General features: G+C 42.3%; 1 protein-coding gene across 1 annotated transcript; it reads left to right on the plus strand.

Moving 5' to 3' along the window:
- The first annotated feature begins 14017 nt into the window (after window positions 1-14017).
- On the plus strand, window positions 14018-52470 carry LOC114649944 (mesenteric estrogen-dependent adipogenesis protein-like). The gene is made up of 5 exons (XM_028799334.2): window positions 14018-14570; window positions 14660-14787; window positions 41976-42091; window positions 50519-50704; window positions 51692-52470. Exons 1-5 carry the CDS (start codon window positions 14326-14328, stop codon window positions 51782-51784), a joined length of 768 nt encoding a protein of 255 aa, XP_028655167.2. The 5' UTR covers window positions 14018-14325; the 3' UTR covers window positions 51785-52470.
- Window positions 52471-72089: the final 19619 nt, after the last annotated feature.

A 72089-nucleotide genomic window follows, 5' to 3' on the forward strand; every position in this document is an offset into this window, starting at 1 on the left:
AAAACACCCATGTCTTTGGGATGATGAAAAAATAAAAACAAAATGCCGGGGTAGAATGTGTAAAACTCTGTGTAGATAGTGAACATGAATAGAATACAAACTGAGCCCAAATCACTAAGGCCATTCACTGATAGCACTAATGCATGTGCAACCCTACTTTATTTATGCTTACAGGTGTATTTTTGGCAGCACAGTGGTGCAGGGGTAGCGTTGCTGCCTCACAGTAAGGAGACCATTTTTGACATATGACATTTTTGACCAGGTTTGTATCCTGGGTCCTCCCTACATGGAGTTTACATGTTCTCCCCATTTCTACATGGGTTTCTTCCGTGTGCTCTGGTTTCCTCACAGTCCAAAGACATGCAGGTTAGGTGGACTGGTTATACTAAACTGGCCCTAATTTGTGTTTGAGGTGTGTTTGCATATGTGTATGTGTGAGTGTTCAACCAGCAATGAACTGGCACCCTTTCCAGGGTTTGTTCCTGCCTTGTGCCCTTTGCTGACTGGGATTGGCTCTAGCACCCACCTCCACCCTGGTCAGGACAAAGCAGGTTAAAAAATGGCTGACTGACAAGCACATTACTTTTTTAAATCTCTGCACAATATAAGTTATTTAAAAATAAAGAATCCGTAAAGAACACATCCATCCATCCATTATCCAACCCGCTATATCCTAACTACAGGGTCACGGGGGTCTGCTGGAGCCAATCCCAGCCAACACAGGGTGCAAGGCAGGAACAAATACCGGGCAGGACGCCAGCCCACCACAGGTAAAGAACACAACTACAAGTAAAAATGGTGAAAATAAGATATTGCTGTACAATATCCGGGCGGAGCTGTCAACTGATCACCACCTGGTGGTGAGTTGGCTTCGATGGTGGGGGAGGATGCCGGTCAGGCCTGGTAGGCCCAAACGTGTTGTGAGGGTCTGCTGGGAACGTCTGGCAGAGCCCCCTGTCAGAAGTAGCTTCAACTCCCACCTCCGGCAGAACTTCGACCACTTCCCGAGGGAGGTGGGGGACATTGAGTCCGAATGGGCCATGTTCTGTGCCTCTATTGTTGAGGCAGCTGACCGGAGCTGTGGCCGTAAGGTGGTCGGTGCCTGTCGTGGCGGCAATCCCCGCACCCGCTGGTGGACACCGGCGGTGAAGGATGCTGTCAAGCTGAAGAAGGAGTCCTACAGGACCCTTTTGTCCTGTGGGACCCCGGAGGCAGCTGATAGGTACCGGCAGGCCAAGCGGAATGCGGCTTTGGTGGTTGCTGAGGCAAAAACTCGGGCGTGGGAGGAGTTTGGGGAGGCCATGGAGAATGACTTTCGGACGGCTTCGAGGAGATTCTGGTCCACCATCCGGCGTCTCAGGAAGGGGAAGCAGTGCAGTGTCAACACTGTATATGGTGGGGATGGTGCGCTGCTGACCTCGACTCGGGACGTTGTGGGTCGGTGGGGGGAATACTTCGAAGACCTCCTCAATCCCATTAACATGCCTTCCAATGAGGAAGCAGAGCCTGGGGACTCAGAGGTGGGCTCCCCCATCTCTGGGACTGAGGTCACCGAGGTGGTCAAAAAACTCCTTGGTGGCAGGGCCCCGGGGGTAGATGAGATACGCCCGGAGTTCCTCAAGGCTCTGGATGTTGTAGGACTGTCTTGGCTGACATGCCTCTGCAACATCGCATGGACATCAGGGACAGTGCCTCTGGATTGGCAGACCGGGGTGGTGGTCCCCCTCTTTAAGAAGGGGGATCGGAGGTTGTGTTCCAACTACAGAGGGATCACACTCCTCAGCCTCCCTGGAAAAGTCTATTCAGGGGTCCTGGAGAGGAGGGTCCGTCGGATAGTCGAGCCTCGGATTCAGGAGGAACAGTGTGGGTTTCGTCCTGGTCGCGGAACAGTGGACCAGCTCTATACCCTTAGCAGGGTCCTGGAGGGTGCATGGGAGTTTGCCCAACCAGTCTACATGTGTTTTGTGGACTTAGAAAAGGCATTCGACCGTGTCCCTCGGGGAATCCTGTGGGGGGTACTCCGAGAGTATGGGGTACCGGCCCCCCTGATAAGGGCTGTTCAGTCCCTGTACGATCGGTGCCAGAGCTTGGTCCGCATTGCCGGCAGTAAGTCGAACCCGTTTCCAGTGAGAGTTGGACTCCGCCAGGGCTGCCCTTTGTCACCGATTCTGTTCATAACTTTTATGGACAGAATTTCTAGGCGCAGCCAGGGTGTTGAGGGGGTCCGGTTTGGTGGGCTCAGGATTGGGTCACTGCTTTTTGCAGATGATGTTGTCCTGTTTGCTTCATCAGGCCGTGATCTTCAGCTCTCTCTGGATCGGTTCGCAGCCGAGTGTGAAGCGGCTGGGATGAGAATCAGCTCCTCCAAATCCGAGACCATGGTCCTCAGCCGGAAAAGGGTGGAGTGCCTTCTCAGGGTTGGTAGCGAGATCCTGCCCCAAGTGGAGGAGTTCAAGTATCTCGGGGTCTTGTTCACGAGTGAGGGAAGAATGGAGCGTGAGATCGACAGGCGGATCGGTGCGGCATCCGCAGTAATGCGGGCATTGCATCGGTCTGTCGTGGTGAAAAAGGAGCTGAGCCGCAAGGCGAAGCTCTCAATTTACCAGTCGATCTATGTTCCTACCCTCACCTATGGTCATGAGCTATGGGTAGTGACCGAAAGAACGAGATCGCGAATACAAGCGGCTGAAATGACTTTCCTCCGCAGGGTGTCTGGGCTTTCCCTTAAAGATAGGGTGAGAAGCTCAGTCATCCGGGAGGGGCTCAGAGTAGAGCCGCTGCTCCTCCGCATCGAGAGGAGTCAGATGAGGTGGCTCGGGCATCTGATCAGGATGCCTCCTGGACGCCTCCCTGGTGAGGTGTTCCGGGCACGTCCAACCGGGAGGAGGCCCCGGGGAAGACCCAGGACACGCTGGAGGGACTATGTCTCTCGACTGGCCTGGGAACGCCTTGGGATTCTCCCTGAAGAGCTAGAAGAAGTGCCCGGGGAGAGGGAAGTCTGGGCATCTCTGCTCAAGCTGCTGCCCCCGCGACCCGACCTCGGATAAGCGGGAGACAATGGATGGATGGATGGATGGATAATTTCTTAACTTGCATGTTTAGTTCAGAGTCATGTTCAATTAGTGTTTATCCTCACAGTCCATGGCTTGTCAGTCCACACAGAACAAACTCATACGGAATTACGCTGAGCCATCTCAGCTAATGTGGACGTGTTTGTGATGTGGAAGGAAAACTGTCATACCTGAGTGAAAACCCTGGCTGAGAACATGCAAATTCCACATTATGGAAGAATAGTTCAGACAAAATAAATAAGCAAGCAAATAAGTACATTAATGCATTGTAAATGTGACAGTAAAAAAGTAATAACAAAATGATATGTGAACATAATTAAATGTTCTATGAAAAGTTTTTGTAACTTATTTCTTTATACAGTGGTGTGAAAAACTATTTGCCCCCTTCATGATTTCTTATTCTTTTGCATGTTTGTCACACAAAATGTTTCTGATCATCAAACACATTTAACCATTAGTCAAATATAACACAAGTAAACACAAAATGCAGTTTGTAAATGGTGGTTTTTATTATTTAGGGAGAAAAAAAAATCCAAACCTACATGGCCCTGTGTGAAAAAGTAATTGCCCCCTGAATCTAATAACTGGTTGGGCCACCCTTAGCAGCAATAACTGCAATCAAGCGTTTGCAATAACTTGCAATGAGTCTATTACAGCGCTCTGGAGGAATTTTGGCCCACTCATCTTTGCAAAATTGTTGTAATTCAGCTTTATTTGAGGGTTTTCTAGCATGAACCGCCTTTTTAAAGTCATGCCATAGCATCTCAATTGGGTTCAGGTCAGGACTTTGACTAGGCCACTCCAAAGTCTTCATTTTGTTTTTCTTCAGCCATTCAGAGGTGGATTTGCTGGTGTGTTTTGGGTCATTGTCCTGTTGCAGCACCCAAGATCGCTTCAGCTTGAGTTGACGAACAGATGGCCGGACATTCTCCTTCAGGATTTTTTGGTAGACAGTAGAATTCATGGTTCCATCTATCACAGCAAGCCTTCCAGGTCCTGAAGCAGCAAAACAACCCCAGACCATCACACTACCACCACCATATTTTACTGTTGGTATGATGTTCTTTTTCTGAAATGCTGTGTTCCTTTTACGCCAGATGTAAAGGGACATTTGCCTTCCAAAAAGTTCAACTTTTGACTCATCAGTCCACAAGGTATTTTCCCAAAAGTCTTGGCAATCATTGAGATGTTTCTTAGCAAAATTGAGACGAGCCCTAATGTTCTTTTTGCTTAACAGTGGTTTGCGTCTTGGAAATCTGCCATGCAGGCCGTTTTTGCCCAGTCTCTTTCTTATGGTGGAGTCGTGAACACTGACCTTAATTGAGGCAAGTGAGGCCTGCAGTTCTTTAGACGTTGTCCTGGGGTCTTTTGTGACCTCTCGGATAAGTCGTCTCTGCGCTCTTGGGGTAATTTTGGTCGGCCGGCCACTCCTGGGAAGGTTCACCACTGTTCCATGTTTTTGCCATTTGTGGATAATGGCTCTCACTGTGGTTCGCTGGAGTCCCAAAGCTTTAGAAATGGCTTTATAACCTTTACCAGACTGATAGATCTCAATTACTTCTGTTCTCATTTGTTCCTGAATTTCTTTGGATCTTGGCATGATGTCTAGCTTTTGAGGTGCTTTTGGTCTACTTCTTTGTGTCAGGCAGCTCCTATTTAAGTGATTTCTTGATTGAAACAGGTGTGGCAGTAATCAGGCCTGGGGGTGGCTACGGAAATTGAACTCAGGTGTGATACACCACAGTTAGGTTATTTTTTAACAAGGGGGCAATTACTTTTTCACACAGGGCCATGTAGGTTTGGATTTTTTTTCTCCCTAAATAATAAAAACCATCATTTAAAAACTGCATTTTGTGTTTACTTGTGTTATATTTGACTAATGGTTAAATGTGTTTGATGATCAGAAACATTTTGTGTGACAAACATGCAAAAGAATAAGAAATCAGGAAGGGGGCAAATAGTTTTTCACACCACTGTATATGTAATTATCTCCTCGATTGTAACTGTGTACACAACATTATTACAGCTTGAAATGAAAACTGTCAGTTTCACCAGTCAAAGTTGAGAGAGTGAGCTCTAGTGAGTACTGTTTTTTGATTGGTGAATCATTGGTTGAGTGGATGTAAATCTTTGGCCGTTGTTGAAGCAGATTAGGCAGCACAGTCCCAAAGAAGGCACTCAGAATCTCAAGACAGGCAGCAGAATCAGGCTTTATTGTACAGCGCACATATAGACAATCTTGTATTTATTAAAATTCTCATCACAAAATATCCCCTTTTCACTCAATTTCTCATCATCTGCTTTACAGTGTTTCTAATAATAATGACCTTGTTCAGCACCTTTTTTCCTAAGCTATATCCTGCCGTCATAGACTTTCTCATAACAATTTACCCTCCACTGCCTGTTTCTTCATTAAAATCTCTATGGCTCGAAGAACGTATTTGCCACCTGGAGATGAGCATCACCTAATCACTCCTCCCTAATACTGACCTATTAAAGATTAAGGGCCTTTGTTGAATTAGTTCTTACCACTACTTTGGACTCAGTAGAACCTACCTGTGGAAACTGCACTGCTTCATTAAATATTCCATCAATGTTTCCTTGTTGCACTTGCATCTCTAAAAGCTGATGTAACAGACAGCCATGCCAGTTAGGCGGCAGCATGCTGCTTCACTGATAAGGGCTAAACTGCACACAGCTTGGTGTGGTGCCTCTTGAATACTTGAAATAAAAGTATGGGTCCTTAACAATTAATTCTTACATAGTTTAAGATTGGTTTATACTATTCTGTAACTTTATTATTATTCAGAAAGAGGCACAGACATATAAACTTAAATGTTCTTTTAACATATATATATACAGTATATATATATTGTATACTGTATATATATTTTACTTCCTTTAAAATGCGGCTTTCACACCCAACACACAATTTAATATAATCATTTCTACATACAGTTAAGTCCATAAATATTTGGATAGAGACAACTTTTTTCTAATTTTGGTTCTGTACATTACCACAATGAATTTTAAATGAAACAACTCAGATGCATTTGAAGTGCAGACTTTCAGCTTTAATTCAGTGGGGTGAACAAAACGATTGCATAAAAATGTGAGGCAACTAAAGCATTTTTTTAACACAATCCCCTCATTTCAGGGACTCAAAAGTAATTGGGACAAATTAAATAACTGGAAATAAAATGGTCATTTCTAATACTTGGTTGAAAACCCTTTGCTGGCAATGACAGCCTGAAGTCTTGAACTCATGGACATCACCAGATGCTGGGTTTCCTCCTTTTTAATGCTCTGCCAGGCCTTTACTGCAGCGGCTTTCAGTTGCTGTTTGTTGTTGGCCTTTCTGTCTTAAGTTTAGTCTTCAACAAGTGAAATGCCTGCTCAGTTGGGTTAAAATCAGGTGACTGACTTGGCCATTCAAGAATTTTCCACTTCTTTGCTTTAATAAACTCCTGGGTTGCTTTGTCTGTATGTTTTGGGTCATTGTCCATCTGTATCATGAAACGCTGCCCAATCAATTTGACTGCATTTAGCTGGATTTGAGCAGACAGTATGTCTCTGAACACCTCAGAATTCATTTGGCTGCTTCTGTCCTGTGTCACATCATCAATAAACACTAGTGTCCCAGTGCCACTGGCAGCCATGCACGCCCAAGCCATCACACTGCCTCCACCGTGTTTTACAGATGATGTGGTATTCTTTGGATAATGAGCTGTTCCATGCCTTCTCCATACTTTTTTCTTGCCACCATTCTGGTAGAGGTTGATCTTGGTTTCATCTGTCCAAAGAATGTTTTTCCAGAACTGTGCTGACTTTTTTAGATGTTCTTTAGCAAAGTCCAATCTAGCCTTTCTATTCTTGAGGCTTATGAGTGGATTGTACCTTGCAGTGCACCCTCTGTATTTACTTTCATGCAGTCTTCTCTTTATGGTAGACTTGGATATCGATACACCTACCCTCTGGAGAGTGTTGTTCACTTGGTTGGCTGTTGTGAAGGGGTTTCTCTTCACCATGGAAATGATCCTGCGATCATCCACCACTGTTGTCTTCTGTGGACGTCCAGGTCTTTTTGCGTTGCTGAGTTCACCAGTGCTTGCTTTCTTTCTCAGGATGTACCAAACTAGATTTTGCCACTCGTAATATTGTAGCGGTTTCTCTGATGTTTTTTTTCAGTTTTCGCAGCTTAAGGATGGCTTCTTTCACCTGCATGGAGAGCTCCTTTGACCGCATGTTGTCTGTTCACAGCAAAATCTTCCACATGCAAGCACCACACCTCAAATCAACTCCAGGCCTTTTATGTGCTTAATTGATAATGACGTAACAACGGACTTGCCCACACCTGCCCATGAAATAGCCTTTGAGTCAATTGTCCAATTACTTTTGAGCCCCTGAAATGAAGGGATTGTGTTAAAAAAATGCTTTAGTTGCCTCACATTTTTATGCAATCGTTTTGTTCACCCCACTGAATTAAAGCTGAAAGTCTGCACTTCAACTGCATCTGAGTTGTTTCATTTAAAATTCATTGTGGTAATGTACAGAACCAAAATTAGAAAAAAGTTGTCTCTGTCCAAATATTTATGGACCTAACTGTACATATCCAGGCTGAGGAGAAGCCATTGAAGCAGTACAATCATCATCCACTTCTTCAGTGGGGAATGCTGATGGAGGCACTCCTGATGTGGCGGAGTACAGCTGACATTATTCTTGCAGCTTCTGGCTGGTCTCTCACCATTATAAATACTCACACATTTTGAATATTCAGTGAGCTTTTTATAAATCTTGCCAGGTATGGGTAACTACCATCTGAGCTATGTTATACTGTATATGGACTGTGCTCTTCTAAGACCCCAATAGCATCTTTTTTCCTATCTGTGCCCAGTGGACCTGCTCTAAATTACTCATGGCCTCTGCCTGAAAATGATGGGTCAGGCATCAGGTGATGGATCAAGACTGCTTTAATCAACCAAAATCCCTGCCTGAAAGAATTGTCCCCACATCAGCTGTATTAGGCTTACAAATCAAAATGATCAAATAGTTATTTTTCAATTCTGGTTACAGCACTTCACTACTGATTCACCAGTCACAACACAGTACTCTCTAGAGAACGCTCACTTCACTTTATCTGGTGATAATGACAGTGTTCATTTCACTGAGAATTTCATGTTGTGTGCAGTGTCCCTGGAATAGTTCAAGGAAGAAATAACTAAATAGGTACATAAATAAATATGCAGTAAACTTTTTTTTTCATGAAACATTTAATTATTTATCCTCACATATCAATTTCTTATGTCCTGGGGAGACCCTATTCCTCTTATTACTCATTATTATATGGAACTGAAAGAAATGCCCCCAAATCCCTGCTGTAGCCGTCATATTTTATTCTACCTTTTATATCTACAACATCAGGCAACAAGATGACATACTGGAACAGGCAGTGAAGAATGTTACACATTTATTCATTATGTATTATAGAATACAAATATGAGTGTTGGTTAAATAATATTAATACAACCTGTGTATTTTCCGTAGGGTACCAGGTGGCTTTTCTGTCTTGGTATGTTGATTGGCCTCTGGTTCACCATAGTACAACATTACACTCGGATGGAGTGGGATAAAAAGACAGCATGACTTGTCAGAACATGGCAGCTGAAAGTAAGAGAGGCCAAGCTTCTTTGACACCTATGTCTTCATGTTAGTCCATTTTCTTTGATGTACTCACAGACCAATGGGATATCATAGAGTGCAAGGTGACTCCCTGCTTCATTCTAGTCCTGTGTCAGTACAACTCATTCCCATTTCATCCCCAGACAAATTGCACTTTTATCTTAGCCCACCTGTATTCCCCCAGGCTAGCTGGCCAGTTGGTTACAACCAAATCAATGCAAAGTCTTAAATCCTCCCAGTTCAGCAATTAACAAAGGTTTTACCTGATCTAGTAAATCATAAATGTCTCACAGCAAGAACTGACTCATACAGCTTCCCTAAATTTGAAAATTTGCTATTAATTTTTCTGCCTGTGTAAACATTTTAAAATATATTGTTAGACATTACTAAAAAAAAAAAAGTATTAACTTGTATGATCTCCATTACAGTATTAATTATTTATTGTCACAATTCACAATGCATTTTTTTATTTTTCATACTTATTGAATTGTTTTAAAGCCCTCTACAGCTGTAAGGCAGAAGTGCTAACCATGACATATATGTATATTCAAAAAATAAATGTGTATGCAGAGTACTGAAATACAAATTAAGTTTAAAAGCATCAAAATGCAACCAAAGATAAGAGAAAAATTCTTTCTTCTGTTTTAAGTCAAATGTTCACCATCTCTTTAGCCCCTGATCACAGGTGTCCAGACCCAGATCTTTGAGAGACCATCTAATGGTCTCAAGTGTAAAGCCCCTGATCTTCGAGAAGCTAGCCCACCTTTCTCCCTTTATGTGTTCTGAAGTGCATGAACAAGTCACGTGAAACTCCCAAGGATGACCTACCCCCAATATTTGACAATGTGAAAACCAAAGGGAGAATTATCCAAACCTCCCTGAAATGTCAAGTGAGAGATTGGGTGCTAAGCCCCTGATAAGTGCTAAAACTAGTGATGCACCTACTGTCTACCAGCAGCCATACCCTGCACTTAAGAACAGGTCATCCACCTGAAGCTGTTCGGGTCTGGCATGTATTTGGGTGGGAAACCAACCAGGAAAAGCTTGGGTTGCTGTTGGAAGAGGTGCTGGCGAGTCTAGTAAGGGGAGCCTGACCTGTGGTCTGAATGTAGATGTCCCAATGCAGTCACAGGGACACTGTGCCGTAAAAATGGCACTGTCCTTCAGATGAAACGTAAAACCAAAGTCCTGACTCTCTGTGGTCATTAAAGATCCCTGGGCGTCCTTCATAAACAGCAGGGTGTATCAAGATGTCCAGGCTCAATTGTCCACCATGGCTTGATCATTCTGGCCCCCTAATCATCCCCAGTCTCTGATTGGCTAACTGTCTCTCACCCCTTCACCACCTAATGGCTCATGCGTGGTGAGCATACTGGTACAAAATGGCTGCCATCACATCATCCAGGTGAATGTTGCGCATTAGTGGTGGTTGAAGTGACTCCCCACTCTCTATGTAAAGTGCATTGAGTACAGAGGCAAACACTATATTAGTGTAAAGAATTATTATTATTATTACTTGTCCCCACCATGGACATTCTGGCATGGACAGGTTTTGACAGTTCAAGCAGAATGCATGTGAGGTCCTTAAATTATTGATGAACACCTGGTACAATAATTAATTTTAAATTGCTTTTTTTTAACTTACGCACAATGCTTTACATAGACAGTGCAGAGCCACTTCAACCAGCACCACCACCATGTGGTATCCACCAAGATTGTGCTCATTTTTTCCATTAAAGAGGAAAAAACTTTTTCTCAACTTTTTATTGTTTGCTCAGTAAATCTACTATACCTACAAACCTCCTCCTTTAATCTCACAATTGTCCTATGATTTTGTTGTTGTCTTACTTTATTTATGTATTAATGTTGTTTTGTTCCATTTTATTGTTTTTAACTGTGATACCTTTATCATAAAGCTTTGGGGTTAAGGGGCTACTTCTTCTTTTTCTTTCGGCTGTGCCCATTAGGTGTTGCCACAGCATATCATCTTTTTCCATATCTTTCTGTCTTCTGCATCTTGCTCTGTTACACCTACCACCTGCATGTCCACTCTCACCACATATAAACCTCCTTTTAGGCCTTCCTCTTTTCTTCTTGCCTGGCAGCTCTATCCTTAACATCCTTATCCCAATATACCCAGCATCTCTCCTCTGCACATGTCCAAGCCAACGCAATCGCCCCTCTCTGACTGTCTCCAAACCGTCCAACCTGAGCTGACCCTCTAATGTACTTGTTTCTAATCCTGTTTATCCTTGTCATACCCAATGCAAATCTTACCATCTTTAACTCTGCCACCTTCAGCTCTGTCTCCTGTTTTTTGGTCAGTGCCACCGTCTCCAACCCATATAACATAGCTGGTTTCACTACCATCCCGTAGACCTTCCCTTTCACTCTTGCTGATACCCGTCTGTCACAAATTACTTAACCTAGTTTACACTACTCTGTCCCATAAATTCATGCTGTGGCTCATCAATTTTATATCCCTGTAGTTACTACAGCTGTGCACATCCCACTTCTTAAAAGTCCACTTCTCCACTCATGATTTCACTTTCTAAGATTCCATTAAACAATCTGGTTAAAAACTCCACTGCCATCTCTCCTAAACACCTCCATGCTTCCACAGGTATGTCATCTGGACCAATAGCTTTTCCATTCTTCGTCCTCTTCATAGCTGTCCTTACTTCTGATTCCTGATTCACTATCTCCACATCATCCAACCTTCTCTCTCCCTCATTCTGTTCATTCATCAGCCTCTCAAAGTACTCATTCCATCTGCTCAAAACACTCTCCACACCTGTGAGTATGTTTCCATCGTTATCCTTTATCACCCTAAACTGCTACACGTCTTTCCCAGCACGGTCCCTCTGTCTAGCCAATCGGTACAGGTCCTTTTCTCCCTTCTTAATGTCCAGCCTCTCATACAACTCATCATACGCCTTTTCTTTAGCCTTCACCACTTCTCTCTTCACCTTATGCCTTATCTCCTTGTACTTTTGTCTACTTTCTGCATCTCTCTGACTATCCCAATTCTTCTTTGCCATCCTTTTCCTCTGTATACTCTCCTGTACTTCCTCATTCCACCACTACGTTTCCTTTTCCTCCTTTCTCTGTCCAGATGTCATGCCAAACACCCTTCTTGCTGTCACCCTTACTACTTCTGCTGTAGTTGCCCAGGTATCTAGCAGCTCTTCATTGCCACCCAGTCCCTGTCTCACCTCCTCCCTGACCTCAACTTTGCAGTCTTCCTTTTTCAGTTCCACCATATGATCCTTGGCTCTGCCCTCACTCTCCTCCTCTTCTTGATTTCCAACATCATCCTACACACCACCATCCCATGCTGCCTAACTACACTTTCCTCTGCCACCACTTTGAAGTTTTCAATCTCCTTCAGATTAACCCCCCTGCATAGGTTATAATCCACCTGTGTGCATCTTCCTCCACTCTTGTATGTCACCCTATGTTCCTCCCACTTCTTAAATTACGTATTCACCACAACCATGTCCATCCTTTTCACAAAATTCACTATCATCTGACCTTCTTCATTCCTCTTCTTGACACCATACCTACCCATCACCTCCTCGTCCCCTCTGTTCCCTTCAGCAACATGTCCATTGAAATCCGCTCAAATCACCACTCTCTGACCCTTTGGTACACTGTCCATCACTTCATCCAACTCACTCTAGAAATCTTCTTTCTCATCCATCACACACACAACTTGCGGGACATATGTACTAACAACATTCATCATCACCCTTTCAATTTCCAGCTTCATAATCATCACTCTGTCTGACACTGTTTTCACCTCCAAAACAACATACTGTTCCTTCAGGATAACCTTTACCCCATTTCTCCTCCCATCCACACCATGATAGAACAATTTGAATCCACCTCCGATCCACCTGGCCTTACTCCCCATTTAGTCTCTTGTATGCACAATATATCAACCTTCCTTCTCTCCATCACATCAGCTAATTCCCTTCCCTTAGCAGTCATACTGCCAACATTCAAAGTTCCTACCTTCAGTTCCACTCTCTTTACCTTTCTCCTGTCCTCCTGTCTCCTCCTTCTTCTTCTCGTTCTTTGGTCAACAGTAGCCCAATTTCCGCCAGCACCATGTTGGCTAACAGTTCAGGTGGCAGCCAGTTTAACCCAGTCCTTGACTAATCCAGTATGGAAGTCTGTATTGTTGTCCTCATATTGATCTGGCAAAATTTGTCACGGGATGCCCTTCCTGATGTAACCCTCCCCATTAATTCAGGCTTGGGACCGGCACGAAGAAACAGACTGGTTTGTGTATCCCTCGCAGCTGGGTTGTTTAAGGGGCTACTTATGGGATACTTTTTATTATAAAGTTTTTTATAGGGTTATCATGGGCAGTGTTTAATTACTAGGACCTGAGTACTGAATTTCGTTTCTGCATATGGATGTTGGAATGACAATTAAAGATCATTGATCCCTAAATAAATGTTCTTTCTGGAACCTTCATGTGGATGGGTCTTTTGAGAACCAAAAATGGTTCCTCTATGGCATCGCTCTCAAGGATCTTCTTTAATAATAAAGGCACCTTTATTTTAAGAGTCTACCTTATTAGATTTACCATGTCCCTGCTGCGCGCTGTCTCTTTGCATTATTTTGTGTTGCCCATTCGCAGAACACATCACTACAAGGTGCATTACAAAGCAAGCAGGAATGTCATCCAAAGTGCCAAAATGACATATGGGATCATTATTAGCATCCATTCATCCATTTTCCAAACCGTTGAATCCGAACACAGAGGGTCTGCTGGAACCAATCCCGGGCAGGGCGGCAACACACCCACACACCAAGCACACACTAGGGCCAATTTAGAATCGCCAATCGACCTAACCTGCAAGTCTTTGGACTGTGGGAGGAAACCGGAGCACCCGGAGGAAACCCACACAGACACGGGGAAAACATGCAAACTCCACGCATGGAGGGCCCGGGAAGCGAACCCAGTTCTCCTTACTGCTAGGCAGCAGCGCTACCACTGCGCCACCCTCATTATCACTAACACTCAAAAAAAGCAAATGAAACAACTACATTTCTGTAGATATGGGCCGGGGTAAAAAAAAAGGCACCAAATACGATGAAGGCTCCTTTTCGTATTTCTTTTACATGCACAGTCCTGTTTACGTATTAATTAGTGTACCATGTATGCACACGATGTCACACCTTCGTGCGCACTTCTTCTCGATATAAACAAAACATTCCGCAAGCATGGCTAACAGAATGCACAGCCCCTCACGTTTGTTGATGGGGTCTGATTGCGTAAACACGTATCAGGCTTTAATCTCCAGGATTTTGACAAACAAGCGTTTTTGATGAGGGTTATACCGATGATAGTCTGCCTTTTGTGTACTGCTCCGTCTTTGTTTATCACGTTGATTTTGATGTGTCCGAAATATCGGCGTTTTATAACTACATGCATTAACTGAATCAATCCCATTGTTTGTCTGCCACGTTTTTGGAAATCGCCTGCGGGCGGGGAACAGGAAAGCCAGTCCTATAAACACTGTAAGAGGGCCGTGCCTGAGTGAGCCGCGCTCACGCCGTAATGCACCCGCAGCAGCCAGCCAGACGGCCAGCAAAGAGTGACATGAGGGGCGCCACGGGCAAACCATTCTACTTAGCGGCAATCGCCCTGGAGGATTTTCTCAAAGAACCCCCCTTCGGGTTCACGGTGGAGAAGAGGGGTTCTGGTTACCGATTCGTGAAGTACGACCCCGAGAGCTGCTGCGTGTTTATCGATGACGTCCAGACAGCCAAGGGAAAAGTTATTTTCCAGCACTCTCCCGGGAGGTAAAGAGGCCACGACAGAGAACAACGCATTCGTTCAATCGCAACTCTGTTCGGCATACTGATGTGGATTTTTGCCTTCGTTTCTCTAGGTCGGTGAAGGTGCGATCTCCTGGAGAGTATACGCAGCTGAGAAAGAGGCTGACGTCTAAACTTATCTTCTTGCTGGTTTCAGCCTGCGGAGGTTCTGCAGGCGGTACAACGAAACGAAAAGCCAAAGGTACCCATTTTAAACTCTGCTATGTAATTTTTTTATTAAACATCAGAAGCTCTAAACACTATGGGGCTTGTTGTGAAGGAGAAGCTGTGGGGGTTGGGGTCTGGGTCTGGAAGACAACGTAAAACTACTGCAGGAATACAATTGGCATTGGCAGTCCCGGGTCAGTTGGTGCCATAGGTGGGAATACACAAGCCGCCCCAATGCCTTTTATGTGTATTTAATTATAATACTAATATGAGAACTATAACAAGAACAGCATTGTCTTCTTCATTAATAATATTATAGTATAATGCAACATGGCAGTCATTAACTATCAGTACTATCTGCTGTAATTGTACACATCAGAGGAATGTGGCACAGTGCAGGCTGTGATGGATATGTCTGAATAAGTCACTTTTTTCTGGAGGTTCCCTCAGGTGAGTGTAGCACACTGCTTGGCTACAAGAACCTACACCATTCAGTTTTACACATGCTTTATAATCACTGCAGGACTGCTAGTAAATACCTAGGGTTGTAATGCCGCACATATCTGAAGACACTTAGACAGTCAAGGTCCCAAAATGGTGCCTGATGGCCCTTTGTTCCCAGTGTCAGAGGTGGGAGCTCCTGCATTTTAATTCTTTTCAGATCACTGCATTGGCTCCATGTAATGGAATTTGTTAAGTTCAAGTCCTTGGTGCTTGCTTGCTTGCTTGCATTAGCACTTACGAATACTGAGACACTTGGGAGGTCCCATGCTTCTTCTCGACCACTCAGGTCTGCTTATGAGTGGCATCTGGTGATGCAAATTCTGTGTGGAGTCAAAGCTCAATCCAGGCTTTTTCCATGTGTAGCTCTTAGCTGGTGGAATGATATGCCCACCTCCATTTGAAATTCTGACTCCCTCAATGTCTTTAAGAAGCGTTTGAAGACTGTCTTGTTTGGTGAATCTCTGTCTAACTTTGTAACTAAGGAATTATAACAGTATTTTATTTTGAACTCCTCACTTGCGAAGATCATTTTTATACCCATGTCCTGTCACACTTGTTTCCAGACAGTTCCCCAGACTGATGTTACTCAATTATGTTGACCTGCTTTGTAAATCGTTTGCAAATGCTAAGCAAATAAATGTTTAATTTAATATAATGGATTATTATAGAAGGACATTGTTTTTTTTCCTTCTAACATACAGCAATTACCTCTGCCTGCAGTGAGGTTATTACAAAACGCCATTATGGAAGCTGAATAAGAGAGAGCATGGCTGTAGTCTTGAATTAGATCTAATTAAGTTCTATACGTCTGGACATTCTTCTGCTGAATCAATGCAATCAAGAGGGGTAAAAAAAAAAACAAATCTACTAACTTTTATAGATTTAACTTTTTACTTCAGGCTGCTGACTTTGCTTTAATAGAAAGTTCAGCTATGCTGTAAGTGATAGGACAAATAACTTTATGATGATGTTAGCAAGCTACTGGCCCAACTCTCACTTAGCACTACTGTTACTAATTCAGAAACCTAACATAAAAATATTTGATGTCATCTTGACATAACCTACCTTCACCTTATCCCTCTTCTCTTCGTTCTTCCTTTTTTTAAAAAAAAAAAAAAAAAAGCACAAAATTGCTTTGAAAATGTTGTAATTTTTGATAACTAAACAGCAAATGCAAATGTTGTAAACTTTTTTTTCCAATATTTTAACCTATTATTATTGAAATATTACCTAGACGAGTACTGAGTTTCATTTACAACGGAAGTCAGATGTCGATGCTTGGAATGACTTCATACCAGAATTGACCAGTAAAACATTCAGAAAAACAATTTGGACACGTCAAGGAAACTCTTTGTTGTGTTTGCTCTGTCAGAATACAAACAACAAGTGAACAATGCATTACGGCATATTTTGCGTAATCTTAACACTGTAGCAACATGTCCACAGACACAAGTTGGACCATTCTGTGTGTGTGTGACTGATTTATTGAGACAGAAGTGCTAATAAACAGTATAATACAGCTTAAGTCATGGTAATATAATAACCCATTGCTCCAAGGGATGGCGCTGTGTAATAATGTCTCTTCTCTTCCTCCTGCACTTTCATTTTTTTTTTTTTTTTAATCGTGCTCCAGAAAGTTTTCAATATGACATTATTTATATTCACAGTTCAAAATGTCCATTGCTTTGTCTTAGAGTGGCATCTCTCCATTTATATTGTGATATCCGTCTACATCCATGACTGAGAAAATTCGGTATCATCCTGGATGTGATTTAATAAATGGCCAGATCTGAATGAGTGAGTGACTGAACACTGACATGGTGCATGGGGTTGGTTTCTGTCTTGCTTCCAGTACTTTTGGACCATTCAGCCCATCAAGATTTTTTGTTTAGCTAATAGCTAAGCTGTGCCAATATCTGAGCCAGGTACTTCATAAAGATTGTCAAGGTTTCTGCTTCAATTACATGTCTTGATAGGATGTTCCAGATTCGAACAACTTTGTGTAAAGAAGTGCTTCCTGGATTCCTTCCTAAAGACACATCCATAACTTCATGTAAGAGACTGTAACAATTGACTAGCCCCATAAACCATGACAAATTTGAAATATTCCTCAGTGCTGGTTTTCCTTGGCATGGGTAAAACTGTAGGTCATGGGTGCTCTTATTAACAAGCACAGTGATAATGACGATGTTAATAGATAGATGTTTATTTGTCCAAAGGGGGGTTAAATGCACAGAAACTGAGAATGTTTAGGCAGTCACTCATGTAGGACCTTTCATTTCCACAGTCCATCAACCACAAGAATTTAACGACTTCAGTAAGCTAAAAGGCAATGGTCCAGGATAACCCATGCTAGCATAGGGCAGAGGATGTTTTAGTTGTGTTTGCATCAAACCATAACAACTTAAGGACTTCTGTATAATAAAAATATCTGCTAATTTATGAAAGGTCTCTTTTTAATGTCAATAATAACTTCTCTACTTTATGTAATTGAGCAGACTTCACATAAGTAACATTAATAACCAAGCTCCTCAACCAGCAAAAATATTAAACTTAAAAGTTTTCATATTGTGTGGACTGCCTTAAGCCATTCCCAGAGAATATTAGCACTACTTCAGTTAGCAGATAACCAAAACTGAAAGAGCTGTGCAGATTTTATTGCATTATTAAACTGAGACATGGATAGTTCAAGATGGATCAAGTTGTAAAAGGTAAAGTCTGGTCACTTGGCATGAGCAGACACCAGTGTGAAACATGGCTAGAAATATGTCATAGTTCCCGGTATGCACTTAAAAGATGTTTGTGGCTTCATAGGAATATTTTACATAGAAGGGTCCTGAAAAAAACATTGTAGAGGTGGAAAACAAATCAGTGACTACACTAAAAATAATAAATTTACTAGAAAGCAAATGTGACATCAAATATGGAGGCCAATCAAGACAGGCACAGTTTAATTAAGGATTTTCAGATTGCTTTGGCCACTAGTGGGATCTTAGCCATGGAAGCTTCTGATGACATGCCAGTTTAAGTTTTTAGTGTAGCACTGCTTACGCACATCTGTCAAGAGGGTTGATGGCCATTAACTCGTTTTTTTTTTTTGTTTGTTTGTTTTTTTCCAAAGGAGTGTGTGAAATAGATAGAAAGGAACTAATCTCTATCATATATATATAATATATATATATATATATATATATATGTATAAAATATACACAGTACTGTGCATAAGTTTTAGGCAGGTGTGAAAAAATGCTGTAAACAAAGAATGCTTTCAGAAATATAAATAATTATTGTTTATTGTTATCAATTTACAAAATGCAAAGTGAGTGAACAAAAGAAAAATCTAGATCAAATCAATATTTGGTGGTACTACCTTTTGCCTTCAAACCAGCATCAATTCTTATAGGTACACTTGCACAAAGTCAGGGATTTTGTAGGATTCTAGTCAGGTGTATTATCAACCAATTCTACCAAACAGGTGCTAATGATCATCAATGTCACACGTAGGTTGAAACACAGTCATTAACTGAAACAGAAACAGCTGTGTAGGAGGCTTAAAACTGAGTGAGGAACAGCCAAACTCTGCTACCAAGGTGAGGTTGTGGAAGACAGTCTCATGTCATGGCAAGACTGAGCACAGCAACAAGACACAAGGTAGTTGTACTGCATCAGCAAGGTCTCTCCCAGACAAAGATTTCAAAGCAGACTGGTGTTTCAAGATGTGCTGTTCAAGCTCTTTTGAAGAAGCACAAAGAATCGGGCAACGTTGAGGATCGTAGACGCAGTGGTCGGCCAAGGAAACTTCGTGCAGCAGATGAAAGAAACGTCAAGCTTATTACCCTTCGAAATCAGAAGATGTCCAGCAGTGCCATCAGCTCAGAACTGGCAGGAACCAGTGGGACTCAGGTACACCCATCTACTGTCCGGAGAAGTCTGGCCAGAAGTGGTCTTCATGGAAGAGTTGCAGCCAAAAAGCCATACCTCCGACGTGGAAACAAGGCCAAGCAACTCAAGTATGCATGAAAACATAGGAACTGGGGTGCAGAAAAATAGCAGCAGGTGCTGTGGACTGATGAGTCAAAAATTGAAATATTTGGCTGTAGCAGAAGGCAGTTTTTTCGTCGAAGGGCTGGAGAGCGGTACAATAATGAGTGTCTGCAGGCAACAGTGAAGCATGATGGAGGTTTCTTGAACGTTTGGGGCTGCATTTCTGCAAATGGAGTTGGAGATTTGGTCAGGATTAATTGTGTTCTTAATGCTGAGAAATACAGGCAGATACTTATCCATCATGCAATACCGTCGGGGAGGCATATGATTGGCCCCAAATTTATTCTGCAGCAGGACAACGACCCCAAACATACAGCCAAAGTCATTAAGAACTATCTTCAGCGTAATGAAGAACAAGAAGTCCTGGAAGTGATGGTATGGCCCCCACAGAGCCCTGATCTCAACATCATCGAGTGTGTCTGGGATTACATGAAGAGACAGAAGGATGTGAGGAAGCCCACATCCACAGACGATCTGTGGTTAGTTCTCCAAGATGTTTGGAACAACCTACCAGCCGAGTTCATTCAAAAACTGTGTGCAAGTGTACCTAGAAGAATTGATGCTGTTTTGAAGGCAAAGGGTGGTCACACCAAATATTGATTTGATTTCGATTTCTCTTTTGTTCATTCACTGCATTTTGTTGATTGATGAAAATAAATGATTAACACTTCCATTTTTGAAAGCATTCTTTGTTTACAGCATTTTTTCACACCTGCCTAAAACTTTTGCACAGTAGTGTGTGTGTGTGTGTGTGTGTGTGTGTGTATATATATATATATATATATGAAATACATATTCATGAAACTTGTACACATGTTTCTCATTGGTCGACTAAAAATACTGTAGGGTGAAATCAACCATAACCCACCCTCTCCTGGGTTGGGGTGGGGGGGGGGGTGATCTTGCAGTCTTGTATGCATGTTATCATCAAGTTGACACTCGGAACAACCACTAGAGGGTGAACTGGAGGTGACTGCCAGCATTCTTTGTTTGTGCACCAACGCACCCCTGTTACTTTTGAAATTAATTAGAGTTGGCCAGTTCCGAGTGTCAACTGAATGATAACATACATACAAGAACAAGCACATTAGTAAGTCTTCGTTGCTTGTTAATTTATTTTTGTTTTGTTTGTTGTATTATTTTGTTAAGTTGTGTTTTTTTTTTTTTTTTTTTTTTCTCAAACAGCTACAAAAAAAAAACCACTTTATTTTCCTCCTGGGCAACGCTGGGTATTTCAGCTAGTTAAGATAAATAGGAAAGACAATATATAAGGCAAATAGCTATAGTTAAATACAAAGGAACTACAATATAAAATATCTTGTATAAAAGATATATGTAGTTGTTAAAGGCACTATATACGATAGGTGAATTCCATGCTTCAAACATTTACAAGTTTGAAATACGAGAGGTGCTAACAAAGTGTCCAAATCTGAATCATCTGTTGAAGAGGACCAAACCCAAGGCATCTCACATGCAAAGCCCCGTACTAAAGTGGGGCTGCTTCTTTTACACAGAACCTGGGAGTTACTTCCGGTGTCACGAGACTGTCCCTCCAGAAGTACTTCTGGGTAAGGCTGAAGCCCCACAAAGTTGGGACTGTTAATCCGTTTTACGTCCCCCCCAACAGGGCTGTTCCATGAAACTATAGTTCCCAACATGCTCTGTTCGTATCTGTAGAGGTACCATAACCCAGAGGTACTGCTACCTAGCATTTGGGGAAGAAAATAACCCAAATAAATTGTGTTCCCCTGTCCTTTTATTAAATTTGCCTCGTGGTGGAGCAAGGATTCTTATTCAGCCCCAGCTATGATGCCAGTCCCTGCACGCCATCCATCAGAACTGTGTATTTGTATGTTTGTCCATTCTTTGTAATTTGTTAGTGGACCACTCTGATGTTGCTGTGTCCTCCCTCCCTTTTTATGGAAATCTGACAGAAGGGTCCAGCAGTGGATCATTAAATTTGAGTCTTGTGAGTACAGTATTGCTGTTTCTTTGCATTTTCTGTTTAATGTGATTTATTTGCTTTGTTTTCTGCATTTTGGCCTTTTTATTGTGTATTGGGATTAGTTCACCTTGGATTGCCTTTTTTGATAAATCTTTTTTTTCTCTTTTGAGCATTTTGTTATATATTTTTCTAATTTTTAGTAAATGTCTTCATTTATAAAGATTCATCACTACACCCTTGTTTACAAGCCAGAGTTTTATGGTCACTCCTTCCCTTGTTGAGGATTGTGGTAAATATTTCTGGTACATTAGTTACATATTTAACATCAAAGCCAAATCCTGATTTTTGGGCCTGTGTAGGTGGAAGCCTGCAGGTAGTAAATGGGGACTTGGAGTGAGTGTTTTCTGGGCAGACTGGTGAGGATCTTGGCCTGCTTCCTGGAACATTTCGGAGGCTTCACACCCCATTCGCCATATGTAACACAATTCTCTGGAGTGACACTTGTACAGCCTATCACTCCTCATTAACCCACATAGGCACTCACTATGTTTAACAGGGACAACATGTTGGTGTCCCGGGATATAACCGAGATCTAAAGCCTGACACACCTTGGTCCCCAAGAATAACATGTGACACATCTTCACAGGGTCCCCACATGCTATCTAGACCTAAAGGCCGATATATCTTGGTCTCTGAGAATCCGGTAGACAAGGGCCTCTTAAGATTTTTAATCTTAGGACCCCAAATAAGAAAATCAATACCATTCTGGGACCCGAGAAAAGGATTAGTACCATGATGATAGCAGAGCAATAAACAGACAAATAACAATGACCATTTGACAATAAACAGTAAACGGTGTTGTTTCCTTTCAAGCACACTTCTCGCATGAATATTACAAAAAGAGAATTAGAAAGCAAACACATTAATAAAACAATAATTATCATTTGAAAACATGGAATAGATTCCTAAGGTGCAGTATATCACTGCAAGAGTAAATACTTAGTTTAAGCTTTTGTAAAGCTGAGAAAAGTTCATTTTTGGGGTTTAGTGTTAGGAGATGATGGTTTTTGAAAGAACAGTATAAAAGATCACATAATCAATTGACTCATGGCGCCGGACAAGGAATAAAGCAATCAAAAAACAATTAATTGATGCAGTTTATTTACCTGGTATTAAATAACATTTAAAAAAATAAAATACTACTTTTCATATGAATTCCATCATTAACAATACGTTTTTCTAAATGAGTTTGCAAATAGTTCAACATATCATGCTTTTCATTTAATACTTCAATAAATTGAGTAAAAACAGTAGCTAAGTTAGTCCTAAAAGAACGTATGCAGTGTTTTATATGGTGACAGGATAAATCTTTATGAATAATTTGGTGAACTGACCAGTTTGAAACATTTTCTGTTACTGAGTGAAGTTGTGCAGAATTTCTACAGCTTGTCTCAACCTTTATATATTTTCTGCCATTCTTATAATTCTCAGTGGTCCAACAACCATGTCCTTCACACTACTAGCAGATTGAAATTTATAAAAGCAATTTGAAACAGTGTTATGAGAAGGCATTTGTAGTGGTCGAAGCACAATGAACTTAGTGCAGAATTGTCTCAGTGGTAGTGCTGCTGCTTTGCAGTAAGGAGACTGTGGAAGATTGTGGGTTCGCTTCCTGGTTCCTCCCTGTGTGGATAGCGCTTTGAGTACTGAGAAAAGCGCTATATAAATGTAATGAATTATTATTATTATTATGTCTCTGCTACAGAATTAGATTCAATTTATGTTGTAACAGTGAACATATAATGAAACAATGACCATTTGTCTATGGCCACTGAATCTGCTTTTAGTATAAAGCATACAGTATATACCACATATCCTAATCACTCGTAAGTCATGGCATTCTCAATAATTGTCACATCCTTATACTGCGGTCCCATCACCTGTGACATTCCCACATCTCACCCCTTTTCTTAGAAGTGTCTTTGCTTGTTAGTGTAAGTGCCATGGTGGATGGACTGGCATCCCGGCTGGGATAGAAGGTAAATGTTGTCAGGCCAGGAAGCCGTAATGGAAGGACAATCTGAGCAGAGGCATATCCCAGCCAGAATAGTTATTGATTCCTATCTCAACTGTGGTAAAAGAATAATGGATGGACTAGGAAATTTGGAACGGACACTCTCAGGTTTGAGTGGGACTTGTAGTTTCGAAGGATGACCCTGTCAGAGTCCTAGGGTGCTGTTGGGGATACACCTTCCTGGTTTGGGAGGCTTCTGTATGACCTGTGAGTGCTTCCATTATGTGAGGCCATACTTAGTTGGAGGAGGGCTCTATCATAAAAGAAAGCAAAATAAGGTATTGTGTTCATTGGATATTGTGATGTGGAGTTTGGAAAAACATAATTACCCCCGGGACTGTCTTGGTGTAATTGTGTCTTGGGTTTGGGGACTCGGTGGTGCCACCCGGAGGTCACATTCGTCATCTCAGTTTGATCGTTTTGCTGGTTGTGACAGGGTAGGTGGTGATGTGGGGGTTATTTCTTAACTCCCTGTGATCCGTCAACAGCATTGTTTCTCATAATATATTCCCATAATAAATAGTCTGCTAAACAGAAGGAGGTGAATCGCTCAACACAGAATTCGTTCTTGATTAAACTCGGCTACTTTTATGACATAATCATGTGGTGCCCTGTCACAAACTTGTCAGTGACCCAATATGGGCTGTGACCCATAGTTTAAAAAACACTGAATTAGATAAGTGGAGGCTGATGCATCTTGGGCAATGACACTTAACCAAGGAATGATGCATTATTCCTATCAAGCTTTCCTCTGTTGGGGTGTTCCCCTCTGCCTGTTGACCTTCTATTTATCATTTCACTCACTCAAGATGTATAAGGTATAGAAAATGTAAAAGCAAAGTAGTATTTATGAAGAATAGAATAATAGCACAAGAAAAAATCTAAATGGAAAGTAGAAATTGGTAGTTCTTTAATGATGTGGAAACAGAACATTAGCAGTAAAGGAAACATCAGTGACTAAGGGTGTTGTCCTGGCAGTTTGTTTAGTCAGCAGTCAAGCAGATGCATGGAGAGCTTCTTCAGTGTTCAGGTTTATAGTCTCTCTGATGGAATGGAGTCTCTCCCACCCTCTTTCTCTCTCTGATGTCCCTGTTGTCCCTCTTCTGTCTTTATGCCAAATGACCCTGTGGTCCTCTGCCTAAAAGCTTTTATCATGAAAGTTGCTTTGTTTGTGGTATCTCCAGTTCCCTTGTGAAAAGAGGTTATCCTGTCTATCATTTGAGTTACGGGCTGTCTGGTTATTGTAATCTAATATTATAATGTGAATTATACACTTAGATAATAATGAAAGAAAATGAGAGCCTAGAGTTAGATAACATAAAAAGGAAAATCTACAAAATACATCGGATTAAAACAAAGACATAAAGCATTCCCACAATGCATCGCTCTGTGCCTGGAGTGTTCATTTACAGGTCATCACAGTCCGTCTGAGCACTAACTTATAAACAAGGCAGGCTGCAGCTTGCTTTTAATATTGTCCATGCAGTCCCAAAATAGTGATTGTCCACTCCATAACACAGTGTTAGGAAAATTATTTAGATATATTTATTGCCATTGGATTACAAGCAGGTTAAGTGACTCACTCTGGCTGACAGCCCAACTCAAAAGCAGAAGCCGAACCAGCAGCCTCATGCTGCTATGCTCTGCTACGCCAGAGAGTGAGCGATTTAGCACCAAGCCAGCAGACACTGATGTCACTCTCTTTGCTCAGCCCTGCCTGCTTCCACTCATTCAACCCAAAATTTACTCTCATTCAGTTGTTAACATTTTCAAACCTTTCAGTCCATTTTGGGATCATGAAGTAGTGCTAGCCAGGAACCCACTCTGGACTGTATGCTGGCCCAACATAGGGTATGCACACACATTAACTTATGGCAGACCAATTTCAGGTCAGTATTCTGGAACTTTTTTAGTTTAACTTTAAAGTCACAGTGTGGCTGTTGTGTTGCCACACATATTTATTACAGTTGATGTAATTGTTCCTTCCTGGAATAATCAGGATCAGGTGGAATTGTTTGCTGAAGTACCCTATGAACTCGACAAAGAAGGGAAAGAAAGCTGTGGATGGAAAGAACAGATGTACATAAGAGCTCGCTTATTTGTGAGTTTGAGTCCCTGGAATTCACAGTCTCTATAGTTATCATAATCTCTCTTTAAATGAAAAGGATCAAGTGTGGAGGATTGGGCAGCTAATCCTGTTAAAACTCCACTTTTGGAGTGGCCACTTTCTTAATACGAGTGATAGGAAGGGAAGGGAGTTATATCATGGGTTTCTCAGGCTTGTGCATAAAAGGCCCAGTTTAACGCTATCTTTATCAATGGGACAGGATGTGCAAAGTTTATCTTAATGCTACTTGATATGAGAAATCAAAACATTTAGTGTAGATTTTAGAGGGGTTCAGGGTGTTGTTTTTCAGTTATTACTAGGCCTGGGAAAGCTAACTCGCTAATTTCTGCGATTAATGTGGCCAGTTTAACACCTTCAAAAAATATCACATCCAGGACCGACAAGAGGCAAACGCCTTCCGGCAGTGCTTTGTTTTTCATATAATTATTTTTTTAACATTACAAAACAAGTATAGAAAAATGTTAAGTGTGTACGTAAAGAATTACATTCACATCCAGTACCGTATTTATATACTACCTTTAACAATTTTATAAAGTAAAATTTTTATTTTATCCATCCATTCTCTTCCGCTTATCCGAGGTCGGGTCGCGGGGGCAGCAGCTTGAGCAGAGATGCCCAGACTTCCCTCTCCCCGGCCACTTCTTCTAGCTCTTCCGGGAGAATCCCGAGGCGTTCCCAGGCCAGCCGGGAGACATAGTCCCTCCAGCGTGTCCTGGGTCTTCCCCGGGGCCTCCTCCCAGTTGGACGTGCCCGGAACACCTCCCCAGGGAGGCGTCCAGGAGGCATCCTGATCAGATGCCCGAGCCACCTCATGTGACTCCTCTCGATGCGGAGGAGCAGCGGCTCTACTCTGAGCCCCTCCCGGATGACTGAGCTTCTCACCCTATCTTTAAGGGAGAGCCCAGACACCCTGCGGAGGAAACTCATTTCAGCCGCTTGTATTCGCGATCTCGTTCTTTCGGTCACTGCCCATAGCTCATGACCATAGGTGAGGGTAGGAACATAGATCGACCGGTAAATTGAGAGCTTTGCCTTATGGCTCAGCTCCTTTTTCACCACGACAGACCGATGCAGAGCCCGCATCACTGCGGACGCCGCACCGATCCGCCTGTCGATCTCACGCTCCATTCTTCCCTCACTCGTGAACAAGACCCCGAGATACTTGAACTCCTCCACTTTAGGCAGGATCTCGCTCCCAACCCTGAGAGGGCACTCCACCCTTCTCGGGCTGAGGACCATGGTCTCGGATTTGGAGGTGCTGATTCCCATCCCAGCCGCTTCACACTCAGCTGCGAACCGATCCAGAGAGAGCTGAATATCACGGCCTGATGAAGCAAACAGGACAACATCATCTGCAAAAAGCAGTGACCCAATCCTGAGTCCACCAAACCGGACCCCCTCAACACCCTGGCTGCGCCTAGAAATTCTGTCCATAAAAGTTATGAACAGAATCGGTGACAAAGGGCAGCCCTGGCGGAGTCCAACTCTCACTGGAAACGGGTTCGACTTACTGCCGGCAATGCGGACCAAGCTCTGACACCGGTTGTACAGGGACCGAACCGCCCTTATCAGGGGGTCCGATACTCCATACTCCCGGAGCACCCCCCACAGGATCCCCCGAGGAACACGGTCGAACGCCTTTTCCAAGTCCACAAAACATATGTAGACTGGTTGGGCGAACTCCCATGCACCCTCCAGGACTCTGCTAAGGGTGTAGAGCTGGTCCACTGTTCCGCGACCAGGACGAAAACCACACTGTTCCTCCTGAATCCGAGGTTCGACTATCCGACGGACCCTCCTCTCCAGAACCCCCGAATAGACTTTTCCAGGAAGGCTGAGGAGTGTGATCCCTCTGTAGTTGGAACACACCCTCCGGTTCCCCTTCTTAAAGAGGGGGACCACCACCCCGGTCTGCCAATCCTGAGGCACTGTCCCTGATGTCCATGCGATGTTGTAGAGACGTGTCAACCAAGACAGCCCTACAACATCCAGAGCCTTGAGGAACTCCGGGCGTATCTCATCCACCCCCGGGGCCCTGCCACCAAGGAGTTTTTTGACCACCTCGGTGACCTCAGTCCCAGAGATGGGGAAGCCCACCTCCAAGTCCCCAGGCTCTGCTTCCTCATTGGAAGGCATGTTATTGGGATTGAGGAGGTCTTCGAAGTACTCCCCCCACCGACTCACAACGTCCCAAGTCGAGGTCAGCAGCGCACCATCACCACCATATACAGTGTTGACACTGCACTGCTTCCCCCTCCTGAGACGCCGGACGGTGGACCAGAATCTCCTCGAAGCCGTCCGAAAGTCGTTCTCCATGGCCTCCCCAAACTCCTCCCATGCCCGAGTTTTTGCCTCAGCAACCATCGAAGCTGCATTCCGCTTGGCCTGCCAGTACCTATTAGCTGCCTCCAGAGTTCCACAGGACAAAAGGGACCGGTAGGACTCCTCCTTCAGCTTGACGGCATCCCTCACCGCCAGTGTCCACCAACGGGTTCGGGGATTGCCGCCACGACAGGCACCGACCACCTTACGGCCACAGCTCCGGTCAGCCGCCTCAACAATAGAGGCACGAAACATGGCCCATTCGGACTCAATGTCCCCCACCTCCCTCGGGACATGGTCGAAGTTCTGCCAGAGGTGGGAGTTGAAGCTACTTCTGACAGGGGGCTCTGCCAGACGTTCCCAGCAGACCCTCACAACATGTTTGGGCCTACCAGGCCTGACCGGCATCCTCCCCCACCATCGAAGCCAACTCACCACCAGGTGGTGATCAGTTGATAGCTCCGCCCCTCTCTTCACCCGAGTGTCCAAGACATGTGGCCACAAGTCCGACGACACGACCACAAAGTCGATCATCGAACTGAGGCCTAGGGTGTCCTGGTGCCAAGTGCACATATGAACACCCCTATGCTTGAACATGGTGTTTGTTATGGACAATCCGTGACGAGCACAGAAGTCCAATAACAAAACACCACTCGGGTTCAGATCGGGGGGCCATTCCTCCCAATCACGCCCTTCCAGGTCTCACTGTCATTGCCCACGTGAGCATTGAAGTCCCCCAGCAGTACGAGGGAGTCCCCAGAAGGTATGCCCTCTAGCACACCCTCTAGGGACTCCAAAAAGGGTGGGTACTCTGAACTGCTGTTCGGTGCATACGCACAAACAACAGTTAGGACCCGTCCCCCCACCCGAAGGCAGAGGGAGGCTACCCTCTTGTCTACCGGGGTAAACCCCAATGTACAGGCTCCAAGTCGGGGGGCAATAAGTATACCCACACCCGCTCGGCACCTCTCACCGGGGGCAACTCCAGAGTGGTAGAGAGTCCAGCCCCTCTCAAGGAGATTGGTTCCAGAGTCCAAGCTGTGCGTTGAGGTGAGCCCGACTATATCTAGCCGGAACCTCTCAACCTCACGCACAAGGTCAGGCTCCTTCCCCTTCAGAGAGGTGACATTCCACGTCCCAAGAGCCAGCTTCTGTAGCCGAGGATCGGACCGCCAAGGTCCCCGCCTTCGGCCACCACCCAACTCACACTGCACCCGACCTCCTTGGCCCCTCCCATAGGTGGTGAGCCCATGGGAAGGGGGACCCACGTTGCCTCTTCGGGCTGTGCCCGGCCGAGCCCCATGGGTGCAAGCCCAGCCACCAGGCGCTCGCCAACGAGCCCCACCTCCAGGCCTGGTTCCAGAGGGGGGCCCCGGTGACCCGCGTCCGGGCGAGGGAAAACGCCGTCCAAATTTTTTATTCGTCATAGGAGGTCTGTTGAACCGCACTTTGTCTCATCCCTCACCTAGGACCAGTTTGCCTTGGGTGGCCCTACCAGGGGCATAAAGCCCCGGACAACAGAGCTCCTAGGATCATTGGGACACGCAAACCCCTCTACCACGATAAGATGGTGGTTCGAGGAGGGGATTTTTATTTTAAAGGTTTAAAATTTCATAGTACGCGGTTCACAACGATATGCCACATGCCAATACATAGCACTGGTGTTAAGTTTCTTGAATTATACGTACTGACGTGGGTGTAGGGGGGTGGGTAAGGGGGTTTACGGCAGTTCTGGTGCAATGTTAATGAACAGTTACAAAGGAAAATTTTCACTGTCTTTTTGTTTTTTTTTTTAATTTCATGTATCTGTAAGAAGATCGAATTAATGTCATATCACATAAGTGCTAAATAAGTTACCTTTGAGTGGCACTAAAATCAAAACAAGTCTATGGTACCTATGTAATTAACTTACTGGTCTTCCAGGTAGCGTACAATGCTGACTGCCCAAGTATAATGACAAATTTCTACAAAACAGAAGTGTAATGATTATCTTCTACCCATTTTTCCAGTTTGCAGTATTGTTACTAATTTTATGCAAAGAACACAACATAACCAACCATGTAATGCACTGTGCCATTTTTTTAAGTGAGATGGCAGCTACGGTGATTTTTTTTTGCCAGGAACAAAGATGTAAGTAGTGTTTTCCAACCTCCTTTTCTTTGGTGGCACAATTTTTGTAATCCAACAAATCACAAGGCACACCACGATCCCACAATCCAAAAAAGCATTAAATCTGTTAGACGTGCTGAACTGCCCGAAAGGGCAAGACAGAAGACAGCAAAAAACGGCTCGGAGATTGCTGTTTGCTGTGTGAATGTTACTGGCAAACACACACCCAGGCAGATTGACCCCCGACATGTCTCCTGGCTACTAAAGAGCGCTAAGTGCTGTGTCTGCAAAACGGCAATCATGGTGCTGTTTTTATGTCGGCTTCTCCAGGTAGACCCATCCTCCTCGGACAGGTCTTGACCACCTGATGATTGTATTTCTCTCCGTTTCGACCCAGGGGCACTACACTGTTATTACCACAGCACACCAGTTGAAAAACACTTGTGTAGATTATAATTCTCAAGTTATTGACGGTGATGAACAATGGAGGATAGTATTTGTGGAGTTTTCACACAGTTTTTAATGTATGCCCATTTATTCTTTCAGTTGAATGAATCTTTAGCAGTGCATTCAAAGTCAACAGTCGTTGTTTCGATCGTTTTTTACTTTGACACGTCTGTATCTCATTTGCTATGCCAATCTGAGAATTAATACATTGGCCTTGTTTTCTTTTTGCCTTCTTTTCAACTTGCCTTTTAGGAGGAAGGCATTCAAATTCAGGTTGTACTTGTTCAAGTAGTAGTTTTGTTAAAAGTTCAGGTTTAAAGTCATTGTTTAAGTTTAAACTATGCCATTCATTTTTTAAATTCCTTTGTGTTGATTCTACATTAATTTTGTGATTCAGTGTGTATTTACTTCATGATTTATGTATTAATTTTATAATTATGTCTTTTAATGCTAATCACAAGTAATTACATACATTTATGTGATTATTTTGGTTTTTTTTATTGATTCCCAGCCCTAGTTAAAGTGGGTATAGAAAAGAATCACCCCCTTTTTTTTTTTTGCTTTACAGCCTGAAATGAAAACACACACAAAAAATATTTCTTCCCATCTTTACTTACTCAATGCAACCTATAACATCCAAGTGAAAGATATCACGGCTACAGTTCAGAAAAATTATAAAAAATCAAAAACAAGACATACCAAGATTAATAAAGGATCACCCTCCAATGTCAATATTTTGTTGAACCGCCTTTTGCTTTAATGACAGCCTTGAGTCTGTTGGGATACTTCTCTATCAGCTTTGCACATCTAGATTGAGTAATATTTGCCCACTCTTCTTTACAGAACTGTTCCAAGTTCGGTCAAATTGGATGGCGAGTGTTTGTGGACTGCTATCTTTCCACAGATTTTCAATGGGGTTTAGGTCTGGGCTCTGACTGGGCCACACGAGGAAATTCACTTTTTTCTCCTTGTGGTCAATTTTGCTGTGTGCTTCGAGTCGTTGTCGTGTTGAAAGATGAACATTCTGCCCATCTTTAACTTTCTGGCAAAGGGTAGCAGGTTTTCCTCAAGAATTTGACAGTTTTTGCCCCATCCATTTTTCCTTCTACCCTAACGAGAGCCCCAGGCCCTAAGGCAGAGAATCACCCCCACAACAGGATGCTGCCACCTCCATGTTTTACTGTAGGTATGGTGTGTTGTGGATGGTGAGCTCCATTGGATTTCCGCCAGGTGTACCGTTTGGTATTGAGGCCAAATAGTTTGATTTTGGTCTCATCTAACCATAAGACCTTTTTCCACTTGGCATCAGAATCTTCAAGGTGCATTCTGGCAAAGCTCAAAACGAGCCTTAATGTGGCCTTTCTTGAGAAATGGCTTTTTCCTTGCGACCCTCCCAAACAAGCCACAATTGTGGAGTGCTTGTGAAGTTGTTGTCACATGCACACAATGAACACTCTTTGCCATAAAATCCTGTAACTCCATAAAAGTGGCCATTGGCCTTTTGGTAGCCTCTCTTACCAGTTTCCTCCTTGCTCTTCCATCCAGTTTGGAGGGACGGCTGGATCCAGGGAGAGTCCTAGTAGTACCAAACACTTGCCACTTCTTTTATTATGGACTTTACTGTGCTCCTTGGGATTGATAAAGCCTCTGAGATTTTTTTGTATCCATCTTCTGCCTTATCTGTCCACAACTCTATCCCTGAGATCTTATGAAAGTGGCTTGCCGCTCATAGTGAATTGTTTGCTGTCAGTTGCACTACCAAGCAAGGGAATGAATGCTCCAGGAACAGCTGTTTTTATGTTTCACTAATCACACAGATTACAGTTGATCACAGGTGGAAGCCAGTAACCATGGTCTGCAATGGAAATGGTGGTTACTTACACCTGATTGAGTTTAGGAGGGGGGTGATCCTTTATTAATCTCAGTATTTCTTGTTTTTTATTTTTTTAAATTCTTCTGAACTATAGCTCTGATATGTTTCACTTGGATTTTATAGATTGCATTGAGTAAGGAAAGCTGGAAAAAATATTGGTTTGTGTGTTTTCATTTAAGGCTGTAAAGCAAAAAAAAATGTGAATATTTTAAAGGGGGTGATTCTTTTCTATACCCACTGTATCACATGCAATGTTCTATTGAAATTTAAATCTAAATTGACTCAGTTTTATTATTATGCATGGGAAGAAGGATAAATGGAAGGCATGGGATCCCCAATGCCCAATGATAAGGTTTGGTAGGACCTAAAAGTAAAAGATTGCCAGGAAGAGGAAGCCTAGTGGTCATTAACACAGACTGGACCAGTCGGGACAGTCGATTGAGCTCAGTATTGCTTGGACACACTCTAATGTCCTGCTGTAAAGTGAGACTGGAGGAGGCTTCAGTCCATCACACACCACACTCATGCACACTCCTGTACTCACTTAGCGTTACCATTAACTGCCTTTTAGAATGACATGTCTTGTGGGGACCGGAGTAAATAGTTGAACATAAAGATGGAAAAAGAAACTATAGGTTATTAAAAAAAAAAAAAAACGTTTCAAGCAAGATAATATATAAAAGTTTTAGCAAAGCATTCTGTTTTCCACCGGGATTATTTTGGACACAATTGGCAGTGGCTGTAGGCCAGTTGACTTTTTTCTTACATTATTTGGCGGTGTTGCTGAGGGAGATGACTTTTTGATTGGCCGCTGAAGAAAAATAATAAAATCATAAAAGTCTGTCCCGAGGCAAACAATTATTGGAAATGATGGTAATTTGTGGGATTTATAGGGAACAGTTCTAGCAAACTAATCCCTAGTGTGGTAGACGATGACCAGAGTAGAAAAACAATGAGTCAGTGATACAAACTTCAAAAACAATGAGTCAGCATTGTCCGCTTCAAAAGAACACATCACAAGGGCAGTTCAGTTTCATCATCTTCATCCCAGTGTGTTACAAAATAAATGTTTAATAGAATAAATTAAGTTTTTGTGGTTGAGGACACATTTTGAGGGTGAGAATGGCCATCTAACTTGAAGTTTATCCTGCAGGATTCTGTGGTAGACTTCCACATGTAGGGTGGAATGGTACTGAGGTGGGTATCACTGCTACTTCATGGCTCCAAAGCCTGAATGTTGCATTTGTTGAGTCTGTATGTTTTCCTTATTTGTACATGGCATATCCTTCCCACATCCAAAAAGACTTGGACATCCAAGCAGTGTGGTGTACTTATTAAGGCTTTGGACTTCAAACATTGAGGTTGTGGATTCAAACTGCTCACCTTGTATGACCATGAGCAAGTGTGACAGCCAAAGTTGGCTGCAGCTGCACTGTCGATAATCATGACTGAGGAAGAGCTCGGTAAACACACATGCTGCTTACTTCTCCACAAGCACTAACAGAGTTTATTCACAGCATAGAATTTAAAGTGCAGCCAAACAAGTGCAAAATCGTGTGATAAATAAATACAGTAATCCCTCCTCCATCGCGGGGGTTGCGTTCCAGAGCCACCCGCGAAATAAGAAAATCCGCGAAGTAGAAACCATATGTTTATATGGTTATTTTTATATTGTCATGCTTGGGTCACAGATTTGCGCAGAAACACAGGAGGTTGTAGAGAGACAGGAACGTTATTCAAACACTGCAAACAAACATTTGTCTCTTTTTCAAAAGTTTAAACTGTGCTCCATGACAAGACAGAGATGACAGTTCCGTCTCACAATTAAAAGAATGCAAACATATCTTCGTCTTCAAAGGAGTGTGTCAGCAGCAGATCATGTCACAGAGATAGAGAAAAAAGCAAACAAATCAATAGGGCTGTTTGGCTTAAGTATGCGAAGCATCGCGGCACAAAGCTGTTGAAGGCGGCAGCTCACACCCCCTCCATCAGGAGCAGGGAGAGAGAGAGAGAGAGAGACAGAGTTTGTTTTTCAAGCACAAATCAATACGTGCCCTTCGAGCTTTTAAGTATGCGAAGCACTGTGCAGCATGTCGTTTCAGGAAGCAGCTGCACAAAAGATAGTAACGTGAAGATAATCTTTCAGCATTTTTAGACGAGCGTCCGTATCGTCTAGGTGTGCGAACAGCCCCCCTGCTCACACCCCCTATGTCAGAATCAGAGAAAGCGCAAGAGAGAGAAAGAGAAAAGTAAGCTGGGTAGCTTCTCAGCCATCTGCCAATAGCGTCCCTTGTATGAAATCAACTGGGCAAACCAACTGAGGAAGCATGTACCAGAAATTAAAAGACCCATTGTCCGCAGAAACCCGCGAAGCAGCGAAAAATCCGCGATATATATTTAAATATGCTTACATATAAAATCCGCGATGGAGTGAAGCCGCGAAAGGCGAAGCGCGATATAGCGAGGGATTACTGTACTCCATAAAATTAATATAGAGTTTTGGGGCAGATAAAAATTCTCTCTTCTGAATGAATTAAAGTCTACACTCCAGGGTAAAAATCCACAGATGGTCATTCTTTTCATTCTATTTCCTGGTCCTTGTAAACCCCGGGTGTCCCACGGGTATCCCTCTCGATCCGCCACATCAACAGGTACCTGCACACCCAGACTTGCCACCTCATTTGGTCACCACAACTGTAGGGGCGCCGTGCCCTGCTGCTTTGTCGGCACTCCTTATCTCCTCAGTTCCCATGATCTCTCTCTCACTCTTGCCAGCTCTGTCTTTCTAGCCCCTCAGATGCCAAGAGCACCGCCACCTCCCAGGACTCCTCCAGCCCTCTGTCTTGCTCTCTGTTCAGCAGTCCGGTGCTGCCCAATTTGTCCTGCACTGTCTACCTTTCCCCCTGCTTCAGCGATCACTCTGTTTTCTTTCATTTCAGTTCTGCTCTCAGTCTCTTTTCTGCACTGACCCATCACTTTTAGATAGATAGATAGATAGATAGATACTTTATTAATCCCAATGGGAAATTCACATTCTTCAGCAGCAGCATACTGATACAATAAATAATATTAAATTAAAGAATGATAATAATACAGGTGAAAAAAACAGACAATAACTATGTATAATGTTAAATATTAACGTTTACCCCCCCTGGTGGAATTAAAGAGTTGCATAGTTTGGGGGAGGAACGATCTCCTCAATCTGTCTGTGGAGCAGGACAGTGATAGCAGTGTCATGCCCCTTGTATAAAGGTGTTAGCCAAATAGTCTTACAATATTCTTAGGCTAATTATGGTGGGTGTGCATGTGAGTGAGCTCTCCCGTGATAGATTGACATGGTGTCAGGGCTGTTTTCCTGCCTTGCACTTAGTGCTGCCAGGATGGGCTCAGGCTTGTAATTGGTCTGAGCAGGCTTGAGAATGCTATGGTATGGCTATTACATGTAGACATTTCAAAAAGCACAATGTTTGTCACATTTTCTACCCTGTTTAATCCAGAACAGGGTCATGGGGTTGCTGGGGGATGGGGCTGTAGCCTATCCCAGCTGGTATAGGGTGCAAGACAGGAACAAACCCTGGGCATGGTGCCATTCCATTGCAGGGTGAACACACACACACACACAGTAGGGCTAGCTTAGTGTCTCACATGCACCTAACCTGCATGTTTCTGAACAGGAAAAGCAAAAAGCCTTGTGTTAATAAGCCACATCTACAATTTTTTTAATCATCTGGTCCATGTTACCTGTTCTGTTATGTTATATCTTTAGTTGCTATGTTAAATATTATGTTCTTACAGGTTTCTTTTAGTTTACCAGATGAATACAATGTGGCCCAGTCATCTAACTCCCTACCCACTACAGACTATTTGCTGTATGGAATGAGCAACCTCTCGATTCTGAGCTATAAACCCACAATTGTGGCCATTAAGTGTTGACTGATTTCTTGGCTTAGATGACAAACCTGAAACAACTTTCAGGGAGTCATTTGTGTTATTATTTTTTTTTTTTTTTAATTTTTTTTTTTAGTTTGTAAAGCAAACATCTCATGAAGCAATGCACTGTGTACTTGGTGTTTGCAGGGCACATTGATTAGCATTATTCATTCATAGATAGATTCAGAGTCCTGGGTTCAAGTCCTGGGCCTTGTTTTTGTGGAGTTTAACCATTCTCGCTCTCTTTATGGTTTTTATTTTCTTGTCACACATAATAGACTGTCCGTTGTCCTTGTGTGCGTGTGTGTGTGTGTATGTGCTTGTCAATATGTCCTGTGCCAGAGAGACCTCTCCGCTTTTCACCTTGTGTCCAGGGCTGGCAGAATAGTCCTTAGCCTTCTTTGACTCTGAATTGGACAAGTGGGTTTTGTCTTAATATCAGGGTGCTTGAGTAATAGCAGTTCATTGTTAAAGTTTTCAACCATCATTGCTGGAGTCCTGGCTTCATTTTTGGTCAATGCAGCCACTGTTTTTAAGCAGGCACTATGAGAGAAGTCTAGACTATTGGAAAATTCTAGTCAAAAAAAAAAAAAAAATCAACCGCATATAAAAATGAGAATAGCTATGGAGGAAGATGAACAAGAATCCTGCATTGCTGTGGCTACGACTTTAAACTGCAGGATTACCAGTTGAAATCCCACTTCTTACTCACTGTATGATACTGGCAAGACTTTTAACTTGCCTGTGCTCTGACTATAAAACATACTTCCTTCTCACCCACTCAGCTCTGCTGATGATCAGTGTCTGGTGGCATCAAATCTCTATCCAGACTGTGTACCTCTAAGCTGATTGAATGAGCTGCCCACCACCATTTGAAATTCCGATTCCCTAAATGTATCTAAGAAGCATTGGAAGACTCTCTTGTTTGGTGAATTTATGTATAACATTATCTTTTAGGTTCTTGTAACCAAGGACGTGTAATTCACTTGCATTCTGTTCTAAGCTCTTCATTTGTGTTGATCAGTTTTGTTTCCTGGTCCAGTAACACTTGCTCCTAAACAATCCCCCAAGCTGTTGCTCGATTGCGTTGACCTATTTTATATGTTGCTTTGGATAAAAGCATCTGCTAAGCAAATAAATGTACATACACATGCAATTGTAATGGAGTACGGAGTGCAGTGATGTTCTTACTTACACCTCCAACCAACATGCAACAAGTCAACAGTCATTAGTGCTATGATACACAAGAATGGGTTAAAACACATCACTGCATTTTTATTTAACAGAAAACACAAATCGGCTTACCTAAAGGACTTCTCATCTGTACTTGTGTTTCTACTCCCCATTACCTGTGACTTTGCGGAAAAAAGCATTGAGAAGAACTTTAGTTCGAATTAGAAAATAAACATCCAGTTAAGTTAGCCTGCGTCCTAATGAGAGTGTTTGTTGCTTGTACTGTTTTTGCTTCGGTGTTAATGACTGACATGTAACACGATGGACGATAGTGTTGACAAAAACAATAAGGTTAAAAAATTTTGCTCACTGTTCCAGTTTCAGCAGTAAAACATGAGCTCTTTTATACAGTTTTTTTAATTTTTGTCAGTTTCTTAAGACTAATTCACAAGGATAGGTATAATAAATAACAGATTAGAATGGATTCTAAAATGGACAGTTTTTTTGCCTTCATATTCTGCACTGCACTCCAGTCCCGTTGGTGGCACCATAAGTGGGTCTGCCAACTGCCATAAAAAGACAGAAGAGGAAGAAGAAGAATTCCATATAATGGTCAACTTTGTTTTTCCCAAGTCCACTAACAATAATTTGATGCGGAACTTGATCTTGAGAAGCACCACTGGTTCACTTTTTTGCCCACAGCTAGACTGTAGTAGTAATAATAATTCTTGACATTTATATAGCTCTTTTCTCACTATTCAAAGCACTTTTTATAGGGGGGGGGGGGGCACTCCAACCACCACCACCAATGTGCAGCATCCACCTGGATGATGTGACGACAGCCGTTTTTGCACCAGTACGCTCACCACACATTAGCTGTTAGGTAGTGAAGTGGTGAGACAGACAGCTAATTAGAGACAGGAGATGATTAGGAGGCCAGAATGATTAGAACAGGGTGGGCAGTTTAGCCAGAACATTGGGATACGCCCTATGAAGAATGCCCAGGTATCTTTTATCACCACAGAGAGTTAGGACCTTGAGTTTATGTCTCATCTGAAGGACCGCACCATTTTTACAGCATAGTGTTCCCATCACTGCAGTGGGGCATTGGGATTCACATTCAGACCTCGGGGTAAGTCCCCCTGCTGGCTGCACCAACATCTCCAGCAGCAACCCAAGCTTTCCTGGTTGGTCTCCATTCCAAGTATTGGCCGGGCCCAAACATGATTAGCTTCAGGTGGATGACCTGTTCTGAAGTGCATGTGGTATGGCTGCTGGCACTTTATCATGTTCATCTTCACACTAGCCACTTACAACAGACACATTGACATGGAAACAATATTTCTTTAGCGACAATGTACAGTACATTGAATACTGTTTTGTATTGCTTTGAATGGAATATACATTAAATGGTAGAACAACTGAGTAAAGATCTATCTGCCTGTCTGCCTGTCCATCGTTCCTAAGGCCTTGTCACATTAAACAACAATTCCAGTGATTTGTTTTTTTTTTTGTTTGTTTTTTGTTTTTTTCCACTCATGGCCTTCATTTACATAATCCTAGAGAGGTTGTCAGTGGTGTACTTCCATGAAGCTAGTTGTGTAATGTGACCGGCCCAACAACTCTGTCCAACTATTCTCTAACTTTTTTTGACAAAATTGAAGCTGTTTGATTTTGCCTTTAGTCGTAGGGTGGGATGTGTGTGCATGAATGCTCATCCAGAAATATAATTCATGTAATGCAGCAGCAAGGAATATGGAACATGGACGTTTTGGACCTCACAACCAGAAGAGAAGCTTATCTGTCTGATGTCTCGTCTTTTACATACCACAACAGAATTGGGAGGGAAAAAAAGGCTGAACTCGCCATACCTGTTAAGCCTTTGTACAGTGCCAGCTCCAGCAGGCAGCACACTACTGGCTGTCAAAAAAGGGGCTGGCACAACTGCACTGGAAGTTTGGCACTCAGTTGGTAAATGTGGCATAATGATTTTCAGTCATTTAAATTAATATAGCTTAGTGATGAGATCTAGAGACCAGACTAGAAGTTGTACCATGTGGCATTAGCTTTAGTTAAATGCCATTGATTACCTAAAATTATAATAATGAAAATGGAAAAAAGCAACAGTAATGTTTTACATATTTTGCTCTTCTCTCCTCAGAAGTATACTAAGTTCCCAGCTATGCTGATGGCCTTTTTTTTTTTTTTTTTCTTGAGTGCCTTTAAATACTTCCTCCCTGCGTCAGGTTTGCATGTTCTCCCCGTATCTGCATGGATTTCCTCTGGGTTCTCTGGTTTCCTCCAACTGTCCAGAGACATGCAGGTTAGTTGAATTGGCAACGCTTAATTGGCCATAGTGTGTGTTTGATGTATGGGTAAGAGTTTGTTAACCTTGGCAACAGCAGGTCCAGCTCAGCTCTGGTCACACAAGGGGCTCCTCAGTCCTCTGTCCTCAGCACTCTGCTCGTCTGTATCTGTATGCTTCCCCTTGGCCGTGTCATTCGTGGCCATGGACTGAGTTATCATTTTTATGCAGATGACACTCCACTCTATTTCAATGTTAAAAGTGAAACTTCATCAGAGTTTTCTCAGCTCACAACTCGCCTCAGTAAAATTAAAACCAGCATGGAGCAGAACTCTTTAAAATTAAATTGCAACAAAACTGAACTCCTGCAAATTGGCACTAAAGCACAACTTGAGAAAATGAGCTCCTTTTCAGTCACTCTTGATGGTGATCTCATCAGACCTTCTTCTAATGCAAGGAATCTTGGTGTAATTTTTGATTCCTCCCTTTCTTATTCCACCCACATAAACCACATTAAGAAACTTTCCTACTTTCACCTCCATAACATATCCTGTGTTTGCTCATTCCTCTCCTTTTCTAATGCCGAGAAACTTTTCAATGCTGTTATCACATCCCGCATCAACTATTTTAACTCTCTAATGACAGATGCCGCTTCTAATCTTATATCGCATGTCCAGTTAATTCAAAACTCTGCTGCAAGAGACCTAACATGGACCATCCACAGTGAGCACATCACATCCATCCTGCTTCACGGAGTCAATGGAGACTCTGGGCTTTTGAGAGACTAAGTGAGGACTCCGAGTGTCTGGGTTTGTAAGTGTCTTGATAAAAACCAAGACACAGGCCTTTAATGACCTCTTGGGCATCAAAAGTGTGTCTGTCTGTGGAGAGTGTGTTGACCTTGTTGAGAAGGTTACTTGCCCCCGCAGTGACATTTTTGTCTTTGGTGGCTCTTCCAATGAAGTCAGAAGATGGTTTGGGAGAGCATGGTGGGTCATGAAGTCGCTGGAAAGGGGTGTGTGGCACTCCCGATATCTTTGTAAAAGGATGAAGGTCCAAGTCTTTAGAGTCCTGGTGCTAAATGTCTTGCTATATGGTTGCAAGACATGGATGCTATCCAGTGACCTGAGACGATGACCGGACTCCTTCAGTACTTTGCCTCTTCGGAGAATCCTTGGGTACCACTGGTTTGACTTTGTGTCGAATGAGCAGTCCGGAATGAGGCACATTACCTGCATTGTGAGGGAGCGTCCGTTACGGCACTACGGCCATGCGGTGTGATTACCAGAGGGTGATCCAGCTCGCAGGATTCTCTTTGCTGAGGACCGAGTGGCTAGACCAGGCCAAGGGAATGCCCACATAACATTTGGCTGCGGCAAATAGAAGGTCATTTCTGGAGGATAGGACTGAACTTCATATCTGCCTGGGAGGTTGCCAACAAGAATCCTGAGCCGTTTCGTCATGTGGTGGGTGCGGCAACACGCTGTACCAGTGCATGCTTCCCAGCCTGACCTGACCTGACCTCCTTCACCGCCACTGGCTCCCTGTGTCTTACAGAATTGAATATAAAACTCTATTATTAACCTACAAAGCTTTAAATGGCCTCACACCGGACTATATCAGCTGCTCCTGTTTACCCACTAAGGTCCTCTGATTCTGGCAATCTTGTTGTGCCCCATACTAACCTGCACTCTATGGGTGACACGGCCTTCAGCTGTATAGCGCCCCAACTTTGGAGTGACCTCCTAAATTAATTGGCTTAGCTGACTCCATTCATTCTTTTAAGAAACAACTTAAAACTCATCTGTTCAGGAAGGCTTTTAACTTTAACCTGACATTCTGCCTCTTCTTTCAGTCTTCCCCTCTGTCCAGTTGCTCAATATAACTTATATGTGTGTGTGTCTGTGTGTGTTATATCTCAAATAATGTTATTTGCTCGACTTTCTTTTAGTATTGAGTCTAGTATTTTACTCTGGTTTATTGTCTTTTGTTCTATGTAATGCCTTTGTATATCCTGTTTATCTGTTTTAATGTTCTACACATGAAACCTCTATATCCAATGTTACATATACCTGCTGTTTCTTTGAGATTCTGTGAAGCACCTTGAGCATAGGAAAGGTGCTATATACATAAAATTTATTATTATTATTATTATTATTTTTTTTTTAGAAGTGGAGGCTCATCCAGCAGTGTTTGGGAAGATTCTTGTGATATATAGGAAGTCATAACATTGATCCTGTACCTTAATGAAATATTATCTTCATTTTGAGTTGATTTTAGTTTTCTGCTATCCAAAGATAAGCATGAAAAAATAAGCTGAATGTCTTTTAGTCAGTTTTGTTATACAAAGATTTTTTTTCTCCCACAGTGCTTAAACATTATATTGTTGTCATTAATGGAAATAACCCCTTCATTAAGTGGGACCTGGAACAAGGACTGGACCACACTATATCATCGGTGGCAGGGGAAAGCTACCGTGTTAAGGTATGTGCCTTTTGGTGTCACACCAGTGGTGCACCGTAGCAAAAAGTGAGGCCAAGTGCATTGCACTCAGAAATGCATTAAACAGCTACACTAACTTCTGTGTGATTGTAGTGGAAGTCTTGCTGTTTCTTTAATAATTACATTATAATTCACTGAGATAGACCTGGCCTTCACTGTTTTACATCAATCGGATGGTTTCCCATGTTTGTAATCTTTCACTTGCTCCATGCCTTTGTCGCAGGATTAATCCGAGGTTAGTAGACTTTTGCAATGACAGGGCAACCTTTAGACATTATGGTGTGCATATCACAACCCAAAGATGTGTGAGTTGGGTTGATTGGTGACACTTATGCATGGCTGTACCCTTTAATGGACTGCTGCCCGATTCAAGGTCGGATCTCGTGATGTTCACATTGCTGATGGAAAATGCCCTTGTGATCCTAAAATGGAATAAGTGGTTTCATCAATGTATTATTTGATGGACGATGAACTGCACTTTTAGCACCAATGCACTGTGCATCCTTTAACTGATGTGTGCCCTCTAGCCTGTACGATGACTAAAGACCTCTGCTCCACATGTTTGTCTATGCTCATGTAGGCATCTTTGCAACATTTTTGCCTTTGTAGACTGTCTGCATGGTGCAATTTATAGCTTTCTATCAGTATTAACATTTCACCAAGGGTAGCCCAATAGTGCAGTGGTTAGTGCTCAGCATCCGGAGTTTGTATCCCATACCTGGTTGCTTTCTTTGTAGAGTTTGCACATCTCCTCATGCCCACATGAGTTTCCTTCTAAATCACAAAAGACATGCATACATGTTAAGTGGTAAGCCTAAACCGCTGTGTGCATAACAGTTCCCTGAAACAGACTAATGTCCTCCTTGCCTTGCATACAGTGTTTTCAAGACAAGCTTCATCTCCCCCTGAAACCCTTTAATGCATTAATGGAATTCTACACCTCAAAATGCTATTTTTTTATTTGTTAAATTACCCCATGTAGTTTCTAGTGATGACAGGAGGAAAAACTTTGAATTTTTATGTTTTTATGCAAAACAGAGATATCAGAAATTTTGTTAAAAGAGGCATCTATGGCGAGTAAATTTGGACAACTGCAAATGATATCAGAAATTTTGTTATCGGTTTGTGACGATGCGGGTTCTGCTGCAGGCTCCCGTCTCCAGTTTGGGAGCTCGAGCCTGACACCGTTAGTTATGTCACCAATGAGATGGACAGTGAGACCCAACAAAGCAAGGGAATGGTGCAAAGGTGCTTTTATTAAAATCAACAAACCAAAAACAGTGTCCAAATAGTGCAGTGCTTCAAATAAGTCATTAAATAAATATTCCATTAAAAACTAGTGAAAAACAAGGAGGTTAAAATCATATAAACAGATCCATAAAAACAATGGCTGGAAGCAGTCTTTTAAAACAAAGCCCGGTACCTAAGGAATCAATTCCAGGGAATGAAACTGCTGTAATTTCCGGAAAAATGGGAACGGCCAAACTCGCATATATAGTGTGTAAAAGTGTAAAAATCTATCAAGAAATAACAGAGTTATAGTTGAAAATAATTAAGTGGCATGGTTTTTTGGCCCACGGTGTAGTGTGTTGCCGATTTAATTCAGTCAACAACAGACCAGCAGCAGTCAATCTTCCGGCTGACTGAGCACAGTGGACTGAGAGGAGTCTGCACTCTACAGCGCACGAATGCCAGGACGGGGCAGAGTTAATTGACGTCTGTGCTGTTGACAGCTTTGAACAGCAACTTGAAATTGCAATGCGTCGGTCTGTCGCATTCACATTATCTGTGCTAAGAAACTTGCCATCACAGAATGATGACAAGAAACTGGATGCATCAGTAAAAGCTGAAATGGCGGTGTTTCAGAGCAACGGCAAAAGCGGGCGTTGTTTAGAACAAGTGTATCGGTATCTGATGACTGTGCCGCCTACTTCAGTGGAGGCAGAGCGTGCTTTCTCAGCGGATGGTGTACTAGTCTGCACGAAGGTGCAGTCTCGCCTGGAAGACCGCACTATCGACACGTAGTGCTTTCTACGCTCTTATTACCGCAACTAACTAGATACGTGTACTTATATGACAGCATGAACTGCTTGTAGTTAAGGTTAGTCTTTTATTGGTGTCAACATATTGCAGTAGTTTTATTAAAAATAAGTGTTGTTCGTTCTAAAACCGTTCACATGTGAGATGCCCGTGCACTGTGTCATTCCCGGGAATGACATGCGGGATTCCCAAATTCCCTGGAATGGATTCCCTACCAGTACTTTCTTTTACTGGTTACTCCCTTGCTTCTCCCATCCAGGCTATGCACCAGGGGAATCGCCCTACCTGCAGCTGACTTTCTTCACTCGACTAGTCTGGTGGCCTCCTGATCCCTGGCTTTGTTCAGCCCCTGCCAGGCTGAGACTTGGCTTCCCCCAATGGCCAGGATGCTCACGCTGAGGATCCACTCCAAATCTCAGACTCCCACTGCCTTTGCTGCAGCGAGCCAACCTTCTTCCGGTCACTCCTGCTCCATATAAGCGTTCAGCAGGAGCGACCACTACCGCCGGCCCCCGGGTATCAGCCAAACACTCCACATAGGGCTCATCTCTCCCAGCTGCCTGCATACATCCACGAGTCAGCGCTCATTTTCTTTCTTATACACACCGGCTCCCTCACTTCCAGCTGCCTTCTTCCTTAACCTCAGTTTCTTTTCATTTTCCTCTCCCTTCCACACTTGCACTCCTATTATATATAAAGGGGATGTGGATCAGGTGTGGTGATTATCAGCTCCCGGCATCAATTATGAATGCAGACGACTCCTCACCTGTGCACTTAAGCAAGGACCACCCGCATCACAAAGCACCTGGGAACTGCTCCGGCCACACTACCACGCTCCCTCTTTAAGCTGCGAGTGCGGCGATTATCTATTTAAAAATGGCCTTTTCAATTTGAGCTGTGGACACCGCTATACCACACTGAATGAAAACACGAGATTAAAAACTTTTCTTTGGCATCACTACAAACTACACGGGGAAATTAACAAACAAATATCATTTTGGGGTGTAGACTTCCATTAATACAGTTAAGAGTTTCAGGGTAAGGTGGCACTTGTCTTGGGAGCTCTGCATGCAAAAAGAGCAGGGCGCTAGTCCATTTAGGTGGAGTGTTTCTTTCATGTAATTTAGTGTTTCAGGAGTGAAGGAGCTTGCCGTAGAAGCACAGCATGCAAGGCATGTGTGAATTATGTGACACAAGTAAGGTTCCATTTTTTTTTTTCCTTTATTTTATTAATGGGTGTTTTTGATATTGTTTGCAGTTGTCCAAATTGAGTCACCATAGATGTGTCCCATATCAGAAATTTTATCTTGGTTATGCATGAAAATATAAGATTAAAACATTTTTTCAGCCATCACTACGAACTACATGGAGTAAGTAACATATAAGAAAGTGAAATGCCATGCCAAATTGCTTTTCATAAACAAAGATACAACATCATTTTTCACTGTTACTTCTTAACATTGTGGCACAGGCAGGTTAAAGGACTTGAATTGGCAGAGATGAGGACTGGAACGGCATGTTCGTTCTTTAAAGCCCAATGTAATGCTGCAGAATTATCCTTTAGCAAAGCCATCCTTGAAAACAGCTGCCTAGCACCACTAGACGGCACATGCTGAGAGCTGTGGAGGCGTCTTCATGGACAACTGCCAGATTACAAACACTTTTACTTAATAATTTCAGTCATTCAAAGCATCTGCTGCAGGATGTAATTAAATGTTATATTTCTGACATTTAGGCAAGAATGTTGGCTTTACTGCACCTCTGCTGTTTAACATCCTGTGAACACAGCAATATTTTTAATATTTGAGATTTTTCTTATCCAGGTCTGCACTTTATAAACCCATGTTTCACATAAATGGATGGCAGAGACCTGCTGCTATTCCGGCAGAAGTAAAATGTGGACCTCTGGACATGGTTGCGTGCACGGCCATACTGAAGTGTCGTCTGTTGGCCTGAACACAAATTCAGATCAGTCGACTGGAATAGCATTATTTGCAGGTTATGTTGTGCTCCCCTTTGATTTGAAGGGTATGTTGTGCCAATGTCTAAGTGTAGACGTATTTCCTGTACTGGCTGACAACACAGCTTGTATTTTTCCAGGTATCATTTTTACAACACAGATGAGTCATTTCTGGATTTACTTTAGGAGGCGTAACTGGCTGCAGGGCTCTTTTGTTGTGCATGTTATAAACTCAGTTATTAGACCAGTAATGCACTAATTGACTTAAATGTCTCAAAAACAAGAAGACCAAAGTAAAATAACAACGTGCCCATTATTGCAAGTGACTGAACCAAATAGAACAGGCTAGAACATGGGTGGATGGCTGGGTGTATTTAAAGGGCATCATCATGTGCTTAACGTGGACAGCGAAACATAATTTTGTTAAGTTTGTTTTTGGCCCGTTCACACAAATTTCAATCTTGTTAACCTTTTGCTATCAGCATTAGGATTAGTAAGAATTACTACCATATACAGTCGATTCAGAGAATATTTCATACCCTTCACTTTTTGCACATTCGCATTGTGTTATAGATTTGATTTTAAATTGATACATTTGACGTTTTTTCCCATCAATCTAAACTCCATAATGACAGTTTTCAAAAAGGTTTGGAAATGTATTAAAAATCAAAACCTGAACACTTATTTATATACAGTAAGTATTCAGACCCTTTTACTTTCTCCACACTTTGCGTTGTAGATTTAATTTTAAACGGATACATTCAACATTTCTTCCCATCAATCCACACTTGGTAACCTGTAGTGACAAGGTGAACACATGTTTACAAAGAGGTTTGCAAATTTATTAAAAATCAAAAATCTCTCATTTATTTAAGTATTCAGACCCTTTGCTGTGGCACTCCAGATTGTGCTCAGGTGCATCCTGTTTGCTTCATATCTCCTTGAGACGTGTCTACAATGTGATTGGAGTCCACATGTGACAAATTGAAGTGACCAGACATCCTTTAGAAAGGGACACACCTGCCTATATAAGGTCCCACAATTCACAATGCACGTCGGGACAAAACCAAGCCATGAAGTCCCGGGAGCTCTGTCTCTAGACATTGGTGATCAAATTGGGGTGAGGCATAGATCAGGGTAAGATTAAAAAAAAATTTTATAAAGCTGTGAATGTTCCCAGGTGCACAGTGGACTCAGTAACTGTGAAATGAAGAAGTTTGGAACCACCAGGACTCTTCAGACTGTTGGGTGTTCAGCTGAACTGAGTAACTGGGCAAGAAGGGTCCTGGTTAAGTAGGTGACCCAAGAACTCAACGATCACTCTAGCAAAGATTCAGAAGTCCCCTGCTGAGATGGGAGAACCAGTTGGAAAGAAAACTATCTCAGTAGCACTTCATCAATCAGGCATTAATGGTAGAGTGGCTAACTCCTGCTTGGAGTTTGCCAAATGGTGTTTAAGAGACTTTGAGAGTATGAAGAAAATCAATTCCCTGGTCTGGTGAGACAAAAGTTGGAACTCTTTGGGCAGATCTCCAAGCACAATGCCTGAAGACCACGTATTGTTCATTACCTGCCTAATACCATCCCTACATGGTGGTGACCGCATCATGCTATGGGGTGCTCATCAGTGGGAGAGACATCAAGAATTATCAGATATGAGGGAAGGATGAATGCAGTCAAGTATCGAGAGGTCATTGAAGAATACCTGCTCCAGAATTTACTTTACCTCAGGTAGAATGTGTGAACTGGAGTGACAGTTCATCTTTCAGCTGGACAATGGCCCTGTCCTTATAGCCAAGACGTTTTGAACCCCATAAAACATCTATGGAGAGACCCAAAGATGACAGTTTATAGACACTTCCTATCCAATCTAAGGAAGCATGAGAGGATCTGCTGGGAAGATTGGGATAGAATGACCAAATCCAGATGTGCAAAGCTTGTGGAGACTTAACCCAAGAAGACTCAAAGCTCTAATTGCCCCTTTGTACAAAGTACTGAATTAAGAGTCTGAATACTTGTGAGAGATTTCAGGTTTTTTGATTTTATAATAAATTTGCAAGCTTTCCTGAAAACACGTTATCACTTTGTCATTATGAATTATCGAGTATAGATTGATTGCCAAAAATGGCAAAATTATCTGTTTAAAATTAAATCTAAAATTCAATAATGTGTGCAGAAAGTGAATAGGACTGAATACTTTCTCAATCCACTTTAGTTACAGCATGTGTGGCACTTCTCCATGGTTTAGAGTCCGATTCTAAACATGGTTGTGGTGCATGTGAAGTTTATACATTCATGTGGATTTACTCCTAAATCCCACTGCAGACTCCGAATTGACGCTTTTGTGATGCAGTATGAGTGGGTATGCGTGGGAGTGTGAACTGCAGTGGACTGATATCCCGTAATTGCGGATGGATTGTTGTGATGCAGAATAAGTGTTTGCTGATAAAAGCTATGCTATGATGTGTCCAGTCCCATTGAAACTAAATTTCCCAGACTCCTCTGAATACTTGATATCTGCTTTTACTTTCTTCATGCTTTCACATTTAATCCAATGTTTAAAGTTAAACCCACTGTTAAAGTATCACAAATTCTGGCCTACAGCATTCACCGCACTAAAGCTCAGTTTTAGGGTAATTGAAATTTGTAGTTTTCCACATTAAAAAAACAAGAGACACCCATTTTTGTATCTGACTTGATTTGTTTATTGTAAATAAACAAATAAACAATAAAATAAATGTGTTGAATGCACTGCAATATGTAGTGTAGTGAGCCTGCTGCAAAAAGAGGACCCCCAGTAGTCGAAAGCCCAGCTGATCACCAGAAAGGGGAATTCTGCTTCAACTCTTCTGGCTAAGATGGCTGCACTCTGCATTCTGAATCCAGTGACCCCAGTTTTGTTTCACAGCACTGAGCGAAAATGTACAACCAAGAGGAGAGCCACTAGAGTGTAATTCTACCTTTCTACAATAGATAGATATATAATAGTTTATTCATCCCAAAGGGGAAATTAAAATTTTAGAGAAGCTCCAAAAATAAATAAAGTAACTATGATAAAAATAAACCCAGCACACATAAACTTCAGGCTTGAATAACAAAGAGCAGTCAATGCAGTCTTGTAGATGGCAGTAAGATGAAGTCAGACCTGCTCGGATTGTGACACAAGTTTATATTTAAAGACATTAATACTTGGATAGAGCAGTGTTCAAAAATAGTGCCTGAAATAAGAGGTGTAAGCCAGTTCCTAAATATTACAGTGCCTGAGCTCGCCATAACTTGTTTAGTTCTCACTCCAGATCTTCAACTCTTACCTCTCCAGACAAGCATGCAACTTTTGTTCTTGCTCCGGACCTTCATCCTTTTGCTCAATTTCGTTTACAGACGAGCAGCTCTTCTGACAGGGCGTAACGGGGCTCTTTAGGCAGCAGTGATCGCAGTGCTACCAAGCAAATACGGGAATGTTTAATACATCCTATTTTACATTTCTTTAGAGTTTTTAATATTCTCTGATGTCATAGACATTGGCAGCCATGAGATCTTTTACTCTTGTTGTTTGATATTTCCAAAGTTTGCAGCTTTTTCAAGAGGAAGTTCAGGCAGGCAGTTGCACAGGTCTGTGTTGACAGCCAGCATCTCTTCAGATTAGTTTAAAAATTCATTCAAAAATGTATGGTAACAAGCCAGAGGCCAAATCTTAATGTTATTAATTTAATAATGACTAATTTACATTTAAACAATCAATAATACTTCTAAATAAATTTAAAAAGAGTGCCTCTGTAAAGGCTGCCACATGGCGCGGCACCCGGATGAATATTCACGTGAGGAATGCTAGTTAACCAACAATAATATGAATTTAGTTGATTCAGTGAAGGGCGGCACGGTGGCGCAGTGGTAGCGCTGCTGCCTCGCAGTTGGGAGATCTGGGGACCTGGGTTCACTTCCTGCGTGGGAGTTTGCATGTTCTCCCCGTGTCTGTGTGGGTTTCCTCCCACAGTCCAAAGACATGCAGGTTAGGTGGATTGGCGATTCAAAATTGGCCCTAGTGTGTGCTTGGTGTGTGGGTGTGTTTGTGTGTGTGTGTCCTGCGGTGGGTTGGTACCCTGCCCGGGATTGGTTCCTGCCTTGTGCCCTGTGTTGGCTGGGATTGGCTCCAGCAGACCCCCGTGACCCTGTGTTCGGATTCAGCGGGTTGGAAAATGGATGGATGGATGATTCAGTGAATGGCCTCTTCTGAGTAATAGTGCATTTCATTGAGAGCATTTTTAGTGTGAATGACCTGGGTGGTGAACACTTTTCATGCACAGCCATTGTCTGAGCTAATAAGAAATACTGACTGTTGTAAAATTAGTTTTTGTTTTTCTAATAATTCTGAATTTTGAAGTCCTACTGTTGTCTGTCTTACTCTACAGGTTGATGTAAAAGCTGCTCTGAAAAGATGGGTGGAACAAGAGCATTTTGTTATCAGTGTTGGCAATGAAAAAGTCACTCCAGTGTGGCAGAACACTAGCTTTGCTATAAAATATTCCGTAGGAGCGCTGTTCGACTTCCCCTTCTGGCTTGGATTTAGTAAAAGATCCTTCAGCATTGGAGGAAAGGTAAAGGCCTCTCACACCATTCATGTTTATAAAAAGATTGCACTGTTGCATGTCAGAACTTTGCAAAATACTTCATAACCATCTTGTTAATACCAACAAAAGTGAAGGACAAATTAAATCTGAAGTGTCCTGCTATGTTTTTCATTTGACACGCCAACGAGAGAAGGAAGTTGAATGACTTTTGTGTTGGTGACAACAATTTATGATGTGAGAACCCACGTTTGTATAACTGGGAAGCAGCACCTGATGGGATGCTAATTCAGCAGAGGGCACACTCACGGTTACAAAGTCAGTTTAGAATCACCGATTACCAATACATTGGGATTGGGAATAGGAAGTTAAAGGTCGTCAGTGCCTGGAGCAGTCAGATGCATTAAGAATATGCGAGGTAACCCTAAAAATCAGGCAACTGCTGAAATAACTGTGCAATTATACCAATATATCCATATGCCATTTCAGTAAGTATGTAAGTACAAATGATTAGAGGTGTGTTGTAAGTTTAGTTTTTAATAGTTTTCTTGCATCTTCACAGAAGCTCATGAAGCATTTGATAATAATGCACACAATTTACACAAATATGAATTGGGATTAAATTTAAATGTGAAATTTCACAATGCGTTTACAATCAGCCAGCTAGCAATGATTTTTAGTTAATAACAAATAGTGTTGTCAAAAAATCAATCTTGTTTTACTGACGAAATATTCTAATATACCAAGTAACTGGTAAATATGAGCAGAGCCTATCATCCCAGCACTCTTACAACCTTTAATAATTCAATTAAATTGCTGGAAGCAAGCATATAACAAATGTACATCCATTAACTAAACCCACTGTGCCTTGAACTGGCAGCCCACCCAGTACTTGTCTTTCACGCAGTGCTGCTGGGATAGACTCCAGCCCTTCTCATTCCCCGTTATAAATGTGACTGTGTCATTTGGGTCTTGTATCAGTAACTAACATGTCTAAAATTTTTTTTTTTTCCACAGGTGTCCTACTTCTCCATCTTGGACAAGCAGAAGGTTTTTGAAATGCAAGAACTTTTTTCCAGCTTTTTCTGTCCAAGTTTGAAAATGACATAAAGAAACACTTGGAAGGCTGGTTCACTTACCTTTGTTATATCTTGTGTTTTAATTTAAAAGAACCAGTTCTTTCCAAGAGGTCATTCATTGTCCCGCATGACATTTGCTCAGCCTGGAGCTGCAGGTGTCAGTGTGGTTTGGTCCAAGTGTTAGAGGCCAAGCACCACTGGATGTGACAGCCGCAAATCTAACAGCTTAAGGCTTAGGCGTCGAGACGCTTTGACTCGAGTGGAGGAACGCTGTGGTGCAGTGCTTCTATGGTACTCTAATACAGGGGAAAGCCAGGAATCAGCTATACATCAGTCAGTCTGATGTTAAAAATACACGTAAAAAGCTTTTATCTGTGTCTGTTACACATCTAGCCATATTTGAAATATATTCTGATGTAAAATAAATGACTAAACTTGATGCTTTTTGTTTTGAAGGGAATATCAGCTCCAAAATAGCATATTAAATATGCCAACAGGTTATGATAATATGATAGACAATTAGTTAGTTATCAGAAAATTATGCCATATATAAAATAAAAGTAGACAGTCTTGGAGATTGAACACTATTGTATGTAAATGAATGTTTGTGTCTTGGTGTATGTAACGTTTCACTGTCTGGGCTATTCTTTGGTCCATTTCTGTTGCTATTTTAATGTTTTTCAGACTTTCTTTAATAAATGTTCGAGTTTGTGGCCATTTCATTAGTAAAACAGTTTTATTCTTCCCTCAAATGTTTCTAAAGGGACTTTACTAATTTAGGTATTTCTCCTAACATTTTCAATTCCCAGGTTTTTCTTCAATGACCTTCTGTGTTTGTATTTTTTTACCTTCCTTTTTTATATCATGGGGTCTTAGGTGGAAATACTTTGAAAAATAAGGCCTTGAATAGTTGTTACTAATCATTAAACTTAATACAAACTGCAATCAGCTGGAATAAAAAATCTGTGGACCCTTTAATTGGTGTGACCACGCTTTGCGTTCTCTCTGGACCTTCAGAAACTGCATACATCTGGACCTCACATGGCCAGTTGTTCCAAAACTCTTAGAGAACCCGCCTCAGTTTTACCACAGGCTTCGGCTGTCTTACTTGTAATCCCAGACTGGCTTGATGATGTTGAGATCAGGTCCATGCCATCTATTGCAGGATTCCTTATCCCTCTTTTTTCTGCAGATAGCTTTTTATGATTTTGGCCACGTGTTTCAGATGCCTCCATGACGACATTTCATGTATGTCTCAGCATTGAGGGGGTCATCAGTTTTGGTCAAATAACCAACTTCGTTTGTGGAAATGCAATCACAAACCTTCAAGCAACTTCCATCATGCTTCACTGTTTCCTGCAGCTATTCGTCCATGTACCGTTCTCCAGCCCTTTCATCAGACAAGTCCTGTGTTTGAGCCAAAAATTTCAAATTATGACTCGTCACTCCAGAGCACCTGCTGCCATATTTCTGCATCCCCCAGTCATTTTATGTGTTGGTCAGTCATTTGACTTTATTTCCACCATGGAGGAATGCCTTTTTGGTCACAACTCTTCCATGTAGCCCTCATCTGATAAGACTTCTCCAGACTGTAGATGTGTGTTTTTTTTTTTTTTTCTGCCAGTTCGGAGCTGATGGTGGATCTAGACATCTGATTTTGATGGGAAGTAAACTTGATGTATAGATGTGGACATATTCCTTGATACCCCTCTGTGAAAATAGAAGAACCCATAACTGTCTCTGAAATAACTTAAAACTGACAAAATAATTGCCACCCATCATTGTTTATTCCATATTTAACCCAAATCAGACTTTGTTTTAGAGCTTTCATTCAACAAAATATGTAAAGTAAGAACACAAACGAAAATGGCATGGACAAAAATGATGCAACCCTTAAACCTAATATTTTGTTGCACAAACTCTAGAGGCAATCACTGCAAACAAGTGATTCCTGGAGCTGCCAGTGAGACTTCTTGTAATGGTGCAGGTCGGCCCCCACACTACCGGGTCCTTCTGGGGAGCCTCTTGAACCTGCTGTTGCCGAAAACATACTCGAGGAATGAGCCAGCGGATGAGGACACTGACATAAAGCAAGGGGTAGGTACATAAAAGTGCTTTTATTAAAACCAGTCAAAACCAAACGGTTCAGAAGTGTAGTGCTCTAAATGTTCCAATAAATATACAGTATAATCCAATCAAATGATGTGATGGCAGTGTTTAAAATCAACCAAATACATAATCTGTTAAAACGAGGTTAAAAACACAGTGCAGGAAGGTGTCCATAAAAACATGAGCCCTGGTGCAACCCCTTAAAAGCCGACATCTCCTTGACTTAACCCTAAGCGGGTCCTTGCAGCTAAGGAGGCGCCAAACCAGCAGTTCAGCAAACCTTCGGTAACCACTCCTAGGCTTAGGCCCCTGCAGCCATCTGTGGCCCTGGCAGGGCAGCTAATCAAGCCTCCGACTCCCGCTGCCAGACTCACACCTCTGGGGTCCACGGCTCCACCTACAAGACGCCTCACTGAGCCTTTCAATACCTTTGCAGCTCCCACTGCCTTTCTCCCGGCCTTACGTGGGGTCGCTCCAACCAAGTAGCTTGTCGCTCTCCGGTTCCCAAGTTGCTCACCTGGAGTGACCTCCTTCAGCCCCTGTGCGTCAGCCGCACACTTCCTCAAGAGACTTCCTCCCGGCTGGCCGCCTTCTCTCTCTTGTGTGTATGCATCAGCTCTCTCTTGTCTACCTCCTGCCTTCTTGTCTCCATCATTTAACCTTTTTTTCTAATCATCTCTGCTGTTTCTTTCGATTATCCCTTTTTGGATTCTCATGCCAGCTCATCCTTAAAGGCCACCTTAGGCATCACATCTCAATTGCACTTCTGTTTCAAACTAAGACAGATCGCTCCCTCACGTGCAGATGAGTCTCGCCCCAATTACTCCACCAACCCCTCGTATCTGCGTGAGCATGCACACCCACAGAGATCAACCTGGCCAATTAATCATTTATTAAAATAGCCTTATTCTCACTATAACAACAACAACATTTATTTCTATGGCACATTTTCATACTAATAATGTCGCTCAAAGTGCTTTACATGATGAAGAAAGAGAAAAAAGACAAAGTAGGAATTAAAATCCGAGAACACTAATTAACAGAATAAAAGTAAGGTCTGATGGCCAGGGAGGACAGAAAAAACAAAAAAACTCCAGACGGCTGGAGAAAAAATAAAATCTGCAGGGGTTCCAGGCCACAAGACCGCCCAGTCCCCTCTGGGCATTCTACCTAACATAAATGACCTCAATCAGTCCTCATTGTATTCATGGTTCTCATGGAAGGACTTGATGAAGACGGTCACATGGACTTCTGGCCTTTAATCCATCAATGTAGGGACATCATACCTGTCCACAAATAGTTTGGCCACTTGTCCTGTGTCAGGTTTAAAGAGTTTCTTTTCCAGACTGCATGTTTCTGTTCTTTCCGTAGATGTTCATTAGGATTCAAATCAGGGCTCATAGAAGGCCACTTCAGAATAGTCCAATGTTTTGTTCTTAGTCGTTCTTGGGTGCTTTTAGCTGTGTGTTTTTGGATTATTATCCTGTTGGAAGATTTATGATCTGCAACTGAGACGGAGCTTTCTGACACTGGGCAGTACATTTCACTCCAGAATGTCTTGATAATCTGGAGGTTTCATTGTTCCCTGCACAGACTCGAGGCACTCCGTGATGGAGGCACCAAAGCAGCCCTAAACCATAACTGAGCCTCCTTTATGTGGAATCCTCCTAGGTCTTCTTCCATTGAGTCTGCTGTCAGTCAAAAAGTAATGAATGGTGTGATAAGACACTGATGGACCTTGACCTTGGAGTTCAGCGTGTATTTCTTTTCTAATTGTCCTTGGCTTTTTCTCTACCATTCTCACTATCCTTCTGCCCATTCCGGGGTTGATTTTCCTCTTGCAGCTACATGCGGGGAAGTTGGCTACAGTCCCATGGGCCTTAAACTTCTTAATAATATTTGCAACTGTTGTCACAGGAGCATCAAGCTGCTTGGAGGTGGTCTTTCTAATTTTCTTTTGGGTTTCTTTGATCCATGATCAGTGTGGGAGACACGATGAACAACAACAACATTTATTTATTGCACGATTGGTGACAGCTAGTTTGAAAAATGATTCAAATTCATTTATTTAGGATCTTTTCTAGGGGTACCCACAAATGTGTCCAGGCCATTTTAGAAGGTCTTTGTAGAATAAGTAATACTTGATCTGTTTTCATGCTTGCTTTGCTTTACTGGATGACATATCAAAGGCATGCAGGTATACAGCACAGTGTAATCACTTTTCAGGAGGCATACAGCAGTTTTTCTGTAAGCTGTAATTGTTTCAACAAATTTGTCCACGTCTGTATTGTTTTATCAGTATGGTGCTGCTGAAGCATGTGAATTTATGTATGTGATTTTAATCTATTTCTTGCTTGCTGTGACCACTGTGTTTCTGGTCCTTAACCCCCTTGTGCTTCTGTTGATGAGCTGGAACAGCAAATCTGGAAACTCCAGTCTGCCATGAAGTTTCTTCCTGCGACAGACTTCGATGTTGCAGAATGAGCGCATTTTGTCTTGTTGCAAATGCTCACTTTTGCCATGGCATAAGATTTGCAAGTTAAACTGTCTACCATGTCTACCACAACCTCACTTTTTGGTCTGGTTGTCCTTTGTCCACTTTTATTCCCTCCACACATATCTCTGTTTCAGTACATCACTTTGGTTCAACCTCCACTTGATATCATCAATCTGTAGCTGCAGTTTGTTAGATTTTCTTAATCCAGCACTGGGCTGCATCTCTACAAGGGTTTCATGTCTTTGGACTGGAGTGTGATATAGCGGGTCCACCAGTTTTTAAATAATCCATTTGACCGTGTCAGTCTCCCTGGGTGAGATTGTGCAGCCGAGGGGAGTTGATGAGGTATTTGGGGCGAATCGCGCCTGCACATGAGGTTATGATTGTTCTCAATTGCTTGATCAGCTTCCTGCGGCGCATGATTGAGCCACTGCGACCACGGAGCCGTAAAAGAACAGGCAGGCACAGAAAAGAGACAGAGAGCAAGAGCAACATTGGGGAAAAGAGAGAGTGGATGAGAGAGGTCAGCACGGTCAGGGGTCCTGTGTAGAGTGAAGGATTGGCGCTCGAGGGATGGATCGTGTCCACTGACAATGTGTAGGAGTGGGTTCGATCGAGGAGGAGTCTTCCCTATGGATCTGAGGGACAACTACGTGTGCGAGTAGGAAAATGGGAGGACAACCGACCCTGGGCAGTTTGACAGACGCCGGTGGAGGCAGCCAAGACACGGGGGTCATTAGTGAGAGGACCACGACTGCTGAAGTCTCATCAGTTGAGAAACCTTGGGTGAGCTGGAGAGACTGGGAAGGAGTTGTGTTTGGCCAATGTGGCCCCAATGACTGCCAGCAGGTTTTTATTCTTGTGTTTTAGCCTTGTTTTAAACATTTGGATTTTTTACCTTTTTATGGATTATCTATTTATGGACGTTTTTGAGAACTGCACTTTAGTTGGACACTCTTGTTTGGATTTGTTTTATTGAATAAAAGCATTGTTATACTTTTCCACCATCCCCGTCTCAGTCTGATTTGTTCCCATCAGTCCAGCTCATCCAGTTACATTACTGACAGTGTTGGGTTGGAGAGGCGCCCGATTCTGGAAGATGGAGCAGGACCCGCATCATCACATGGAGGTAAAATGCTCTGTTATTATGTGGGTTTCTTTCTTAAGAACATTTAAATATTCATTGTATTACTTTACTTTTAGCAGTGGTGAGAATTTAAGCAAAATAACACCTTTTATGGGCTAACTAGCATGGAGTGCTCAGTGTACAATATGACATTCCCCTGTCAATCACACATTTAGCTCCGCCTATCTTCAGAGTAATATGCTGGCCACACCAATGCAGTTTGCATTTATGAGCACCTGTGTGTTGTTGCTGTGATATCGAGTACGATTCCCATATGTGTGCTTATCTACATCTGAGGCACTGATCTTTATGTGTGTACCGATTTGCATGCATACAGCTTGTTCTTACGTTACGTCACATGGACTGGTGGACAAATGTATAAAACTGCATATAACCTCATTCGTTGGTGCAAAATTTGAGAAATTCTTGTTTGTGACATGCACAAATCATTGCTATTGCATAGCTGTCATTTCCTTCTGGACAAAAAAAGAATTACGTTACCAAAGCTTTCATTTCTATCGAACACAATTGGCTTCTCTGCGTAGATGGATCAATCACATGATGTACAAGATTTGTTGCCCAGCGTTTCCAAAACATTCCTCCTTTCCCAGAATGTGTGTGCCAGTCTCTGCCTAAATGCCAACTTCTGCCAGCTCCTATTGTGTTAGGCCAGCTCATGCACTTTCCCAAATTCAGGTGAAGTTAGGAGTAGTTTCCTAAATTAGGAAAACTGATAAAATGCTTTTTCTCCTAATGCCTAAGGAGAGGAGGACGAAATTTGCATCACTCTGAGATTTTTGAGCAGTTTACCTACTCTGAGATGCTGGATAAATACAAGCACTGGAGATAAAGAGTTGAAAGAACTAAGCAAGAGAATTGCAAGAGAAAACTAGCAAAAGACTCACAATGTGAAATAACAAAACTAATGTTGGCTGTACAGGGACAAGTAAGAAATCATTGTACACACAGAAGACACATATTTTTAGAAAGTCACTGTGCACTGGAGAGATTCTGAAGGACTGGAAAATGGCAAATATCATCCCATTCTATAAAAAGGGTGACCGGGCAGATCCTAGCAACTATGGGCCAGTAAGCTTAACATGCATCACAGGAAAATTAATGGAAGGAATTATCAAGGATAAGATTGAGCAACACCTGGCAAGGACCAGAGTTATTCTGAACAGTCAGCATGGGTTTAGAAGAGGGAGGTCGTGTTTTACTAACATGCTGGAATTCTATGAGGAGGCAACAAAAGGATACGATCAAAGTGGAGCTTATGATATTATTTATCTGGACTTTCAGAAAGGTGCCACATGAGAGGTTGGGCATCAAACTAAAAGAAGTGGGATTTCAGGGTGATGTTTTTAGATGGGTGCAGAATTGGCTCAGACACAGGAAGCAGAGAGTGATGGTGTGAGGAACCTCATCAGAACTGGCCGATGTTAAGAGTGGTGACCAGCAGGGGTCAGTGCTAGGGCCGCTGCTATTTTTAATATATATAAATGATTTAGATAGGAATATAAGTAACAAGCTGGTTAAGTTTACAGATGATACCAAGATAGGTGGATTAGCAGATAATTTGGAATCCGTTATATCATTACAGAAGGACTTGGACAGCATACAGGCTTGGGCAGATTTGTGTCAGATGAAATTTAATGTCAGTACATGTAAAGTATTACACATAAGAAGTAAAAATGTTAGGTTTGAATACACAATGGGTGGTCGGAAAATCGAGAGTACACCTTATGAGAAAGATTTAGGAGTCATAGTGGACTCTAAGCTATCGACTTCCCGACAGTGTTCAATTCCCAACAGACTCTTCAATTCCACCCGGGTGGGGTAAATATTAACATTATTCAAAGTTATTGTCTGTTTTTACCTGCATTTTTATTACTCTTTAATTTAATATTGTTTTTTTTGTATCAGTATGCTGCTGCTGGAGTATGTGAATTTCCCCTTGGGATTAATAAAGTATCTATCTATCTATCTTTATTTATATTTTTCTTCTCCCATACTACTAGCAGGACATCTGCTTTAGCTGATGGCTTGTGACATGTATGGTGGCAGCGGTGGGATTGACTAGGAGCCTTTGAAAACCTTAGAGAGGACAGAGATGGCACCCAAGAAGGTTTCTGCATCCGTTCCAGTCTCATCATTGGCTGAAGAACCACAGATACAATCTCCAGAGTCATCAGAAGCAATGTCCAAAGAGGAACATACATTGGAAAGAATGTTCCAGCAGTTTCTACAAGCACAGGAGCACAAGGAGAAACAACAGGAGCAGAGGTGGAAGTCATTGCAGCATCAGTTCATGTTAATAGCAGGCCATCTACTTTAGTAGATGGCTTGTGACAAAAGGCACTATATAATAGATAGATAGATCTCTTTTTGTCCCCAGGGGTAAATTTGGATTGTTAGATGCTCTTTAGACAGTTAAATAAATAGGTAAGTAAGTAAATAAATAAATGCAGAGTGAAGAGAAAAGGAGACAGGACTGTTCCTTGTGGTGCTCCAGTGTTGAGTCACAGACTAGTTGGAGTGAGTCACTGGTCATAATTACGTGACTGGCCTTCATGGGAGTGCCCTACCAACTGCCTGCAACTCACTAAGATGATGTAAATGAAGGCTACAACTGAAAATCGCTGGAAAAGTCACCCAATATGACATGGCCTCAAGCCACTACTCCATCTTATTTGTGCTGACTCCCTCATCTGCACAATTTATGGATGTCCTGACATGTTGTGCCACAAATTAAAATCATTACAAAGAAATTCAAAGGGAATATGCTGTTTAAATGCACTCCTCACCACAACTGAGCCACTAATACCATTTAATGTGGCAAAGAAGCATTTTAGATGTGTAGACATATTTGGATGTACACCATGTATGTTCTCATTTGCTTAGTGTCAGGATTAGTCATCGTACCTCATGATGTTTTTTTTCCACGTTTCAGTAGCCCAGCACTTGTGTATTCTTTGCACCACTTTAACCACAAAACCACATTTTTAGATATGATAAAGTGTTTATGCCCACACAAGTTTCTTCTCTCACAAGTGAAGATGACCTACATAGACGCTGAATTTAACTGAAGAAGTTAACATTTGCAACACTATAAGCTAACTCACATGCAGACGTAATTTCTTCTTTGCTTCCTCATCTTAATGCCATTAGCTACAATTTATTACATTTGAATTTTAATTTAACAAATGTACCAGTATTCACGCAAAAACACACAGAAATGAAGTTCATAGCATGAGTAAGGCCCCTAACCTGAAAATTGGCAGACCCTGTGCTCTGACCCCCTCGGAGATTAAAAAAGTATATACTTTATGTAAAACAAAAGTTGCAGCCAGCACATATATGAAGACCATACATGACGACGCATATTTGCAGTGGCTTAATAGTACCCCAATTCCAAAAAGGATGGCACAGTATGGAAAATGCTAATAAAAACAAAAAGAAGTGATCTGTACATTCTATTCACCCTGCACTATATGGAAAACACTAGAACAACACATTATTTGATGTTTTAACTTGTGGATTTAATTTTTTTTAAGCTATAAACTCATGTTAAATCTGATAAACACTCCAAAAATGTTGGGTCACTCGAGTGTTTACCATCAACATTTCTGTTAATAACATGTATAAAGTGTTTGGGCACTGAAAACACAAATAAGTCATCCGCCGACCCCATAACCCCTTCACCCCTTATGCAGGTCTTCCGCTGTGCAATTGTAAGGGGCCTTTTTGTTGCCATATTTTGCACTTAACAATGCCTCACACGGGTCAGGCCAATCTCCTACGTGCACTTTCTGCTTACGCAGTATGACCGGTAGGGGGCATTGCAGCACTGCAAACCCTGGATGCAACTCTACAAACTATGTAAGTCCAGGGTGCAAATAAATGATTTATTACAGGAATACCTCCACCCAGGCTTCTTAACATGATCTGCACAATCACAGTTCTCTCTTCTCTTCTTTGCCTCCACTCCTCCTAGGCAAGCGGTGTCCATCCTTCACTCCCAACTCCCAGCTTGCCTGGATAGTTTGGCTTCTTTTATGGAAGACCCAGGAGTACTTCCTGAAGCAGGGCATTGCCTATAGGAAGCACTTCCAGGTCAGGCAGAAGCTCCACAAAGTTGGGACCAAAGATTCCTGCTCCATCCCCTGGTGGCACCTACAGAACGCAACAAGGCTGCCCCCCATGGGCCTACAATTCCCAGCATACCTTGCTGGTGTCCTTATTGGTACTGTATCTCAGGGCTACTGCCATCTAGCATGTCAGGGTAGTAAATAGGCCAAACAGACGGCCTCCCCGTCCCTCTGTTATAGGATCTTTGGTCCATCCTTGCCAGGATGCCAGCATATTTACTCTAAGTTTGGAACCTCATGCCAACCTGCCTTGCTTTTTGGTTATTCAGTACAGTGGACTCCCAGCAAGGTAAGGACTAATGGCTCATGATGACTCGTGCCATCCCATGCCTGCTATCCATCACAGCGGCTCTACACTTACATTCTGGGCAGAATGTGGTTTGGTGTCTGGATGGCAGTATGTGTTGCTCCAAAACAAGTTAATCTCTTTCTGCATTAAAGATCCCCTCACAGATGGGCAAGTAACCAATGCTATGGACACCGGCACACCCCCACACCATGACAGATGGTGGCTTTTCGATCTGATCCTGATAACAGTTTGGATGGTCCTTTCTTCTTTGGCCCGGAGAACACATCAGCTGTTTTTTCAAAAACTTTTTTGAAATTTTGATTTGTTGGACCACAAAACAAGATTTCACTGTGCTACTTTCCATCTCAGATGAGACAGAGTCCAGTTAAGTTGGTGGTGCTTTTGGACGGTGTTGATGGTTGGCTTCTGCTTTGAATAGTAGGCTGGAACTTGCATCAGTGGTATCGACTCACAAAGGTTTACCAAAGTCTTCCCAAGCCTGTGTCACGATATCCATTACAGGCGCATGATGGTGAAATGAGAGGGTGAAATGCTCCAAATCCTACCGATTTGTCTTTGGTAAACGTTGTTATCAAAATGCTGGAATATTCGTTGACAGATCTGTTGGCCAATTGGCGAGTCTTGATCCATCCTTGCTCTTGAAGGACTAGGTGTTTTTGGAGGTTCATCTGAACACCTCAGTACTGATTCCGAAACAATACAGAAGCAAATAATGGAATAACCCCTTTGAATTTTGCACAATGGTGGAATAGTGTTGTTTTAAAATATTTGTTGGTTCAGTACCTTGTTACTGCTAGTAGATAGATAGATAGATAGATAGATAGATAGATAGATAGATAGATAGATAGATAGATAGATAGATAGATAGATAGATAGATAGATAGATAGATAGATAGATAGATAGATAGATAGATAGATAGATAGATAGATAGATACTTTATTAATCCCAAGGGGAAATTCACATACTCCAGCAGCAGCATATTGATAAAAAACAATATTAAATTAAAGAGTGATAACAATGCAGGTATACAGACAGACAATAACTTTGAATAATGTTAACGTTTACCCCCCCCGGGTGGAATTGAAGAGTCACATAGTGTGGGGGAGGAACGATCTCCTCAGTCTGTCAGTGGAGCAGGACAGTGACAGCAGTCTGTCGCTGAAGCTGCTCCTCTGCTGGAGATGACACTGTTTAGTGGATGCAGTGGATTTTCCATAATTGATAGGAGCCTGCTCAGTGCCCGTCGCTCTGCCACAGATGTCAAGCTGTCCAGCTCCATGCCTACAATAGAGCCTGCCTTCCTCATCAGTTTGTCCAGGCGTGAGGCGTCCCTCTTCTTTATGGTGCCTCCCCAGCACACCACCGCGTAGAAGAGGGCGCTCGCCACAACCGCTTGATTCAACATCTGTAGCATCTTATTGCAGATGTTGAAGGACACCAGCCTTCTAAGGAAGTATAGTCGGCTCTGTCCTTTCTTACACAGAGCATCAGTATTGGCAGTCCAGTCCAATTTATCATCCAGCTGCACTCCCAGGTATTAATAGGTCTTCAACACTATATATATATATATATATATATATATATATATACAGTATATATATATATATATATATATATATATATATATATATATAGTACAACACTACCCTGTAGCCTGGTTGCCTGATCTCACAGACTTTGTTGTTTTTGTGTTCGCCAAGGTGGCTGACCCATTTCCTCACAATTATGTTCCAGTAAGGATTATAAGCAAGTACCTGGAGACATAATAGGAAACTATTACACCAGAGGAGTGGAATAACATTTAGGAAAAGGCTAGTATCAAGTTCAGGCCATGGGTAGGTGGTCCAAATACTGACAAGACTTATAGAAGGAAGACTAACAAATCCAAAAATGCTACATCAAAATCAGAATGAGAGGAACAAGCCAAGAGTCTTGAAAGTCTACGTGGAAGGGCCACTTAGCTTCCTCACTTCTAAGAGAGGTGAAACCAGGAAAACAATCCAAAACTTGGATCATATGCACAGCAATCTTAAAATAGCATCATCCTAATAACAGCAACGCACTCAACACTGGTGTCCAATCTGGTGACTGAATGTAGGTGATGTTACCATCAACAATATGGTAGCTACCATTGGGGGAAAAAACATTTTGCTTTGTTCTTGTCATAATAATAAAACTAAACAACTGAAAGAAAAGTTGATCAGAACAGTTATAAAATAGAGTCACATATTTATTAGCACATAAAACAAAGATTATGACACCTACCTCCAGATAATACAACAAAGTCACCCCTTTTCATCTTCTCTTGACCTTTTTGTAGCTTCTGTGCCTTTGCTCCTCTCACTGCCTCACCCTGGAGTAAATGTGGTGTTCTCTAGCAGGCAGTGGCCTAACCTACTCATGGGTCACTACTAGGAGTCACCTCTGGGTCAAGTAGTGAGGTCACTGCTCTACAGACTGCATTCTTGAGCTTTACTGTGAGTGTCAGTGCCCCCTTTTTGGCAGGCATCCTTTGCGGACCTCCACTTTCCCTATGCCTCCTTGGTGTCCTTAGGAGTCCTTGTAATCGCCTCTGCTCTTCCCAACTGTTCAGCGGTGGAAAATCTACCCATTGGGCACCATTCCTCTCTTTCTACCTCACAGGGCCATTGACTGCCTACCTCCTCACTATCAAGCTGGTTCACATTTCTGATTCCTTCCTTTCAGACACTTTTTTTACGTTCTCTCCCCTTTCTAGCCTACCCTGACTCCTTTATACTCCTGAGGATACAGTAATTAAACGTAATTACAACCTATGGAGAGTCAATGAAGTAACTTCAAGGTTTCTTTATTTAGTCATGTTTACACTGGAACATATGACATTTGCCTTCTCATTTGCATCTAATAACAGATGGAATGAAATAAAACAAACAAATAGAGACAAGACAGTATAAGGTTAGGTGAAGTGAATATTTACACAAAAACCACTGCTATTTTCTCCGATATTCCTTATTAAAAAGTCGTATGGCACTAAGAAGAAAGGAATGTCTGGAGCGATTTGTGTGGCTTTTCACCGCAACTATCCATCCTAATTTACTGAAGTTAAATTTTACGTGTAATGGATACCTGTCATCAGTTGAAATGATTTCCAGTTTATTTAGGATTGTCCTCTGACACGCACTTGCCAGATCTTCTACATCAGCCTCAATACCTTAAGCTGCATGCTTAGTAATCTGCTGGAGCTTTTTTTAAACTTGGGTTTGTCAGACTACTAAACCAGGCAATAAAACTGAAAGTGATAACAGACTGGATCAGACTGCGATAAAAGGACAACATGAGGTCCTTGTCTACTGTAAACAGTTTGAGTTTATGGAGAAGAAATAAGCGCTGATTGTATTTAGAGAATATTTTTTTGTATTTGGATTCCAGTTAAGATTGGTATCGAGGTTAACTAATTGTGCACTCATATGCATGCACCACACCTACACGCACACTACACCTGAACACCAGCAAAACCAAGGAACTGGTGGTGGATTTTAGGAGGCCCAGGCCCCTCATGGACCCCGTGATCATCAGAGGTGACTGTGTGCAGAGGGTGCAGACCTATAAATACCTGGGAGTGCAGCTGGATGATAAATTAGACTGGACTGCCAATACTGATGCTCTGTGTAAGAAAGGACAGAGCCGAATATACTTCCTTAGAAGGCTGGCGTCCTTCAACATCTGCAATAAGATGCTGCACATGTTCTATCAGACGGTTGTGGCGAGTGCCCTCTTCTACGCAGTGGTGTGCTGGGGATGCAGCATAAAGAAGAAGGACGCCTCACGCCTGGACAAACTGGTGAGGAAGGCAGGCTCTATTGTAGGCACGGAGCTGGACAGCTTGACATCTGTGGTGGAGTGACGGGCGCTCAGCAGGCTCCTGTCAATCATGGAGAATCCACTGCATCCACTGAACAGTATCATCTCCAGACAGAGGAGCAGCTTCAGCGACAGACTGCTGTCACTATCCTGCTCCACTGACAGACTGAGGAGATCGTTCCTCCCCCAAACTATGTGACTCTTCAATTCCACCCGAGGGGGTAAACGTTAACATCATACAAAGTTATCGTCTGTTAGACCTGCATTTTTATCACTCTTTAATTTAATATTGTTTCTTTATCAGTATGCTGCTGCTGGAGTATGTGAATTTCCCCTTGGGATTAATAAAGTATCTATCTATCTATCTATCTATCTATCTATCTATCTATCTATCTATCTATCTATCTATCTATCTATCTATTAGAACCAATCTTCCTATTAAACACCCTGAGGTCACATGAATGTTTTTTATTCTTAAAAACTCACTAATGCTGCCAAAAACCTTTTTGTAACAAATCTTGCCTATGAGGGTTTTCATTTCTATTGCCTTTTTGTCAAATTGCTCTAAGTAGGGTGAAATTATTGTAGTATGCAGTACCTCTCTAGTAGTCCAATACATGATGATCTAATGAGCCATATATGGACCTATTTACATTAGATTGGCATGCTATCAACTATATGCTAAACATGCTTTTGTATATTCATATATTATAAAGGCTTTGTCTAGCAAAGGATTGTTAGCACAACCAAGATTAAAATACAATAGAATGGGAACAGAATGAAACTTTTTGCATTTGCAGGAGACAACAGGTGGAAACAGGATAGAATTTTGTTGGGATTGCCCAAATGTGGGATGATACTGTGACGGGTGGAAGTGAGAATAAATATCACATCACTTAGCACCGTGCAGACCTCAACATGGAATCATCCATTAGCATTAGGGGCCTTCATCTCGCCACTTCCTTTGCGCCCAAAGAGTTAACCCTTTTGTGATTTGGAAGTTTACTGTCTTATGGCCTGTAAGTATGCTATCCTTCTGAACACCCTGAGGGATCACTAGCTCCGAGATCACCTTTCCAAATCAAGTTCTGAAGCAGTTTGTGAGAATTAGCACTACTTGGTTCCTAGACTCTTGTGAGCCATGCTTTCCTCAATAAAGTTGAAAAGGACAATGCAAGGAGTCTAACATTTAAATTGAACTGAGGAAGGTAAGATGTTTCCAAGTTCACTAAGGCCATTGTAGAAAAGACAACAAGCGCATTCGTAAACCTGGAGGAACAATACCCCCCATTCACACAGCAGTGGACAACTCCGTAAAGGTTTGGTATCTAACTGACTGCTTTACCTGTGCTTAGAAAAATTAAATCTTGAAGAATCCAAAAATCAGCCAGCTAAAGACCTGCTTTCTCATGTTTCATTGATATTTTTTATAAGGTCATGAATAACTGTGTCAGAGAAACTTGTGGCCTTTACAGACTTTTTCCAAAATTGAAAACTAGAAGGTCTTGAATCATAATATGACACTTTAGCCCCATCACACCCAGAGGTGTGAATTCAAGCAAAGGTGACGTCATGCTAAAGTTTCACAAGAGAAACACTACATTAAAAAGAAGCCCTGGAAAGCCTATAAAACAGAAATGGTTAAAAATATTAAAGTAAGCTTCCATATCTATTTTTTTCCATTAGTGGACAGACAGACGTCCAAAAATCATTATTTACAGCAGGTAAGCCCCATTACATACAATTTCTGGTCCCCTTTTTGCAGCTCCTCTGATAGCTGCTGTAATGCTATGCCGGCGCTTGCTGCCATCCCGTCGCTCTTTTAGGTAGCTTGCTGTACTTAGAAGGATGGCTCACTATTGCTGCACTATCTGACTCTGATAGTCTTGTCCTTTTATAAGCTCCCTTGCAGCTGGCACTGAAGAACTCATTTGAGTGACTGCCCAGCTCATACTGTTGTTGACTCATCATGATGTTATGACCAGGGTGATGCAACATGTCAGTGCCATTAAAAGGCAGAGTGGTCTTTCTTTCCTGAACTGACACTTTGAGACTCTCCCTCTATGGCTTCTCTGTAATGCCCCTACAATCTGACTTGTCCTTTACCTTCACAGACTCGTTGCCAGCCCTACATCACATTGGGGTGCAGTGGCACCATGATCTGCCTGAAGCTCCACCAGCAGTTGCACACTCAGGCCAACAGATCTTAGCTTAGATCGAGAGATGAGTGCTGGAGTTGCAGAAGTAGCAGTCTCTCAGACGTCTTCTTTCCTGTACAGATCATACAAATGACACTCCAGATTCCAGATATTGGCATCGAGATTCTCCAGTACAGTAACTGGATTGCGGACTGTTTGCTCTGCATTTCCTTTTTAGGTATACTTTTTTGCCATTTTTGTTCTGATTTAGCTTATCTATGTTATATGGGTTGGAGATGGTGGCTCTGACTAGAAAGCAGGAGACAGAGCTGGAGGTAGCAGAGTTAAAGATGCCATGACTTTCATTGGGTGTGACAAGGATGGACAGGATTAGAATTGCGTACATTAGAGGGTCAGCTCAAGTTGGACGGTTGGGAGACAAAGTCAGAGAGGTGAGATTGCGTTGGCTTGGACATGTGCAGAGGAGAGATGCTGAGTACATTGGGAGAAGGATGCTAAGGATAGAGCTGCCAGGGACGAGGAAAAGAGGAAGGCCTAAGAGAAGGTTTATGGATGTGGTGAGAGAGGACATGCAGGTGATGGGTGTAACAGAGCAAGATGAAGAGGACAGAAAGATATGGAAGAAGATGATCCACTGTGGCAACCCTTAACAGGAGCAGCCGAAAGAAGAAGAAGAAATAAATTCTTAATTTGTAAAGATTACTCGTTGGATTTGTTTCTCTAGCCAGAGGTTTACAGTTTCCTTTCCTTAAACAGGCACTTTTATATATATTATACCTACACTATAGCATACTCCCAGCTAATTACTAGTGATGAGCATACACCACTGAATTTGCTTTGTCTTGAGTTTGGTGAAATTGTGGAAATTTTCAGGAATTTTACCAAACTTAGAGAGATGCATCGAAGTCAATAGGCAAGGAGAAACTGAACTAGCTTTGAGTGGATTATTACGGTATTGTGCAGTGTCCCTGATGGAACGTCTGCCAACTATGCTGGACCAATTATTGTGGCCAAATATTTGACATGAGCTCTATTAACCACCCTGCCTCCCTGAGATAAAGTTAACAGAATTAAATATCAGAAAAGTAAAATTTGTCGCAGACAGTGGTGAGAGAAGCAGTAGCATGAATTCACTAAGGGTTGCCCCTTGCAGATTCAAAACCAAAAGTAGTTTGATTTTGTTCCCTGATGCTCTTGTTTACTCACTGCCTCTGCTATCAAATAAGCGCAACACTAAAGCATGTGGTTGCCACAACATATCTGGACAGGAGGCCAGTCCATCTTTTATGCATTTGCAGTCACACATAACTGTAGTGTATGTGCATTATATTGATGCTGATTGTCACACTGCACAAACTGCATCAAGACTGACACCTAAAATTTCCAATAATTTACTGATAGAGGCACATCAGGATAGTACAATGTTGTTTTGTCTTGGTAGAGTAATATATATTGCTCTACTTTCCCCTATTGTATTATTAATATGTAGCCTTAGAATGCCTAATCTCACAGACTTACCACTGTTTATAAGGTATTATTGTATATAACTTATCTCCACCTTCCCTTCTATATCTATAACCTTAGGCAATTAGATGTAGTAAAAAAAACAAGCAGAAGTTAAGTTACAGTTTAAACAATGTATTAGTATTATTGATAATATTTATAAATAATAACAAAATGCAAAGTACATTGATATGTAGTTCAGGTGGCACACAGTCTTCTGGTTACTTAAATGTCTCTAGTTAAGGCATCATTGGTGCTCAGCTTTCAGCCACATGTTTGTTCAAAATGGCTGCTGAGCTGTGCTGTTCATTGTGTTCTCTTCATCATCACAGGTTAGCAAGAGAGATGCTTCTTCATCATATGTTGGTTGGTAAGAGAGAGATACTGAGGTTAAACGCATACATTTATAAATGTTCTGTCCAACCCTGAGAGGCAATAGGACATCATGGTACTTAAAGGCCTCTGAGACAAGCCAATTCCAAACAGCCATACCTCAGACCAATGGGGGAATAGAACATCTTAATACCTGCCACCCCCAAGACCATATGTCTTTAAGTCTTTCTTGCGGGGGTAGAAATGAATTAAGCAAAAACACTAACCAAACCGGTTTAAGGCACATCTTCCCCCAAATCCTGTCGTAAAATTCAAAGAGGCTCAGCCGTAACACGGGGAGCAAACACGAATGCCTCTCACCAAAGTAACACTAAATTGCATTGCTTTGCCTAAAAATCAAATAAAGACATACCAAAATATTCATCAAATTATATGTAAAATCTCACATCACAACAAATGTTAAACAATTCAAACAAATGCTAAAATACACTTTTTAAAATTTGTTTTGTCTAAAATATAATTATAGCTGATCTATTTTAACAAGGTTAAAGATAATAATGCATGATCATATGTTACAACTTAGCATCTGTTCACAATGGTGGACTTGGCTGTTCTTAATAAAGTACAACTATTCAATAGTTCTAATCATTGACGTTTCACTTTGACAGTTACTAATGACTACATTTATCTTTTGTTTTCTATTTTTGTGTAATGTAATGGCATCCTGCGCCACTGCCACCTGATAATCTGCAGTCGCCGTAGATGTTGGGAGGGACCACTACTGATGAGACCCGCTGTATCAGATTTTCCCAGATATTAAAAATATTTGTCACATTTACGTATTTTAGAAGATCAATTGGGGGCCAAGCATGCTTTAGCCTTGGAAAATGTTTTTTTCAAGAAACACTGTTCACAAAAGGCAATTTAACCACTAGAGGTGCTTTTTATATCGGTGGACAATCCTGCAATACTTACACCACAAATACAAAGCCTACAACAATACCTTGCCTATTTAAGCTTCAACACCTTACCAGGAGTATGAGAGTCCACTCCGCTCACACACCACACTCTTCTAAGGGCTCATGGATGTGTCGATTCGTCTTCAGATTTCTTTCACTTTAAGGGCTACACTTCAGAATACCTCAACAAAGGCCAGAAGAGCCTCAAGGGCTGTGCTTCTGTGGGACTCAGGAATGCCCAGATTTGAAAGGACTGCACACATCTAACTGAAGCCATGGGTTTGTTTGGAAAATCTTCCTTTGCCAAGTAAAAGATATAGAGCTCTGCACTTGAATTTCTAACCAGGATAGAGTGTAAACTAAATGAACACAGTTTGTCATATAACACTCATCAGTCATTGCTAAATATCAGTAAGCAAGACAACTTTAACTAATATTCAAACTGTATTTCAATCATTATCTGTATGAAAACCAAACTAAAATATTACATATGACAAACATACAACCTAAACAATTCAAATCAGGGTCACACAGCTGCTTTGTATCATTTGGTGGCTGTAACCTGAACTCTTAGCAGTCTTCTTAAGCCAGGTGTTATGCTTGGTATTGAGAATGGAGGGAGGACAATTGTAGACCACACATTAAACACTTTTCAAAACCATGTTCTTAATAAGATGACTGTGAAATAAGGCGCTATATACTGTAGGCGCCCGACCATAAAAGCACAAAGACCTTTTATTTTTCTTCCCCTGTGGGGCACGTCTTCCCCATGAACCCCCACAGGCAATACACAGTCCCAAAGCACTTCAAATAAAGCACAACCAAACCAATCCTTCCTCTGGCACCACCACTCCTCCCAGGTAACCTTGTCCTCTTCCTCCCGATTCTGGCTCTCGAGTGGTGGCTGCTGGCCCCTTTTATAATTCACCCAGAAGTGCTCCAGGTGCTTGATTGGCTTGTTCCGGCTGCACTTCCGGGTGTGGTGCATACGTGACCCACAGGGCTGCAGGAGTCCCAGCTACAGCACCCCCGGGTGGTGCTTGTGGGACCCAACAGGGCTGCATCCAACTCCAACTCCCGTGGAGCCTTGCGGGAGCCCAAGGCACCTCTCCAACCCAGGAGGGCGATCATCTAGCGTCCAGGGGGGAGGTATTGCACCATCCAGGGGTGCTCCCCCTGAAGATACAGTGCAGGGGCGTCCCGGGTGGGCATGGACGCCAGCCGTGTGCCACAATGACTTAGCCGTTTTATGTATGATCTTGCATCATTTGAAATTGGACAAATGTTTTATACATTCCAATGCTCCGGTTCCTTTTTAGTGAGGTTACTTTAAGTCGTTTATAAGAAA

The sequence above is a fragment of the Erpetoichthys calabaricus genome, chromosome 4 (assembly GCF_900747795.2).
Source record: "Erpetoichthys calabaricus chromosome 4, fErpCal1.3, whole genome shotgun sequence".
NCBI lineage: Eukaryota > Metazoa > Chordata > Cladistia > Polypteriformes > Polypteridae > Erpetoichthys > Erpetoichthys calabaricus.

Bases quoted from the DNA above. Each gene is read 5' to 3' on its own strand.
- LOC114649944 (XM_028799334.2), top strand. From the start codon at position 14,326: ATGCACCCGCAGCAGCCAGCCAGACGGCCAGCAAAGAGTGACATGAGG. The intron at 14,571-14,659 runs GTAAAGAGGCCA...TCGTTTCTCTAG, and splicing joins TTCCAGCACTCTCCCGGGAG to GTCGGTGAAGGTGCGATCTC. The intron at 50,705-51,691 runs GTAAAGGCCTCT...TTTTTTCCACAG, and splicing joins CCTTCAGCATTGGAGGAAAG to GTGTCCTACTTCTCCATCTT.